The sequence below is a fragment of the Canis lupus genome, chromosome 18, assembly GCF_011100685.1.
Source record: "Canis lupus familiaris isolate Mischka breed German Shepherd chromosome 18, alternate assembly UU_Cfam_GSD_1.0, whole genome shotgun sequence".
Classification (NCBI taxonomy): Eukaryota; Metazoa; Chordata; class Mammalia; order Carnivora; family Canidae; genus Canis; species Canis lupus.
The window spans coordinates 30793087-30865175 of NC_049239.1; the positions used below are offsets into that span (position 1 = coordinate 30793087).

Below are 72089 nucleotides of genomic sequence, written 5' to 3' on the forward strand. Positions count from 1 at the left end.
AAGCATATTTGCTTTGGGGTTTTCCAAAGAACATCTATGTATCTCATAAAAAATCACTAGACAATGAATTCTTGGCTTGCTTGCATCAGTTGCTTGCAATAAAGTGTGCTGTGGGCCTTGCAAACAGTTTTCACATGAAACTTTACATAAGGCTGAGAAAACAGCTGATTAGCAAGTACTATGTATTGGAATTCTTAACAGGCATTTGGGGAAATCTGATGGCAGGTTCTAGGAATCCAGCCACTAGAGGAATACAACTGCAGATTCCTCAGTTGTTGATGGTAAAGTTGGAATTAGATTATAAAGACAGAGACATTCAAAGAAGATAAAGGAGAGACTAAATTAGTAGCACCAGGATACCCGGGCGGGGGGGGGGGGGGGGGGGGCTGGGATTGGGATTTAGCAGTAAGCAGGAGCTATATAACTAAATGAATATGGACATGGGATGTGTGGAATAAAATGGAGAAGACAGAGAAAAGAAAAGAAAGGAAAAAAGAAAGAAACAAAAAGAAAGAAAAGAAAAGAAAAGAAAAGAAAAGAAAAGAAAAAGAAAGAAAAGAAAAGAAAAAGAAAAGAAAAAAAGAAAAGAAAAGGAAAAAAGAAAGAAAAGAAAAGAAAAAAAGAAAAGAAAGAAAAGAAAAAGAAAGTAAAGAAGAAAAAGGCTGGTCTTCAAAGGGATCTTGAAAATACATACAAACATGTACCTTTTAATCTCATGTTCAGAATGACTACCTGCAGCTACTGCACCAGCAGTCCCCGGGGCATTTTCACATCTTTATATTCTGCTTACAGGATAGAACTCTCTGGTTTCTTCAGGGTTCCTCTCTCCGTTCCCATTTAGTGTCCCCTTGTTTCACAGTCATTTACACCAGCTTTTAACCCGATGGACCACAAGCTCTCAGCGAGGCTGGTTTCATTACTCTGCTAAAGGACAATTGGCAATGACTCAGATATTTTTATTTATCACACCGGGTCGTCGGTGCTTCTGGCACGCAGTGGATACATGCCAAGGGTGCTTCTAAACATTCTGCGACACTCAGGACAATGTCACTGTGACAAAAATTTCCCAGCGCCAAATTTCAATATTTCTGAGGATGATGAATCATGCATGAATGCCCTAAAAATGAATTTTTTTTTGGGGGGGGGGGGTTCAAACACATCTCCATGGAACAAATGGCCTTAGGCTGAAAATAATTTGAGAAGGAAAGAGAATAGTTGGCCCTTGAGACCAGTGTTTAATAGTAATGCTTATAAAGCTCCAAATCAATCAAATTATTGAGTCTATCATGAAAATCTCAATATTCAAAGCCATTGCACAAGAAAGTTTGTCAGAGATTTCATACCTTTTTCCACATCTTTATCAGTCCATCAAGATGGTGACCTTCTAGCAGAGACAAGAGCTAATAATTTCACTGGATAGAAGGTTTTGCCATCCTATGACATTATCAAAACACACACACAAAACCAGAGAACAAAGAATAGTAGTAATAAAGCAATAAAAGAGGAAACACATAAATAAGTATAATAAAAAAGAGAATCGTTTTCATCTATGTGGATCAAAAATCATCTGCCTGGTGCTGATGTTTGCATTATGCCAGCTGGAATTTCTGAACAAATTGCTGCATCTTTCACACATTAAACTAATGCTTCTGACTGAATGAATGCAGTTTATTGCCAGGGCATATGATGTAGAAATACTTAGACGATGGAAATCAGACAGATGGCCTGACAAATTAGTCTATAAGCAGCATGCCACAAGGATGGTCAGTGACAGTGACAGGAGAGTGTGGTCTTTGATAAGGAGAATCACAGGAAATCTAAAGGTGGAAAAGATCATGAAGAAGGAATGAGGAGGCTGCTGTTTAGTTTTTCTTCTAAAGCTAACAGATAGGTCAATAAATGTACTTTATTTTTTTAACTGCAGAAAGGAAAGAGTTATACTATTCACAAACAAGTGAAACCTGAGATATTTGAAATTTTGTGACAATAGAGTCTTGTCCTTGCCCCAAGCACCTCACCAGAATTTCAAACAGAGTCACTTTAGGGATCAAATATAAATTATTATGCTCACTACAGGTATGAGAGTTACTTTATGCAGGCCTTTGTGTAATTTTAAATGGTCACTTGTAATTCATGCCCAGCTTTTTTCTTTTTCAAAATTCTAAGAGTTTAATTATTTGTATGATTGAAAAATCTTCTTTAAAAATTAAAACATAAAAAACCCAGTGAAGTCCTAATACATGAAGACAATCACTACTAACTTTTTCTCAAGATCCCATAAATGTGATCATACAATTTACATGTCTAACCAGAGGTTGTGACTAATGTCTGTAGAGGGGATGAAAAGTACAAAGACGTTTATAATGAAGTATACTCAAACAAGTTTCTGTGAGGTGTTTTCTCTTTTATTAGTGAAGTCTAAAGTGGGTCCATTTTCTGAGCGTCAGAGGAAAAGTATCAGCTTTGGGGATCAACAAGAATCTTACACACAGAGCAAGATGACCCTTTTCTCTCAAGAGAAAGAAGTCTTAAACAAGAAAAAAATAACAAATATGAACTATTTTCCTAATGCTTATGTGCACCTTGTATAGTGTCTGAAACATAGTAAGCATTTGCCTGGTAAGAAAATTGCATCAGCTTTTGATGCAAACTAGTCCACCTCGGAACTTAGTGACTTAAAACAACAAACATTGATAATTGCTCACCAGGTCCTGGATTTTTCCCTCTAGGCCAGCTTGGCCGCACCAGGTCAAAGAAGCCTCATGTAAGGTCTGGTATTTGGCCCAACTCCAGCTAAGTGAAGAGTTCGCTTGACCATGTATGTTCCATTATAATTCAGGCTAGTTTGTTGAGTTCTCTAAATCCCGCCAAAGAGACCCAAACCCAAGGTGCAAACACTCTTTCTGCCACTGTTTGCATCATGTTTGCTAAAAGTCTATGACCAACTCCAATTCAAGATTCAAGGGAAGGACTCTCTAAAATAATAATCATGTAAAAGCAGATACATCATCCTAAATTAAGTCTAAACTACTTTAACCTTGCAGAGCTTACCTCAATATATACTGATGTTGCCTTACCTAAACTCATATATGTCTAAGTTAAAAAAAAATGACTGAAATTACAAAATCTAGATCTAAAATACTGGCTCGGTATAGAGAAGCACTTTCTTGAAATTTATCTTTTATCCATATTATTTTTAATCCAACCCCTTGCCAATTATTTATAGGACAACTGAGACTGCCAGATTCCATTTCCAAGTAATAAATGGTTAAGGGATGGTTCAGAAAAATCTTAATTGGCAGATACTTTATCTTGGTTAATTTTATTTCATGAGAATAGCTTGTGTTAAATTGTTATAGGAAATAAAAATAATGTCTTTTGATCATATACTTCTTTGCAGTAACACATAAATATGCTACAGTGATTTTCTTGCATATACTCAGTTCTCTAAATAAGTAAATAGATAAAAGATAACAAAACATTTCTTTGTCTCAATTTACATTACTTTTGTGCAACACCCATGTAATGTCCATGAAATATTGATCATATCTATATATAATGACTCTCTACTTGAGAAATCATTATGTAGTAGGTGAAAATATATAATGTAGCTCACAATAACAAAAAGCTACCAATGAATTAAGGGATATAAGAACTTCAAGCTATAATTGAAAAACATGGCATATTTAAAAAAACATAAAAAATTAAGTTTTCTGAGTGAAAGGATACCACTGATTAATTCAAAATCCAAAAATAGAGGAGGAAATCTAAAATATAAATAAACAATATGGAAAACTGTTAACATATGTACTATAAAGAAAACTCCAGCATATTGCTATTAAAAAGCAAAAATTAAACAAAAAAACAAAAGAAACAAACCAACAAGCAAAATGAAAATTTGGGGCAAAGAACATAAGCTTTCAAAGAAATGGAAATACAAAAGGGAAAGAAAGAAAGAAAAGAAAGAAAGAAGGAAACAAAGAAAGAAAGGGGAGGGAATGGAGAGAGGGAGGACATAAAGGAGGGAAGGAAGGGGAAAAATGAAAAGTAAATAATAGCAAAAGATGTTCAATTTCATTTGAGTACATAAAATAATTATAAGATAATTTTCCATTATTTTGTTTGGCAAAAGGTAAACAATCTTTCAATATTATCTAGATATGACTATGTTGAGGGAAAATGGGTACTTTCATATAATCCTGGTGGTATATGAATAGACTCTAATTGAAAAAAAAATGCTGAAAGTATGGACCAAAAATCAATGATGAATAGATTGGCTTTTTCTTAAAATAGCTTGCAGTAGGCAAATAATTCTTCCAAAAAAAAAAAAAAAAAAAGAAGAAGAAGAAGTAAACTTGTAAAACAATAACAAAACATGCAACAAGAAAAATCTATATAAATTCACTAGAGAGCTGCCAAAACAATGGGTTAGATAGACCAAGATTACAGAAAGGGCTAATCATGGAGCATTTTGCCTGAGGATTTTTTTTTCTGATCCTGTCATCACTCAGGTTGAGAATCTGGGTCTGTCCCTTGGAAGAGAGCTACTTCAGAGGCACAGGGAAACCAGCTGGAATTTTGGTGACCTAATCAGGATGGAGGGAAAAAAAAAATTTTTTTTTTTTTTTTTTTTTTGGATCATCAGTGGTCAACATATCCGAGAGAAAAGAGAAGAATAGATTAACTGGGCCTGACACATGGCAATTCTCCTCTCAAGGCTCTACAGAAATCTACAGCTGTATAAAAGGTAAAATAGAATGTGAAGGTGAAAGCATGTGAAAAAGCAAAGACAGATTTTGATAGTCTCACCCTGCTAGGAAGATAAGAGATTAATGTTCAGGACAGGACAAAAAGAGAGGTCATAATAAATAAGCTAGATTCTTGGTTGGAAGCCCTAGAGGCTTATACTCTAAGAACTGGGAGGGGGAAAAAATAGAAAAACAGAATTAGACTGATCCTTACCAAATCTGCTACCCATTCTCAACTGGGTTCTGGGTCTTTTTGATTTAAAATGATCAGTCACCTTTCCTTCTCTATAGCAAAGATTGAGTTCTTGCTGGAGGACTGTCAACCGCTATGAAGTTTTTCTTCAAAATAAATGAATAAACTATAGAGAATTCAGATATAAACTGAAAAAAAAAAAAGAACACTTATCTCCTGGAGCCACAATATTGAAATTTCTGAAAACCAAGCCTCAAATTTTATCTTTCAGGTGACTGGATTATAAAGAAAAACTGAAATCACAGACTCCTATGTATCATATGATAAAGTCAAGTCACTGCTTGCAAAATGACTTGTCTGGACAGGGAGATATTGGCACGTTCTGATGAAACTGTAGACCTTGAACCCAAAATTTCCTGTAAGCCTCTCTTATAAGTAAAAGCAGGGCAGAAGTTTCTCTTTTTTCTAAGGAGGATAGCACCTCCTTGTTTAAATATCTAAAATAATTTCTCTTGAGATAGCTGCTCTGTAGTATAATACTGATCTCCATAAACACCCATTCATATTAGTTCTAGTGCCTTCTAAGTCTATAATCAGATTCAAATATGATCCAGGAAGAAATATCAAAAACACCAAAAGATCTACAAGATTCTTCCAAACAATATAAGCAGGGAGCTCAGAGAATACATATCTAAAGTATCTTAAGAGCATTGTACCATTTTGGAAGGAATATAATTCTGGATGGAGTTAAATCTATTATTAGGAGTATGGTAACAAGATGGTCCAGACTTGGTGCATTACTTTGAGTAGCTGGAAGTAACTCAACAGCTGATTCTCTGAAGTGTCGGCATCTATGTTGATAATACCATATTGAATAGATATTGGTGAAATACACGTGTGCCAAAGTGTGGAAAGAAAATGCTGCACAATTTAAAAAGCTTGCCATTTCATTGAGATGCCAAAGGTCTAGTAGCCTCGTGCAGAGTAAGGCAGTCCTTCCAAATGAAAGTTTGTCAACTGATACATGTGACATTCCCGCCACTAACAAAAGGAACACAGGTACTGTTGGGCACCTTTGGATTTCAGAAGCGACATATATTTAATTGCCGCATGCTCCTTAAAAACATGTACTGAATCACTTGAAAAGGGCCACAAGGAAAAGGAGGCTTTTCAACAAATTCAGGTTGGTAGAAAAGCTGCTTTGTCACTTCAGCCGTATGACTCAACAATTGCATGGTACATAAAGTGTCTGTGACTCTAGAAATGTTGGAATGGAGAGTTTGGGAAGCCCCTGTGGGACCTGATAAAACATCTGGGCCTTTCAAAAGTGAATGGGATGCACCACGATGACCCCTCTGGGGAGTAGCCCTGAAAGGCAGTGGTGAAGAGAACACCTCCCAGTGGCAAGGCCTTAAGCTAAGAACCTGGTTGTTCACTTCTCTTTAAGGGGAAATGGCTAAAGATACTGGTATCCATTGATTCACGAGTAGTGTCTAGTGATTGGTCTAGAGATTAAAAAAAATTCAAAAGAATGAAGTCGAAAAGTGTGAAGGTGTGGGGAAGATATATGTTGGCTGAAACTCCCTGAATGAGCATGAAGAGTGAGGATATTTATATCTAATGCAAATGTATTCACCAACAATATCTTCAGTGCAAGAGGTGGCCAAAAGTCATGTCGACAAAATGGCTGATCTCTGCTGATGTTGGGGAGCCTCTCTCCCCAACCACCCCTGCCTTTAACCAATCGACTCACTGAGGCAAGTAGGGAAATTATCATGGGCCAAGCTACATAGACTTTGGCCTCTACCAACTATATAGTCTATCAGACCAGTCTTCAGTGGCAACTTCTCATCAGCGGAGAATAACACTGAGACCTTGATATGGTATCATTTCCCAGTAGAACATGCAGCCACCTGGCTGAAAGGGAACTGCCTGTACTTTCTGGAATAGGAATATATCTGGGTATAAACTCATGATCAGTATTACCAATGCTTCTGCCTAAACCATCATCTGGAGAGTTAACAGGATGCCTTATTTTTGTCATGATATTCCAGACTCCATAGCTTATCTCCAGGGAATTAATTTTACAGAAATTCAAAAACAATGTTCTCATGCTCAAAATGTTCACAGATCTTAGTATTTGGCCCATAACTCTGAAGCAACTGTATTGATTTAAAAAAAAAAAAAAAGATGCAATAGCCTTTTGAAATACTGTCACAGCACCAGTGAGATGACATCTTGAGGTATTGCGGGAGTGTCCTACCAAATATGGTATATGCTCTCACTCAGTGACTGATATATGGTAGTGTATTTTCTACTATTGCCATGATACGTAATTACAGGAAAGAAAACAAGGAAATTGCATTTGCCTTGCTTAATACCTATTATAATCTAAGGAAGAAGTACGTCAAACAAGTAAAACCAGTGGTCCCTCTGACTGGAAGCAGAAGCAGCACAAAAGGATTGCAGGGCTGACCGTCATGATTAATCCTTTCTGTAATGAGAAAATTAGGTTGCTACTCCACAAGGAGAAAGAATAAGCCTAGAATATGACTGCAACCATGAGATTTTTCTGGGAAAACTCTTAAGTATCTCACGTCTTATGCTTACAGTGAGTTGAAAACTACAGTAGCAAAATAGAAGAGACAACTAATGGTGTAGACACTTTAATAAAGACATTCGAGCTGCCCTGATAGGTGAGACACAATAACCAGATTACAGATATAGAATCCAGATCAGAATAAGGAACTTGTAATTACTATCTGCTGCCACTTTATTAATTGCTATATTATTTACGTGTTTTCTTCTTTGCTGTTGTATTATTCGTATATATTAACCAATTATTTTTCTCTTCTCTTAACTCTAATGTGTGTTATTAGAGGTTAAATCTCAAACTAATAGTTAAATTAAAGGACATCAAAAGGAAAGTAACTCAACTAGAAAAGGAATGAATATCATCTGGAAATTCTATGGGTCTTTATGTTTCCGTTTTTGGGGAGAGTGTTGGCATGTCTTTAGTTTTATGTGACCGAGTTCTTTTCATTCAGTTGTATTGAAAATTTGTCTAATTAGTGTCTTTATTTGGAAATTACATAGAAGGGACATGTTTGAATGCTGCACTGGCAAAAAGATACATTATAATAAATTATTTGCTTCACCCTAGCTTCATCACTTGTGCCAGTATTTCCCAGAACTCCCTTCCAATGTGAATCTTGGTTAGTTTGATTATAAGAGGTACCTGCCTAAAGTTTGAAGGCAGTCATGAAATTGAAGCCATTACTATTCTAAACTGTTTGTAGGTATCAGATGTTGTTGTGGTCAGAAGTGGTGGTGAAAGGTCAACTTGCAAAAGCATAGGATCTTCTACAAACACTGGCAGCTATTTAGACCTGGCCATTACCCTCCTTTTATATTTGTATAGTAGAGTCCCAGGTTTCCCCAATTGTCCATTTCTGTCTCCTCTCCAGTGCTTCAGATCAAAAAAGTAAGTGGTTTCTGATTTTTGGCCACAACCATCTGGATGTTCTCTCACTCAACTCTATACATGCATGTGTAACCTCTAGTTCCTAATGCAATACTTATTTCCATAATACTTGGGGTAGTTCTTGTGTTCTTACTGATCCCAACAGATACAATGATTAAGTAGCTCGATAAATTAACAAAAGCAGGACATATGTGAACTCATGAAGTGAATATGTTATGAAACCATGATCATGATTGACTCAGGTAGGACTTGACTGAGGTTCAGGGAAGGAAATCAATCTATCAACCAACCAGATATGATTATAAGTCCTCTTCAAATGATTCCCTTAATTGAAATAAAGGAATATTTACAGAAACACTATAAAAGGTAAAAATGTCAAAGAAGACACAAACGTTTTGCCTTTTTTAAAATAGGAGAGGGGCATCTGGCTGGCTCAGTGATTGAGCATCTGCCTCCAGCTCAGGTCATGATCTCGGGGTTCCGGGAGCAAGTCCCACATTGGGTTCCCTGCATTGAGTCTGCTTCTCCCTCTCCCTGTGTCTCTGCCTCTCTCTCTCTCTCTCTCTCTCTCTGTGTGTGTGTGTGTCTAATGAATGAATAAATAAAATATTTCTTTTAAAAATAGGAGCAAGACAAGAATAACTGCTATCACTTCTGTTTGCCATTGTATTGAATAGCTTGTCAGTGTACTACATGTCCTACAGCATGTGGGGAGGGGGTGGTGGTGGAAAGAAATAAAGGTTACCAGAAACAGTATTTTACAATGCACCTATTAAACTGTAACTCTAATCAAATCTGTAATAAGTAGACTGTTTTATATCTTATATGAGAAACACTTCAGTGTCACATTTTAAATATATATTTACAATTCCTTATCAAAAACACTTAACAGATTTTTATACTGTGCCTTTTTAATGTGTCAATGGCCAGCCATATCCAAAAGTTTTATTGCTCAAGTTTTAATTCTTCTGAAAGATTTACTTCAGATTTAATTTACATTTTATTTATTTTTTAAACATTTATTTATTTATTGTAGGGAGAGAGAAAGAACATAAGCAGGGGGAGGAGGAGGGACAGAGGGAGAGAATCCTCAAGCATACGCCTCGCTGAGCACAGAGCCCAAGGCAGGGCTCTAGCCCAGGACCCTGAGATCATGACCTGAGCAGAAACCAAGAGTCTGATGAACTGACTGAGCCACCCAGGAGCCTCAATTTACATTTTAAATGTAAATTTCTTTACCTTGGATATGTTATAAATGAAAATTAATTTATATCATCGTTATGAAACTTTGACTATATGTAATGTTTTTATATTAGAGAGGATTATTTTCAAGTATTTTTTTTTCTTGAGAAGTTGTTTTATACCATTCTTCATTTTACCTTGCATCTTACCTCCACAAACATAAAATTAAATAAATACAATGTGTTTAAAGAAAGGTGCTCTAGAAGAAAATTATAGGCCCTGAATACTTTCCAGATTGGGTCTTAAGAACAAATAAAAATTGTAGATGACAGTTTACATAATTCAGGAAAGCAAACCTCACAAATACTCAATACTTTTATTTTCAACCCATTTTCTTTAACATTATACAAGTATAAAGAGTGTATATATATATATATATATATATATATTTTTTTTTTTTTTTAATGGATGGATGTCATGGAGCTTATAGAATCCCCATATAACTCTTTTCTTACAGAATTATTCTGAAGTTGATTTAGGAGCATTTTGTGGGGAGGGTGAGGATACTACCAAGGAATATAAACAATACAGGCCATGTTCCTTACTGGGTCGAAACTTTGCAGTAAAGGTCAGGTTAACAAATTAATTTTGTGGGTTTACCAGGATAACTACCAATTTTTAGCAGCAAGTAGATGAAAGCTTTGCCTAACTTGTGGCTGCAGAAATTTTCTGCCTCCAAATGACTCCTCTGATACACTGTCTTTGTTAGGGTTCCCTAAATGCTATTGAAAAGCGGTACCAAACAAAACTATTAGAGGAAAACAACAACAGCAACAACTAATGAGGGCAATGCTGATAAATCAGACCCTTGGGTTGAAAGAAATTAGACATTGTTTACATCTCTGCTGAAAAAAAAAAAAAAGAGAGAGAGACTCATAAACCTATTCTTTTTAAATGTTCGTTTGACAGTAATGTGTCCTTCATAAGACAAATGCTTACTGTCTTCTGATAAGTAGCTCACTCATAAACACATACATTTTGCTTGCCTAATTGTCACAGAGTGATTGGTCCCACTTGCAAAATGATATGAATGAAAATTCAAGACTTAATGAAAGCTACGCTCCCTAATATTAAGTCAACTAGCTATAACCTTGACTTTTCAAAGTCTGTCTGACTTTATGACAAGGATATCCCTGCATATAAAAAGATGCCATTCCTTATGTGTCTTTCATCATACTTCAAACTGCTTAGCACCTTCAGGATGGCCCTGAGGGTCTTACAAAAATGGAAGAAGAAATACACAGGTACACCCATAATTACTTTCCTATCTCAAATACTGACTTCCGAAATCTAATATGATAAAACCCTTAAGGTGTTGGAAAATATGCTGAGTCATGTTCCAAGATTCAAGAGATTTTTTTTTAATTTGATTATTGTTTTTCTAATCTTTTTATGTGAAAATATGTATGCAACCCCAGGAAATAAATCATATCGTATAAAGATGATAATCCAAGCAGAAGATAAAAAGAAAGAAGATGAGGCATTCAAAATCAAGTCAGAATAACATCATCAAATGCAGCAAGTAGCAAGGCATAGAAAAAGAAAGAGACATATTGATAAATATTTTAGGGACAAATTATCTTTCAACTTTAAAATAGAAATGCCACAGTGTTAGGTGTTTTAAAAATAATTGTGTCCTGTATTGCTAAGAATTTATGTCTAGTTGGTTCCCTTTTGTGTGTGTGTGGGGGTAGGGGGTTGGAGAGGAGGAGAGAAAATATCAATTTAAAATCTCACCACCCCAAATTCCTAACCATATTAATGCTACCCTTTGATTTTGTCATATGTGCTTTGTGTTCAAAGAGGCAACTTTGATGACTCGGGGAATAACCAGGAGTGAGTGGTGAAGCATATGGATAAATAACCCAACAAAGTAGATGAAGCAGATGTGGGGTGAGGTGTTGGAGGTAAGGCTGGGTTCTTGTGTCACGGAGTCCAAGAATGAATCTCGTGGACACAGGAGAGTGAGTAAAGCGATAGAAGCTTATTAAATGAAGATACAGAGAAAGCTCTCAGGAGTGAGAGGGGTCCCGACAGGGCTGCTACTGAGGGCTTTTAGTGGCAATCTTTTATTCAGAACTGATGGGGAAGCTCGTGGCCTTGAGAGTCTTGTGCCATCTTGGGTTGAGCAAGAACTATCGATAACACCCTTAATGACTTACTTCTTTGTGGTCTGGTGATTTTTTGTGATTTCATTGTAGCCACCAAAGAAAAATTCTCCCTAACATCCAGGACCAGGTGGTCTTGTCTCTTCCCTTATTTCTGGTTTCCTTACATCTCAGCATTTGGGGGATTTCTGTGAGTCTGGTCCCATCGCCCCCTATCTATTTCTCCCAACCTAGTCCTGCCTGGCCCTGACTCACTGGTGATTCAGCCACAAGACTATCTAATCTATGGCATAATTAACTTAAAGGAACCTCTGACAGAATGGAACAATGCCATAGACAACTTCTAGTCTGGATTTCTTTACACTCTCTTCCATTTTCCCCCCACCTTACCTCTTTTACTGACTATTCTGACATAAATGTCTATGTTTCTGCCTCATGTCAAGAGAACACTGCTCACTACTTGAAAGCATTCATTGAGGCAAGTACCAAAAAGCCGGGATCCCTGGGTGGCGCAGCGGTTTGGCGCCTGCCTTTGGCCCAGGGCGTGATCCTGGGGACCCAGGATCGAGTCCCACATCAGGCTCCTGGTGGGTGCATGGAGCCTGCTTCTCCCTCTGCCTGTGTCTCTGCCTCTCTCTCTCTCTCTCTCTGTGACTATCATAAATAAATAAATAAATAAAAATAAAAAAAAAAAAAAAGCCAAATCTTCTAAGAATCAGAAGAATGCTCAACAAAACTAAACTTTATAAATTACTGAATACTGTAATATTGACAATACTGTGTATTGTCCACTTCTTTTTTTTTTTTTAAAGATTTTATTTATTTATTCATGATAGTCACACAGAGAGAGACAGAGAGGCAGAGACACAGGCAGAGGGAGAAGCAGGCTCCATGCACCGGGAGCCCGATGTGGGATTCGATCCCGGGTCTCCAGGATCGCGCCCTGGGCCAAAGGCAGGCGCCAAACCGCTGCGCCACCCAGGGATCCCTGTATTGTCCACTTCTTAAAAAGAGAGAGAGAGAGCTGTTAAAACCTTCTATGTTTTGTTGTAAACAACAAAACAAAGTATTTTGTTGAAATTAAGGATATTATGTGAGGTTATAATATTTCCACAAAGGAGCAACTAATTTTGCTCAATAATGCGTTTAATGAGAAGCTAAATAACTTTTTTAAGAATCACTTTGTCATCATCAGATCAATCACCAGCTGCAGAAATGAGGTCAACCAGTATCTCCTGGTCTTCAGTGAGTTTGCCACCAAAAGAATAATTCATAGCTAAGCAGTTAAGGTGATTCTTGGATTAATTCTGTGCTACCTGAGACTCAGTCATAAACACAAACTTACTAGTAGATTATGCTCCTCAGATTTTCATTGTTTATACTACTACTTGGAGGACTAGTGAAGAACTACTGGTTCTCCTTCTGTTAGCTCCTCTAGGACTTGAAGAAATATGGAGTTAATAACTGCTAACAGGTTTCTAAAGAAACCCCCCAAGCTACACCTACTCTCCCCATGCCCCCTTCCATCTGGACATGAGTTTAGAGTAAAGTATGGATAGAAAATAGCATTTTTAAAATCCAAGCACAGGTGATTTTTGCCACCTGTCCCAGGTAAAGCCCAGGAAGGAATCAAGAACCCGATAGTTGGAATGGCTGCATGGTCCTGATTTGGTCTTACTGAAGGTCCCCCAATGACTCTAGCAAGATGTGGAGAGAGTAGAATAATTTGCATGTTCCAAAAGAGAGCATGGTAATGATAAAGGGATATCACAATACTAGGAATACCAGGTGCCAAGGCACAGTGGACTAGATTCTCGCTACCCAGGAAAACACGAGAAATACTAAAGGCTGAACTGCATCTGGGAGTCAGTCACATGGAAGCCTGTCATATTCATATTCACATAAAACACCTCAGCAGATCACAGTGGACAATGAATGGTCAATCTAATTATCACAAAATCACTAGCATCATTTGTAGAATACAGAGCTATAAATCAAACTTAGAACTTTCTAATTTCATATGATGATACCTTAATTTTGTTTGAACTCTAACTCAGTTTTATATTTGTCGATTGAGTAAAAGAATGAATAAAACTGAGTGAATTTTTCTATAGAGCAAATTAAAAATTCTAAATAATTTCAACTTGGTCTGTAATTGATTTGATAGAAATTTGATTTTGGATGTAGTATAATAGTCTAGCTCTTATCTGAATTCCTATCAGGTAGATGCTTTTTGGCTATGTTAGGAGGTATGTATTTTCTCTGACCCAGTGTAAGATACGTGATGAGGAAATTACGGCCACATCGTGGCTCCCATGACTCTATCAAAAAATCCCATTTTATGTTACAGTTGGTAATGCGTATCTCCAATTAGGTTCCATTATCCATACAGAACTGTCCTTAAAAATCTTTCTATAAATACTCGAGTTCAACTTTGTATCTGCAAGTCAATTTAATCACGATTATGTTTGAAGTTATATTAAAGGAAAAATTACTTATGTTTCAGAATTATAAGAGACAAATAACACAGGATTATTTATAACAAAGCCAGAAGCAATTGCCTTCATGGAATGAAGCGAGCACATATTTTTATCTGAGGGAGGCAAGCTGTTTTTCCTCTGATGTGGCATCCATAATCACGCAATAAACTCAGTGCCACTTGATTAATGATTTAAGTGCATTTGAAAATAAGTTACTCTTAGGTATCATTTTTATACTCTTAATTTTTTAAAGATATCACTGTGGACACTTCATATTTAAATAAAAATCCTTATCTTTCTAAAATTTCATTATGGTCTATGTCTCATCTACTCTTGTATTTTCCTAATGCAAGGCATACACTGTTCTAATAAAACATTTATCACAAAACATTATTTCTGTTGTACAGAAGGTGAAACTGAGGCTTTAGAATCTTCCTTTTCAAAAATAAACCTTACTCAATAACAATAGATTGTCTCATAAATTTAAAAAGTATGCTCATGTTACTTTAAATAATTTTAAATTCATATCAATTATATTGATATATATATTTAAATTTATATCAATTACAGTTTTAAAGCAAAATCAGAGTTTAAAAACAAAGCTTGGTAATTAAGTTCATTTCACATGTGCAAAGAAAATTCTACTCAACTCAAATGGAAATCTCATCCATACATGAACTGTCATAATCCTAGAAAGTATAATGTCCTTCAAGTACTTTTCTTATATTCTACACAATGTGTAAACAATCTGGGACTATCAGAAATTTTAGTTTCACCAACTTCCACTATGTATACTAGATGTGTATGCTTATGGCCAAGAAGAAGAGGCAAGAGCATAGTTGGTTCCTGTTAAAGAGAAAAGCAAAAGAGCCATGCAAGAAACATGACAAGAAAACCTGAGACATGATCTGACAAAGTGTGAAATGTAACAGTGACAAAGATGAAGAGTTTTGACATACATGACAACCCATTTCTCACTTACCTCTGATGCCTTCAGGCTTCAAATCAGAGGAGAGATTTTTTAGTGTAGAGAATCAGCAGGGGCTACAATCCAGCATGGCTATCATCCAACAGAAGTGATGGGCTAAAAAATAACAATAATAAAGATTAAGGGATTAGTATTTAATACCAGCTGATTAAAGACAGAGAAATACTACATGCACTAAGCTTCTTTTTCTATTAACTAACACATAAGTGATCTGTTATTTATAGTCATATATTTTTTTCTCATTAAACTTTTGTTTTAAATGAATGAATAAATAAATAAATAAATTTTTGTTTCAATGGGTTTCAGATTTTTGGTCAAATTGTTTCCATTAAACAGTACTGATTTTGAAAACTAATATCTTAAAACTGCCACATACACACAAAAACCCAATTGGCCCACAGAACATTCGCTGTTCCTTCGGAAGCTTTTATGATACATTAGTATCATGATCCAGATTTTTATTATTAAACTTAAATGGCCAATTGACAGAAACACTTCTGAGACCATTCTTCTGCCACTGGTTAAGAGTAGGGTGAGAGGTATTGAGCACAATACTCATTTAGCCTTCTGAGATTTCTGGGCAGATTTGGTGCCCTTGAGAGCTCCAGCTGCCATCTTGTCCACACAACAACCATCTGTCTCATGTCAAAAACAGCAAAACAACCCAGAATAGGATAGTCAAAGAAGCTCTCAACATTCACAGGCGTGCCAGGAACCATATAAATGACAGCAGAACCACCAGATTTTAAGAGCTGGAGGACATCTTCCAGCTTCTTTTCCAGAACAATGATCAATTTTCTCCTTTAGCTTAGCAAACGTGCAAACAAAGTGAGCTGTGTGACAATTCACATAGGTTCATATCCAGCACTGATTTGGCCTGGAATGTTCCAGATAATCACCTGGGCTATGAAGCCACCTGCCTCCATTAGTGTGTCATCTTTGCATTCACCAGCCACACTGTCACAATGCACATCTTTGACAGATACATTCTTGATACTGAAACCCACTCTGTCCCCAGGAAGAGCCTCACTCAACGCGTCATGGTGTATTTCAACAGAGTTTACTCCAGTTGTAACGTTGACTGGAGAAAAGGTGACCACTATGACAGGTTTAAGAATACCAGTCTCCACTCGGCCCACAGGGACAGTATCAATACCACCAATTCCGTAGATGTCATGGCAGGGCAGATACAAGGGCTTGTCAGTTGGACCAGTTGGTGACAAAATGCAATCCAGGACTTTGAGCAGTGTGGTTGCACTGGCTTTGCCATCTTTATGGGTGATTTTCCACTCTGAACCAAGGCATGTTAGCCCTTGGCTCCAGCATGTTGTCACCATTCCAACCAGAAATTGACACAGATACGGTCAGGGTTGCAGCCAATTTTCTTGATGTAGGTGCTAACTTCCCTAAGGATTTTCTTGTCTCTCTTCTGGCTGTAGGGTGGCTCGGGGGAATCCATTTGGTTAACACTAACAATTAGTTGTTTCATACCTAGTGTGTGAGCCAGGAGGGCATGCTCTCAGGTCTGCCCATTCCTGGAGATACCAGTTTCAAATCCATCAACACCAGCAGCACAGTCAGTTGGAGATGTGCCTGTAATCATGTTTTTGATAAACACTCTGTACCTTGGGGCACCAGTGATGGTCACATAATAGTTCCTGGTCTTGAATTTCCAGGGAGATATCAATGATGATATCACGTTCACGTTCATCTTTCAGTTCATCCAAGACTCAGGCAGCCTTGAAGGTACACTCTCTCATCTCAGCAGCCTCCTTCACAAATGTTTTGGTAGTTGGTCAATCCCACCACATTTGTAGATCAGATGACCAAGAGTGGTAGCCTTGTCCAAATTTATGTGCCCAATGATAATGATGTGGATGTGAGTCTTTTCTTTTTCTATTTTGCTGAAGGTTTAGAGGCGGTTTTCACAAAGCCTATGTTCTGGTGACAAATCCGTTGCAAAAAATAATAGTTATATCTTTATTCTCACTGATTTCACATAATGATATTCTCATATCTGACCTTCCTTGAATATTAATAAAACAGAAATAGTTACCAGTTCCCATACACTGGGAGAAGAGATTTTCCCTTGTAATCAATTTCTGTCAAATTAAGAAGATGCACGTAACGAGCCCTTAGCTTGACTAAACTTTAGACAGTCTTCTTCCTGACCAAAGGAACTTCCCTTTATAGAGCATTTACTTTACAAAATTTATAATTGTAAATTCTTTCTCTGCCCCTTTGAGATATACAGCAGATTTTTAAAAATCATCTTGCCAGTTTTATGACCCAGGATTGTCTTTATCAGGTATCTGGGAGCAATGCCTTTGAAATGCAATCACCAAGGAAGATTAGAGCCTGTATCCTGTATCACACATCTCTGTTAAGAAGTATGAGCCGGGACACCTGTGTGGCTCAGTGGTTGAGCATCTGTCTTTGGCTCAGGGCATGATCTCAGCGTCCTGGGATTGAGTCTCGCATTGGGTTCCCTGCAGGGCAGAAGAAGGAGCAAGAATATTTCATCTTTTTATCCCAGCAGTCTTGCATGTAGCCTGAGCTCAAACACACTTTTATCGGATTAATGAATAAACCAGTGTTCTGAATCAAGGTATGATGAATGAATGACAGCTGTGTTTTCTTATGAAGATGTACAATGTGGATGCATGTGTCAAAGCAAACACTACACTGGACAAAGTTAAATAGGCAAGGAAGAAGGGCCTGCTTCTGCCCCTCTCTGTGTGTTTCTCATAAATAAATAAGTAAGTAAGTAAATAAATAAATAAACAAATCTTTAAAAAAGAAGAAGAAAGGAAAGAAAGAAAGAAAGAAAGAAAGAAAAAGAAAGAAAGAAAGAAAGAAAGAAAGAAAGAAAGAAAGAAAGAAAGAAAGAAAGAAAAAGAACGAGCCTAATTTCAGTGGGTGACAGCAAGACAGCAAGCCTACTCATAAAGAAAATCATTTTGCAAATTCAGGAAAAATTTGACATGGTGGACACACTCCACTAGTCAACCTCCCCTATCCTTTCCACTACCTCACTCTAGTGCTAAGGAAAGAGTGAGAGTGAGAGTGAGAGTGAGAGCAGAGAGAGAGAGGGAGATAGAAGAGCAGACCAACCCGTCACCTTTTGATTGAATGGAACTGAGTCAGACTGAGTTCTGGGGTCTTTCTGCTATGGCGATATTCTTGAATAAAGCCTTCCTTGCCTATTTAACTTTGCCCAGTGTAGTGTTTGCTTTGACATTTGCATCCACATTTTGCATCATCATAAGAAAACACAGCTGTCATTCATTCATCATGCCCTGATTCAGAACACTGATTTATTCATTAATCCCATAAATATGTGTTTGAGGTCTGCTACAGGCAAGAGTGCTGGGATAAAAAGATGAAATATTCTTGCTTCTTATATTTTAATGACCAGAAATACTTAAATTGTGTTTATAAAGTGCACATGGGAAATAAAGATTCCAGACTTTACCCGATCTGGAGCCTCATGACTAACTCAGGAGTTTTTCATTTGTTTATTTTTATTTCTTTATCTTGTTTACCTTTTTTTTTTTTTTTTTTTGCTTGTTTATCTTCTCTAAGCGGGAAGGTTGAAAAGGACGCAAACCATCTTAACAAAGCTGCAAACAGAAATTTCAGAAGGCTGAGTTTTTTAATGATGATTTTGGTGTCAGGAGAAGAGTTTTTATTCATTTCTTTTTGTAGTCCTTTAATTATTTGCTTCATTTATATTCCTTTCAGATATAAGCATGCAAACACAAAGCTGAATAGGTGCTTTGTCTTTCTGCTCATCACTTCATAGAGAGGGAAATCTAATTTAAGCTTTGTGTGTAAGTTGCTGATGGAACAGCAGTATGTTACCCCAAAATGATGTCAGACACATGACCCTATAGCCCATTCATTTGATTTGGGAAGAGGCAAAGTCACCATTATTTTGAATTTGATACTACTGGAAAACTAGATCCTGTCTATTAGAGCCTAAACTTTACCTCTAGGGTATATGACCTAAGCTATCGTGATGTACCTACCACCCCTTAGCAAAATGATAAGTAAACTTTCTTAGACAAGTAACAGAAGTTACTTTAGAGCATGTGGCAGACATCAGAGAGAGAAACAAAATGAGAGTACTCTCCGGGTAGTTTTTTAAGTGAAGATGGTATTATCTAGAATGAATAATTTGATAAAGCATGTTCAGTATGACATTAATTCTCAAATGAGAAACGTGTCATTCTAAAGCCATCAGGAGAGCAACTCCTATTAATCATAGCTACCTAAAAATGTTAAGAATGCAAGAAACCAAAGTGTAGATTTTGACAGGACTCTGAAGTAAATCTACTACCCCACATCCATGTGCCTTTGTTTGGAAAGGATGAAATGAAATCTTCAACAAACCTAGAGAAATTGGATGAGCCTTGATGAGCAACTCACTAACTCAGGGTGAAAAGTCTGACCTCAGTGGGATGTAGGAAACAGACCAACACTTCTGGAACAAACCCTCAGAAAAAAGTAAACTATTAGAGCCATCTACCCAGATGAAGAGCCTAACAAAGTTAAGGATCAGAGAAACCACCCCCTGGGCAGATTCTGATCATATGGAAGTTCTGGCTCAGCCCCGAGGGAACCAAAGCACACGTGAAAAAATGTTAAATGAAAAATTGCTGAGACCGAGCAGTTTTATCTTGTGAATTTTGGTTACATGCAAATAAAAGAAGTACACTATGCATAGGAAAAGATGCTCACTGTAGAATTCTTATTTTTAATCGCTAAAAGCTCTAAATTACCTAACTACTCAGTAATAAGAGAAGGATTGTATAAATAATGGTTTAGTTATAATAAGAGAGAATACTAAGCAGATATTCAAAATCGTGTTTAAAAAATTAGTGACAGAAATATTCATCCTAATTTTAGGGGACAAAAGAAACAGAGAAAATGCAATTTATGCTATTTGCAAGTATACATAATATTATGTATGTGCATATAGAGCAATAATAAAATTTGTGCTAAAACCAAAATATTACCCTTCTCTAGATATAGAGATTAAAAAAAAAAGATTTTATTTATCTATTCATGATAGACACCAAGAGAGAGACAGAGACACAGGCAGAGGCAGAAGCAGGCTCCCTGCAGGGAGCCCGATGTGGGACTCGATCCCAGGACCCAGGATCATGACCTGAGCCAAAGGCAGACACTCAACCGCTGATCCACCCGGGTGCCCCTAGATGTGTCATTAGATCATAGACTTTTTTCCTTCTTACATATATCCTCTACGTTTCAAATTCCTTGCAAAGACATTACTGTTTTTATTATCAGAAAAAAATCTTTAAATTTAATAACAATAAATTGCTGAGACTAAAATTTTGTTCTACTGGTAAGCTAGGCAGTTAGTCTGCCATTGTCAGAAGATGCATGATTCTGGGTCAGAGGCAAAGATCTTTCTTATCGTGACCAAGCAGGCAGCATGAGCTTCACATTCACATTAGTACGCTTGCCTCCAAAGTCCCACAGTGGTGAGGCAGAGAGAGGATGCGATTTGGGCCCAGGGACCCAGAGTCCACAAACTCTAGATCTTTGAGGGCTTCTAGCAAACCTGCCCCAAAATTTGTCTCCAAAGGGAGACTTTATCTTTATCATGCCCCCATGGAACAAATCTACCCTTTGCCCCAGAGGAAGATACTATCCCTATCTTTGAAAGCTCTTTTCTATAAAAACATCCTTGAAAAGATGGTTTGGAGAAAAACTGTCAATGCCTCTTGGTAAAATCCTGGGCAAAAAATATAAGACCCCCACTGGAAGTATGTGTCCCACCACAAAACACATTTCCAAACTCAGTAATCTGTTTTGTTTTTTATTCTAAACTTGTTTAAAAAGAAACAGCATCTCTAAGATGTTATTTTTACAGTTGCTGATACGGCCATCCTGCCCCCTCCTGAGCTGGCTGTTGAGTTCTGCACAGGACAGCATTAGAATTTGCTTTACAGGCCCACTGAGAACCTATAGCCTGGATTCCCACTTGTGACATTGCATTTCACTGCTTAGCAAACACTGGCTTGTCCTTTTGTTCTCAGAGGTAGTTTCCAGCATCTCTTCCTCCCCAAAGGACTCTGTGGCCGAGGATAGATTTGATGCACCACAGAACACACAACTATGAGGGGAAGTCTTTCCACCCACTCTGATGTGTGATGAGGTCGCTTTGGGTAACCAGCTCACTTCAGCCAAGCAGAGTCCTAAGGTGCAAAATGCATTTCCAACATCACTGTGATATATTCTGAGAGGACCGTTCTTGTCCATAAAATAAATAAAAGCAGGCTATTAGACAAAATGAAGTTCTGATGCTGGCTCACGCAGATCCTGCGTGCCCTTCTACGAATGAGAATCGCCTATTGGTCGAATGGGATCCATTGATACCTGAGTTACTAAATTTCATTTCTCTCTGACATTCAGGAAGCTGACTTCACCTTACACTCTTGGGTATGGGCTTCTTTGTTTTTCCTTTCCTCTTGATAAAGCTCTAAGTTAAGGTACCAGGAATGACACAGGCAAATGTCACACCACCTACCATAATTGTGACTTTGAAAAATCGCTCAGCCCGGTGATTTTTCTTTTGCTTACTACTATCAGCTCCAATTTTGCCAGCATTCTATTTGAAAAAAAAAAATCACATTTACAAAAGTAGCTAGAAAAGTCTAAGTAGAGTTTAAATGTTCTCACCAATAAAACAAACAAATAAACAAATAAATGTCAATAGGTGAAGATATGTCAACTCAATGAGGGGTGGATGGAAATCCTTTCACTATGTATGTATCAAATCATATCACCACATTATACACTTTAAATATATCTTAGAATTTTATTTATCAATTATACCTCAATAAACCTGAGAAAGAAAAAAGAACGCTCTCTCTAGGCTTTGTAGTCCATAAATAAAATTAAAATACCAATATCACACAGCTTTTTCTAAAATGGTCATTGAACCTAGGGATTTAATGAAAAAGTAACAATTTACTATTACAGTAAGTTGTAGGATTTGCAAACACCAATACCTGAGAAAAAGAGAATTAACATAGTCTATGCTGATCCTAAATTTGCTTTTTTACATGTTTCTTTTCATATCTCCTATTAAATAAATGCTTTGCTCTAGATCCAATTAATGATTTTATTAGTACACAAAACTTCCCTTTTCCCCAATCTATTAACCTATCAGTGGTTAAATAAAATAAAATTGGGCAGCCCAGGTGGCTCAGCGGTTTGGTGCCACCTTCAGCCCAGGGCCTGATCCTGGAGACTCGGGATCGAGTCCCATGTTGAGCTCCCTGCATGGAGCCTGCTTCTCCCTCTGCCTGTGTCTCTACCTCTCTCTGTTTTTCTCATGAATAAATAAATAAAATCTTTTTAAAAAAATAATTAAATTAAACAGAATTAAATTAAATTCCATGCTACCTACAATGGTAGGCACATTGGGGAGTTAAAAAAATAAATTATTTTTGATATTAACAGTTATAAAAAGTCAGTAGGAAGTGTTAGAGAACGGAAGCAGACAATAATATTATTCTTTGTCCATAACAGCTTAATATTTTATAGATATTTTTTGTTCCACTTGATTTTACTTAGCATGAACATTTTCCAAAATCATTACAAAGCTTTATTATACATGATTATATAGAAGTAATTCCCTTTCTGTTGGGCACTAGTTGTTTTCTTATTTTTCACACTTACAAAAAAAGCTCCCACTACCAATATTCCTGATCATAAATGGGAGACCACATGACTTCCTAAGCTAGAGTCCTAGAAGTAGATTGCTGTATGGAGGATGGAGTCATTTTTAAAGCTCTAGATACCTACTGTCAGATTGCTGTCCAATATTCTATCAATTTATTCTTCTTTTGTAGTGCATGGGAATTTTCATCTCACTGAACACTTCTCAGAATTCATCATTAAATTTTAAAAGAATTTTTTAATATTGGTTTTAATTTATATTTCGTTAATGAGAGGTAACATTAAACATATTTTTCTTGTACAAATGTACCATGCATACTTCTTCATCTTCTTAATCTTATGTTTACAAAGTTTTTTTTTTTTCTAAGATTTCATTTACTCATTCATGAGAGACACAGAGAGAGAGAAAGAGAGAGAGAGAGGCAGAGACGCAGGCAGAGGGAGAAGCAGGCTCCATGCAGGGAGCCCAACGTGGGACTTGATCCTGAGTCTCCAGGATCCACCCTGGGCTGAAAGCAGAGCTAAACCCCTGAGACACCCTACAAAGATTTTTCGGTCTCAATTTTACTCTCCTGTTCAGAGTGGTTGGGAAGATAAAAAAATCTGCATTTTCCTCTCATCCTTCTTAAAGTGAATGGGTTGTATGAATTAGTTAGAAAGCAGGAGTTCTGAAAGGTGGAAGTGGAGGTGGATGCCACCCTTCTGCAATGAACGAGGAGACCAGTAGCCTCCAGCACGCGTGGATTTGGGCTGTGCCCATTTTCCACATTCTCTTCTCCACTCATCAGGTTCATGGAGGTGGAGCACCTGAGACATTACAGCAAAATTTCTAGCAAAGCAAAATTTGGATCCTGGTCACTCTCAAGGCAAAACTATTATCATGGCTCCTTGATTCCTACTTCCCTAGCCATGCCAAAAATTTGAAGATTCCTCTCTTATATTTCTGCTAGAAATATCTGCAGCAGTTTCCATTTCCTGCACTGAAACATGACTGATACACTGTAAATTCCTCAGCTCTACAGGATTCTATCCTTGTGGCTTATTTGTATGTGTCTATATGGCATATCTTACTGAAGACTTTCAGTGATTTTTTTTTTGCAAAGCAATGCAAAAAGATTAATATTAAATATTTGATAAACTTCTTCATGAATGCTTTTGGCTACTATTCCCTAGAGTTATTATTAATATATCTATTAGAACTTATTCATTCCAAGATCTTTTATTTCTATTTTCTGGATTCCATCTTTTCTCTAGACTACCAATTCCCTTTATTATTAATTATGAAATATATTTTAGCTTCTGATACATTCAGAAAATATAAAGGTTATAGATCTTTTAGATTTAAAATATTTTTTGTCTTTTGTCATTAGTGTGTTTTCTTACCTGTTGAAGAAGAACCTCCTAACTTTTCTATAAAGTTTCTTTGGGTAGTCCTATCATTTTTTTTTTTTTTTTTCAGATGAACTTGAGAAATGTGTTGTCAAGTTCTAAAAAGTAAGTCTTAGCTGGTTTTAAAATTTTTACCTCTTTATATGGCTGAAAATTTCATCTATAAATATTGTTCAGCCACCATTTATTTATTCAAATGTCTTAAGATATTTACATTTCTTACTAAGATTATTCATAATCTTTTCTATTATATATGCATACATTTTCTTTTTAGTAACTCTTTACCTATTTCTCCCACCCTTTAACCCCCAACCTCTAGCAACCACCAATCTGTTTTCTGTATCTATGAACTTGTTTGTTTATTTGTTTTGGGTTCTATAGACAAGAGAGATCATATGGTATTTTTCTGTCTGACTGATTTCACTTAGCATAATATTCTCAAGGTCCATCTGTTCTGTTGCAAATGGCAAGATTTCATTTTTTAAATGACTGAATAATATTCCTGTGTGTGTGTGTGTGTGTGTGTGTGTGTGTGTGTGTACACCAAATCTTCTTTATCCACTATGGACACTTCGGTTGTTTCCATAACTTGGCTATATAAATAATGCTGCAGTGAACATAGTAATGCGTATATCTTTTTAAATCAGTGTTTTCATTTTCTTTAGATAAGTACCCAGAAGGAGAATTTCTGGATAAGTATAGTTGTATTTTTTAATTTTTTTGAAGAATCTCCACAGTTCTTTCCATAGTGGCTACACCAATTTACATTCCTACCTACACTGCACAGGGTCTACATCCTCATTATTTCTTATGTTTTTGGTAACAGTCATTCTGACTGGTGTGAGGCAATAGCTCATTGTGGCTTAGACTTTCATTTCCCTGATGAGCAATGATGTAAAATATCTCTTCATATACCTGTTGGCCATCTGTACATTTTCTTTAGAAAACGCCTATTCAGATTTTCTGTTCATTTTAAAACAGATTGTTTGGGTTTCTGTTCCTGTGATAAAGTTGTATGAATTCCGTATTTTCAAGTCTTATACTCAGGTCTTTAATTTATTTTGAGTTAATTTTTGTGTAGGGTGTAGGATAGTGGTCCAGTTTCACTGAAGAGCTGATCCTTTCCCCATTGTATATTCTTGACTCCTTTGTCTTAAATTAGTTAACTATATACGCATGGGTTTATTTCTAGGCTCTCTATTCTGTTATACTGACCTATGTGTTTCTTTTTATGCTAATGCCATACTAATTATAATAGCTTTGTAATATAGTTGGAAATCAGAGAGCATGGTTATCTCCAGTTTTGTTCTTTCTCAAGATTGATTTGGTAATTTAGGTCCTGTGTGTTGGTGTGGGTGTGTAGCCATACAAATTTTAGGATATAACTATTGCTTTGAAAAAATGCCATTGGAGTTTTGATAGGGACTGCACTGAATTGCCTTAGGTATTATGGGCATTTTAATAATATTGATAATTCCAATTCACGGGCATAGAATATCTTTTCATTTATTTGTGTTTCAATCTCTTTCACTAAACTCTTGTAGTTTTCAACAGGTCCTTCACCATCTTGGTTAAGTTCATTCCCAGATATTTTACCTTTTTGGATGTAATTATATGTGGAATTGTTTTATTTCTCTTTCAGGTAGTTTTTATTGGTGTATAGAAATGCAACAGATTTTGCATATTGATTTTATACCCTGCAATTTTACTGAATTTATTAGTTCTAACAGTTTTTTTGTTTTGTTTTGTTTTTGTTGTTTATTTTGTTTTGTCTTTTTTTTTTTTTGATGATGCTTTTAAGATTTTCTATATGTAATACCATGCCATTGACTAATAGTGACAGTTTTACTTCTTCCTTTTGAATTTGTAAGTTTTTTTTTCTTTTTCTTTGACTAATTGGTCTGGCCAGGACTTCCAATACTAGGTTAAATAAAAGTGGCAATATTGGGCATCAGTCTTGTGCTCCTGATCCTAGATGAAAGGCTTTTAGCTTTTTACTGTTAAGTATGATGTTAGCTGTGGGCTTTTCATATATTATGTTGAGGTAAATTCCCTTTATACCCACTTTGTTGAGAAATTTTATTACAAATGGAAGTTGAATTTTGCCAAATGCTTTTTTTTCTACATATATTGAGAAGAACATATATCCTTAATTTTGTTAATGTGGTATATGACACTAATTTATAGATATTGAGCCATTTTTGCATCCTTGGAATAAATCCCACTGGATCATAGTGTATGACACTTTTATTGTATTGGTGAGTTTAGTTTACTAACATTTGTTGAGCATTTTTGCATACATCTTCATTAGGGATATTGACCTGTCATTTTCTTTTCTTGTAGTACCCTTGTCGTGTTTTGGTATCAGGGTAAGACTGGCCCCATAAAATGACTTTAGAAGAATTCACTCCTCTCCTGTTTTTTGGAAGAATAGGTATTAATTCTTTGATGTTTTCCATCTTCACACTCTTAGTGTTCTCCTTTTGCTTTGCTTCAGAGTACTAGAAACTCCCTTATGAGAGTTTTTACATGTGTTTTGTGCTCCGTTTTTGTGGCTATCCCCCACGGAACACATCTACATCACCTGGCTCTGGCAGCCAGTGGAACTTATGTTTGTGAGTCCCAAAGACTGTAACTGTCAGAGAAAGAGCCCTTAAGCCGCTGCCACCTTACAGGACATAGCAAGAGGCAAAAGACCCAGAAGCTCAGTTTTCATGGGAAGGAGACCCAATTTTTGCAACTGCTGTCCAGAGGATACCAGATGATCCAGATGATCTGGCCAGCAGGGTGTATGCCTGTGGCCCCATGGGATTGTAGATATATTTGCATACTTTTAAAAGCTGCTGCCTGAGGGTCTGGCTTCCCAAAAGCCTGAAACTAGGTACTAAAATCCTTCCCTTACAGACAATGGCAGGTCTAGGCACACTCTCAATTATTGGGAGTTCTTATTTGTAATAGCTCCCAAGATTTGAGTGACAACAAAGAGCTGGAGCTGGCTTGAATGATAAGGTTCTCATGTGACACAAGGCCACTCCTTCAATGTTGGAAGAGGTGGTTGTTTCATCTACTATATGGAGACCAACATGATGAGTCAAGCAAAATGAAGAAACAGAGGAATATATTCTAAGAAGAAAACAAAAACAACAACAACAACCAAAAAAAAAAAAAAACCCTCAGAAAAAGAGCTTAATGAAAAAGAAATAAGTAATTTACCTGATAGAGAGTTCAAAGTTATAGTTATAAAGATGCTCATTGAATGGGGGGGGGGGGAGAATGGATGATCTCAGTGAAAACAAGAAAGAGATGGAAAATATAAGCAAGTATCAAATACAAGTCAGGAATAAGTACCAAATAGTTGAAGAATATAATTGAACTGAAAATACACTAGAGGGATTCAACAGCAGACAAGGTAAAGCAGGAGAAAGGGTCAGTCAACCTGAAGACACAACAGTGGAACACAGAGCAGCAAAAACAAAAAGAATGAAAAATAGTGAAGAAGTTTAAGGGAGGTACCGGACAATATCAAACAGACTAATATCAGCATCATAGTACTCTCAGAAGAAAAAGAGAAAGAGAAAAGAGCAGAAATCTTGTTTGAAGAAAAAATGGCTGAAAAGTTCCCTGGCTGAGGTAGAAAATGGATCTTCAGACCCAGGAAGCTCAGAGAGTTCCAAATAAGATGAATCCAAAAAAGACCCACACCAAAATACATGATAACGAAAATGTCAAAAGTCAAAAATGAGGAGAGACTATTAAAAACAGTAAGAGGAAAACAAACTTTTGTCACATATAATGGAACCCCCATAAAACTACTAGAAGATTTTTCAACAGAAACTTTGCAGGCCAGAGCAAGTGGCATAATATATCTAAAGTGCTTACAGAAAAAGAAAACCCAAACTAGAATATTCTATACAGCAAAATTATCATTCAGAATTTAAAGAATAATAAAAAGTTTTCCAGACAAGCAAAAGCTAAAGGAATTCATCACCACCACTAAACAGCCCTAACAAGAATTGTTAAAAGAGACTTCTTTAAGCTGAAATTAGAGTATTTTTGGTAACAATAAGCATATGAAATAATAAATCTCACTAGAAAGATAAATTTAGGAAAGGTATAATCACTAATAAAGCTAGTATAAAAATTAAAGGACAAAATGGTATATATGTGTAAAATTTCTTTGAATTGTCTTTAAATAAAGAAATATATGTACATAGTATCTCTATACATCACTTCTTTCACTTAATAATAAAGAAATGTGTCATATATGTTTTAAAAATACAAAATAAATATAAATATAAATATAGATATATATAAAATATGCCAGAACTGATGTTAGGCATTTTTAGAATCTAAAAAAAATTAGGTCATTTCAAATGTAAAATTAAGTAAGTATAATTAGATAAATGCACCAATGTTTGTGTGTATATATATTCGTATCTCCTAATATAATATTACAGATGGTCCCTGTCTTATGGTTTCATTTTTACTTTACAATGGTGTGAAAGCAATATGCATTCAGTATAAACCATACTACAAAATTTGAATTTCGGTCTTTTCCCAGGCTAGCAATATGCAGTATGATACAGCAGCACTGTGAGGGTAAACAAGGATATGCTTAAAACCAGCCTATACCCATACAACCTTCTGTTTTTACTTTCAGCATTCAATCAATTACATGATATAATCACCATGAATTTATAAAACAAGCTTTATATTACATTATTTTGCTCAACTATAGGCTAATGCAAGTGTTCTGAGCATGTTTAAGGTGGACTAGCTTAGGCTATTTTGCTCAGCAAGTTAAGCATTTTCAACTTGGGATATTTTCATTTTATGATGGATTTGTCAGATATAACCCCATCTGAAGTTGAGGAAGACCTGTATATGGCCCTTATATTTGTCTAATAACCTTTGCCAGCAGTCTACAGATTGCCAAGGGAACAATTCTTGAAATACTGAAAGTCATTCTTGTGAACAATGGGATCACTTAATTGTGTTAAGTTAGGCTTTCAGAGAGTGATTTTCTCTAGTATCATATCACTCTCAGATACTTGTAGTTGATTGTCATCTGGTTTTGATTTGAATGTTACTATTTATTGATACCTATGCAATATCTATAAATTTCTTTAAAAACATTTACCAATGACATTTTGTTCTGTTTTGTTTTTAGTGTTTAAACCCTGCTTTGCAGAACCCAGAGTGATCTTCGGAAGGATTCAGAAGCAATCACATTCGTGACTTAGAAGCAATTCTAAAGGAGGCAGGTGGATAACCACAGGAACCAAGTTCACCTTGGAAATGGGCTCTGAAGAGTTATAACTCTCTATCACAAAGAAAATAACTCCAGGGCATCACTGCTAGCTGCCCCTGAACACATATAAGATTCACTGCCACATGGTAAGAGTGAACACTTTCAAAAGGGTGAGAATTGCTGATAAAAGAGAGTTGATGGCACTGGGGAAAGGATATACTTTCAAAGTGGGTACAAGCAACCAGTGCAAATTATACCTTAGAGGATCTAGAGTTCAAAAACAGTCCTAGCCTAAACTGTGAGTGAAGAGACAGGGAGCAGTTCTAGCAGTGATTTTTTTTCACATATTCATTTATTATATTTGAATTAATAACATCAGAAAACAACTACTTGGAAAAAAAATACCATTTATGTGATGTCTACAGTCCAGAAAGTAAAAATCCAACATCCTCTCATTTTTGAAGACATATTTTTGAACTTCAAATACAATTGAGAATGCATCAGAATACAGTTATGTTATCCTTCTTCTAAATCATTCTCTGCATTTAATTCTGTAAAAGTAAGAGGTGTGCCAAGGAATCTATGATACTATTATAGTGAATTCAATATGCCATAACTTTAAACTTTAGCACATGTGTAGCTATTTGCCTACTAATACCAAGCCCCTCATTAATATTTGCACAGAAATCCAGGACAGTGTTCAACAACCTTTTTCTGTAAAAGGTCAGTTTATAAATATGTTAAGTCTTGCAAAGCTTAATAATAAATATTTTGTCTCTGATGCAACCACTTAACTTTGGCATTACAGTGTCAAACTAGCCATGAACAGGATATAAATTAATCGGCCACACTGCGTTCCAATAAAACTTTATTTGCAAAAGCAGGCAGTACGGCAGATTTGGTTGGGCTCTTAGTTTAAAACGTTTATTTAAACCTGAGTTATAAGTTGAAGAGTATTCTTAGGATGAAAGATTGCCTGCTTATCTACATTATTTTTTTCCTTCTTGTATTCCTTATGTTCACCATATACACTAGTCACAGAATGCTCCTGGTGTCATCCTTGAATTGCTTTCATTTTTCTTGTATTTGGAACATTGATCCTCCCAGGAATTACTGTCTTAACTTATCTCTACCTTGAAATCTCATTCATATTTTAAAAACTGTCTCTAAACTTGCCTCTACCTTCCCTCAGCTGTGTCTTTCTTCCTTTTACCTCTTAAAACTATGTTTTTGCAGATTCCTTAGGACACTCTTAGTTTCTTCTCTGCATTATAATTGTTTATAAATATACATTCAAATAAGTAGATTTCAGATTCTTTTGCCCCTTAAATTGACCAGCACAGTGCTTTGCATGAAGTGTTCAATAAATATTCAGTGGACAAATGCCTAAACAGGCACTTACCTTTGGAAGGGGAAGAAAAAAGACTTAAGGTCAATATCATGGGATCAATTGGGTTAGAACATTTCAAGTAAACCACAAGTCATTTATTTTTTATTTCATATTAACTTAATAACATAGCCTACCCACATTGGAAACTTCCAAAACTGGCTAAGAATCTTGGACAACAGTTACCATATTTTTGAATAAGAAGTTCTTGTCATTTATTCAAACTGACTTATTATTATTATTATTATTATTATTATTATTATTATTAAGAATTTATTTATTTACTCATGAGAGACACAGAGACACAGGCAGAGGCAGAAGCAGGCTCCATGCAGGGAGCTTGATGTGGGACTCGATCCCAGGACTCCAGGATCAGCCCTGAGCCGAAGGCAGTGCTAAATAGCTGAGCCACCTAGGCTGCCCACCCACTAGTATTATTAAATCATTTAATTTCTCTAGTGAATTCAAAATATTATGTAAACATAAAGAACATTTTAAATAAACATAGGTGATTATTTTCTAATGACATCTAAGTTACTAAAAAGGTATTTTATTTGCATTTCAATATTACCATAGTTGTATTCTTTTTTGGGAATATGAAACTAGGCCATTGAAAAATATAAATGATCAAATCAATACTAATTTATTCTTTCCAATGTCATATGTTTATCTATCAACAAATTAATCAGTTTTTTCTCAATTTTTAACTCAAAAAGAGAGACTCAATTAAAAAAATAAAGAGAAATTCAAAGAACATCATGAAAGTCAACGACTTACAATCCTTTGACAGGAAGGGCTAAGTCCCATTGCTTGCTTGCTTTCAGGAATTCTGTCATTTATCTCTTCTTTTCTCCATGTATTTGTTCTTTTCCTAAAAATAATGCTAGTTCTTAGAGCAGTTTACTATTATGAAACTGCAACTGCATTTACATAAAGCTTTGTTTTAGCCAGCAAGTGAAAATGAGATTTCTTTTCACAACTAGTGTGTTTGAAGCACATATGCTTGGGGAGGGAGCCATTAAGGGGAGCAAAGGACAAGACAAGGTCACCTGAAGACTGCAACTAAAAGAATCAGAAATAGAAATTGCTCTACATCCTGGATCAAAAATCATCCCTTAAGATACTACATCAGAGTATATGTTAATACTCAGAAGGTAGAATGTTAAGAAAACAGGGAAGGCGGCATTATAAGCTGGCATGAAATCTCCAAAATGTGTTTACTCTGAATTCTTGGAGTTCAGATAAGTACATAATTCAATGTGGAGGACATTATCCAAAAATGTGAATAGGAATGAAAACTTCTGTTTGAAAATTTGGCAATGGTGACCGTAACTACAAATAAATAAATCTTTTTTTCCAAGAAACTGCATTTTAAAAAATTCTGAAACAAAGATACAGCTTTGCATAAAATGTAGGTATAAGGATGTTCATCCTACCGCATTTAGAGGGGAAAAAAAGCCAACAATTGGGCTTCTAAAAATGATTGTATATCTAAAGAGTGTTTTGTTGGTTAAAACGATACTAAGAATTCAATATAAAATAGGAATTATTTATTTTCAGTAAGAAAAGTAAGTTTAGAGAATATTTATATTCTATGACCCCAGACTAAAGGTCTCATTTAATTCTCCAACGTATCTATCTTGTGGATATAGAGTTATTAATTACAAACTTTTTATTTATTATCCTAGGAATGCTTACATTCATGCCAGGGCATTTCAAAGCCATAAATTGCTCATTTACTTTGTTGATAATGTAATTATTTTGAAAAACATATACATTTCCTTAAGTTATTTGTGAATCCTTTAGCCCTGTGTGAATTTATCCATCACCTTATATATCATCAGTTAGTCTAAAAGGTTCAGACTTTTTTCAGGTCTACATATCTTACTGCACTATGGCTCAAATAACAATTTAGACAATAAAATTTTGAACTTCAAATTCATTTTGAATTTCATTTTTTAGCTATCCAATGATCAAGACACTATTGAGATGCCTGGGTGCCTCAGCAGTTGAACGTCTGCCTTCGTCTCAGGTCATGATCCTGGAGACCCGGATCGAGTCCTGCCTCGGGCTCCTTGCATGGAGCCTGCTTCTCCCTCTGCCTGTATCTCCACCTCTCTCTCTGTGTCTCTCATGAATAAAGTAATAAAATCTAAAAAAAAAAAAAAAAAAAAAAAAGACAGTATCTCTCTGAGGAAATGAAAGGCAAAGTCAGATAATTCAGCCATTATGTTTACTGGGGAGGGTGAGCAGGATATTTAGGCAACAGCCAGAGGTTATATAAAGTTCCAGAGACAGGAAGAAAAAAAAAAAAAAAATATATATATATATATATATATATATATATGATTGGCACTTAAGCCCAAAGTAAAAAAAAAAAAAATCCATTAGTCCCTAGTGATAGATACACATGATTATAAATAATGACTAATCTCCAATGCAAAATTTCAAATAATTTATGTCAATACTTTGCTTTTAAGGGGATGAAGCATAACTCTGCATTACTTAAATACAGGTTGTGCATAGTGACCTCCTTCTAAGGATCGTAGTAAGGAAAGAGAAGGAAAAAAAAAAAAAAACAACAGAGACAACCTACAGTGGAAAAACATGACCAACACTACCTCAAGCCAGGTGATCAGATTTAAATCCATCCCATTTGTTATATCGATAGTATGCACTCTTGATGTGATATGAATAATATGGTACCTACCTCTGTGGTTTTCCTCCCCCAAAACACACAGTCCCAGACTAACCATGAGAAAAAAGTTAAACCAAATTTAAGGATATTCTACAAATCATCTAACATTCTGCAAAACTGTCCCAGGAAGTCTGACAAACTGTCTCAGCCTAGAGGAGTCTTAGTGGATATAACTACTAATTCAGTGTGTTACCCTGGATGGGATCCTGAGAACAGAAAAAGTACGTAAGGGGGAAATAGGGGAAATTTTAATAAAATATGACCTTTAGTTGATAACAGTGTATTAATATCGGTCCATTAATTGTGATAGTTGTACCATATTAGCACCAGAGACTCATAGGGTAAACTGTGTGTGGGGTATGCAAGAAGTCGCTACTGTCTTCATAAGAATTCTGTAAAGCTGTTCCATATTGTACATTTTAAAATGACATTTAAGAGAAACTAAAAGAAGAAAACTGTGGGAACGAAGCTTCTTAAAAGAGATAAACTGCAGCGTAAGCTGAGAGATGTGAATTCAAAAATGATGTGAATGCCTTCCTTTGTGACTATGCCGGTGCAGGAAGCATTGTGGTCCTTATCCTCCTGGAGCTTAAACGTTTCTAGCAGGATGGTGGGACGATAAACCATTAAGCCAATAAATGAAGAAAATAATCACACATAGTGATCGTTCCTGTGAAGGAAATAGGCGAACCCCCTATATTTAAGCCTTATAGTGACGCAAATGCTATTCTCTTTTTAATACTTCCCCTACCTGCAGCCCATCCCCCTGCCCTAACTACAGTACTTGTACTTGGCTTGTCAACTCTGACAACCAGCCAGTGTTTGCAGATGCAGATATGGTAAATAAATTTCTAATTATCTGTGGGTGTGTTCATGTGTGTTTGTTTTAAACAGGGTGGGAAGGGCTGGTATTATGGGGCCTCATTTCAGTTTGGGAGAACAATCACAGAAATCGTAACACCCTGGAGATAAAGCAAATGTAAACAGGTAATTTATTCCTCTACGGAGACAAAAAAAAAAGATGTGTGAAATGTGGATTTTTTTCATTCTTACTACTTCTTTAGGATGCATTTTACTCTTCCATTCTTTGTAATATATTTTAAATATATATATATATATATATATATATATATATATATATACACTTATATTCTAAAAAAATGTTTTTTATTCTTTTAGATGTTTTTTTCTTACCATGTAAGGGCATAGATTCTGGAAAACCATAGAGCAAGACTGTGGGAAAGAAAGGAACCTACATAAACTGGCCAGATTGAGAAAATCAACCATGGCTTTCATTTCACTGTTATATATTAAACCCTCACGTCTTTGAGTAGCTGCTTTGAAGATATTTCACTTTGTTGATTGAAATTAAAGTAGGATTTCATTTTCATCTGCTTTAAATTTAGTTGTTTTTTTTTTTTGAAACTCTGTTTCCCATAATTGACTTTTCCTTTCCTGAAATGTTTGTGCTTTAAAATTTAATATTGCATAATCAACAATATAAAGCAAGTTTGCTTAGGGTAAGACATAAGTTTTGAATAATTATTAGTGGACTTTTTGCAATTCTCTTCATGATTTTTCTCTCATTTGATAGTTCAAAATCTCATTTTGAATAACCATAAACAAAGGGAGCATTCAGTTTCAGAGCTAAACCAATCTAATAAGTTATTGTATAAATCTGTATTTGAATTTGGGCTTATGTTTAAAGTTCTATTGTCATTTCATTTGTTTTGCTTCATTTCTTAAGCATATGAGGTCATAGGCCATAACAAAGAGACTGAAGTTTCTGTGTCATAATTTTTTGAACTTGAGACCATGGAGTTTCTAGGGCCATTTAGATAGGAGAATTATATAAAAAACATTTCCATCTTTGAAAGTGTTGACTGCATAATTCCATAGTCCTAATGGAAGCAGGACAAATTTTCTAAGGGTAATGGAGCACAAGTAAACAACCTGGTGAGGAAATTCTTATGGTTGCTAATCCCCAAGTTAGAGTGCAACTTTAGTTTAATGATTATAGAGCAATGAAAAAGAGAAAAAAATAAGATCATTATTTAAAATATTTTGAAAATTATATTTTCATAGGTATTCAGTTTGAAGAATGAATGAGTTAGAATGAGAATAAGAGAGGCTTGTGGATAGAGCTATTTCAGAATGGTTTTATACGAAGAATAATACTCTGATTAACCCAATTTAATTTTGGTAGAAGAGAATGAAAGGCCCTAGAGCAGACTTCTGAGGATATTTTAACAGCATCCACTCATTCTCTTCTGAGAACTTCTCCTTTATTTTTTTTTATCTGATTAACTCAGATCAAACTGGGACATGATCACCAAGAACTGATTATTAAAAAAAAAAAAAAAAGAACTGATTATTAAAACCAGAGCAATTAGTCTTCAATTTTTTCAAATTGGAAAATGGGGTATCTGCAGTATGTGACTTTTGCATGGGAAAAAAAAATCACTGAATATATAGGTTAACTGAGAGGTAACAAAAATAATTTAATGCTATATTATTGGAGCTGAAAATAGGATAAAGGAGTTAAGAATATGTTAAGCATATTTTGTTGACAGCAGACTCACTGTTCCCAGGTATTTTTAGGCTCTTACTATATCCATGACCTTCCTGTGGCTTTGTGGTTCAGCATTTCCTTCTTCAGTGACTCAATAAATGGATTTTATTTCATATTTTGTGAGCATTCTCCCTATGTAACTATCTCCTCTTCCTTTTCCTCTTCTTCATTACTGGCATTTAAGGTATTTGAAGTATGTATTGCACAGATCCATTTTAGTTTATTAGCTTCATTTTTACATCTAGTATACCTTAGGACATTTTTTATTACCTTCTCACATTTAGATGAAAATCTGAATGGTTCTAAAACCATAGAATTACAAATTCTTTTTCTTTTTCCTTTTTTTTTTTTTTTTTTACAAATTCTTTTTCATCCATATATTAACCAGAGTAGGCTATGCTACATTATTATAATAAACTACCCCAAAATATCACAATACAGTTTATTACTTGGTAATGTCTGAAACAGACTGGGGTGCCCTCCCATTGGGGCCTTCTCCATCCTGTGACTCAGGGATCCAGGATCCAGAGGACAGAAATCTTTATTAGTATTCCATCAGCCTGGAAGAATGACATGTACTTAAAGAGTGGTCAAGAAATACTTGTTGCATTAATTAAATAGTGAATAAAAAGTAAAGGAAAGCAGAAAAAGTTTGTGGAGTTGTACTATTGAGGAAACTGATATTTATAAAATAATACGTGGTTTGTTTAATGTATTAACATATGCTAAGAGGAAGTGCTGTAGGACTTCCTTGTAATTTAGAATAGAATTCATTTACATCTTTAACTGAGTATGAAAGGATGCCTCCACACATAAATATGGTGGTATTTTTCTTAAGAATGTGAGAAAACTTCCTAAAATACCAATTAATTTACTGTTAAATGAGAAATACTGGGGAATACAGAGCATAGGATGAATCTTATCAGTTCTCATTTTCTCCATTGCTCCCTTGTTCCCTTCACCAGTTCTTCCTCTAACTGTGCCCCATGGTTTGCTATCAAATACATTTTCAACAGAATTATTGGGCAATATTTCTTTTTTTTTTTTTATTGGGCAATATTTCTTCTGGGTTTGTTACAATCCAAAATGAGTCAGAGTGAATAGGTCATTTGGAATTGTTGAATCGAGTCTATCCACTTTTATCTCTAGCTGTTGTAAATATGATGATAATGATAATGAGTATTTTGTAAACTGAACATGCCAGTTTACAAAACATATATTCACATAAATACATTAGTTAGGCTATAGGAATTCACTACCTAACAAGATATCATGATCTTAACTCTCAGATTATTCTATGACTGTACATTAGAAAGCTCAAAATGGAGTTAAGGGACCCCCCAAAAAATGTAGTTATATTTTCAAAGAACATTCTGAGAACTATTTTTACTCTATGTCCTATTAATAATATCCTATCAATAAGTCATTGCCCGAGGAAACACCGAAATGTCTGGTCAAGGAAAGGTTCCTCCCTTCTACTTTTGACACTAACCCCCAACTTGCTGCTACTTTAGCAAGGTGACTTTCCTGACATTTCATATATCATTAATTATTTTTTTTTATTTTGCTTAATTTTACTGCCCTCGGTAATTTGTCATATCCGTTGAATTCAGACACATGTGGTTGCATGCTAAAGGGACTGAAACACATCAGGAATCTAATTTTTCTTGATAACTACATTATGTCACCTCTAGCATTGGCATATTTTAAATTTCTGTGTTTTCTCCTGATTTGATTGACATCTAGCATACTAAATTGCCTAAGCTCTTGAATATACTTGATTATAGCCCCAAGAACTCCACCCCCTGATAAGTGAGTAAGCTCTGATTTTTAGAAGCAAGTATTCTTTTAATTAAAGGAAATCTCTCTGTTATCCTTACTTACCTGTGGTAAGGAATAGTGTTTGATTTAGGACTAGAGGGACACCTGGGTGTCTCAGTGGTTGAGCATCTGCCTTTGACTCAGGGTGTGATCCCGGGGTCCTGGGATCGAGTCCAACATCAGGCTCCCTGCAGGGAGCCTGCTTCTCCCTCTGCCTATGTCTCTGCCTCTCTCTGTGACTCTCATGAATAAATAAATAAAATCTTTAAAATAATAATTTAGGACTGGAACTTCCAAACTTATTTTCTTATACATACTATAATTCCATTTGATGTTTGGATTAACAAAATATCCCTCTTCTATAGTATTTCGCTTTTAGTTTATCTAAGATTCCACAGTATAGTGTTTATTCAATAAGAATTAGTGACCATGAGTTTCTTTACTTTTAAATATGCCTCTGAAAGAAACCTAATTGATATATTGAATTCCCTCAACCATACGCCATATTTACACCATACATCACTTTCCTTAAGAAAAGCAAAGTGATAAGGAAACTGCATTCACAGTAACAGTTTGGCAATTTCTTTAAAGGTATGAAAATAAGATCATTGTCTTTTTCCTTGAACACAAAAGGATGTTCTCCTTGAAACAAAAAGGATGTCTCAAAAGGGAGACAAATTCAAATAATTTGGTTTTAAAAAAATAGTTCTTAGTCTCTGTACTAGTTTCCTAGGGCTGTCATAACAAATTGCCACAAACTGGGAGGTTTCAAACAACAGGAATTTATTTTCTCCCAATTCTGGGGACTAGAAGTACAAAATCAAGTCATCTCTAAGGCCATGCTCCCTCCGAAGGCTCTAGGGAAGAATATTTACTTGACTTTTCCTGGCTTCTGGAAGCTACCAGAAATTCCTGCGTTCCTTGGCTTATAACAACATCAAGCTAAATCTTCTCCCCTGTCTTCATGTGGTTTTCTTCTCTCTTTATGTCTTTACATGGCTTTATTTTCTATATGCCTCTGTCTCTGAACCCCCCTCTTATTTTTCCTATAAAGATGCTGTCATTGAGTTTAGGGCCCATTGAATCCAGTAAGACCTCTTCCTATTGAAGTGCATAGGAAGGAATGAATATCCAAATAAAGTCATATTCTAAGGTTCAAGGCAGACATGAATTTGGAGAGATACTGCTCAAACCATTATAATCTGTATTTATAAAATAGGATATTTAAGATAAACACCTGAAAAATGAATCTTATAGACAAATCACTTTAAAAGCTTAATATTAATTGTCCAGTTTTCACTAAATCCTAGTAATATTACTTCCTTTGCCCTCACCACATGTGCCCATATTATCTATTGCAGCACATAAGAGCCACCTCAATACCCCATGTGCTTTTACTGGGGTAACACCCCAGTAAGTGTTGGCACTGTCAGCTTGATCAGCAAACCCACTACTTTAACAGGACCAGTTATAAAAGGGAAACTCTAATTACAGCTGATTACCCCTTATTTCCCAAACAAACAATAAAACAAAATAAAACAAAACAAAACAAAAAAACAACAGCACAAATCCCATTAGGTTTTTTTTCCTGCTTACCTCACTCATTTGTAAATAGAGTGATCTCATACTTTGTCTTCCGAATCAAGTCCACTTTGAAAAGTGGAGGAAACAATATTAAGAATTACCAACAAGCATAAATGGAAGCAGGCATAGGTTCACTCTACCAATAACTGGCCCTCCTCAAACAGGTCTTTATTCCCATTTCTCAAGCCACTAAGCTAAATACACGTGGCACTCCACACTCTGCATTTTCCAAACCCTTCTGCTACGCCCTCTGGAATGTATGTGAGTCATCATCAGTGAACCCTATGCTATCCCCACACTCTGCATGCTCCCTTCACCATTTTGTTCAATCTTCTATGCCTCCAGTGCAGATTATTCCAACATTTCTCTTACCAAGGAGCCTGGGCTAACGTAGATGTCTTCCTTATTCTTCAAAATGCCATGTCCTTCCTAAAAGGATTGAGACGCCATATGCTTTTGTGGTTATCTAGTAATCTCCAAATGCCTCCTTTCTTGAAAATTATATTATCCAGTTCACTATTTCTCTCCCCGGCACAATTTTGGTTGTGATTTTAATGGCTAATAATTTCAACCGTATTACCCGTCCAACACCTTGGTTATTCAGTTCCTTTCCGTGACCACTCTTAACAATATTTACCTCCACTTTTCACCAGCCACCTGCTCCCATGTGAGACAGCACTGTTCCTCATTCAATCTGTTTTAAATGCCCACTCTAATCAGCACGCCTCTCTCAGTTTATCATTCATCATCGCCCCATTCCTCTGGTATCATCAGTGTGCCGGCTGTGACTATTCTTGTCATCATATAAACATGTTGCAAGATTTCTCATCTAAGGAAGAAAACCACTCTTTTTTTTTAAATTTTTTTTTAATTTTTATTTATTTGTGATAGTCACAGAGAGAGAGAGAGAATGAGGCAGAGACACAGGCAGAGGGAGAAGCAGGCTCCATGCACCGGGAGCCCGACGTGGGATTCAATCCCGGGTCTCCAGGATCGCGCCCTGGGCCAAAGGCAGGCGCCAAACCGCTGCGCCACCCAGGGATCCCAGAAAACCACTCTTAATTCTCACCCTCCTCCCAGCTCCTCTCTTTTTCTCATTCACTGTGTCACAAAACTCACTGAAAGTGTCGCCCATCCACCTCCCCAACTGCTCTCGATAGTCAGTCACGTTGTACTTCCATCGAAATAGCAGTACCGAGAAGCAGGGGAGAGCTCTTGTGATTGCAGCCAAGAATGTTCCCCTTGCCAGTATGTCCTGACCTCTCAGCAGTGATGACACAATTGATTTCCTCCCCATTCTCAAAACACCTGCTTCACTCAGCAGCCTGGGCCCCGGCACGCTCCTGTCGGTCCTCCTCCTGTGTTGTCAGCTCCTTCTCAGGATCCTTTGCCTTTTTCTCTCCGTTCTCAGTATCCACTCCCTGGGTCACCTCTTTCATCCCCATGGCTTTACGCTTCTGGTAGATGCTATCGATTTCCACATTTGCCCCCCTCTAACCTGGATGTCATTGCCCAGGGCTCCAGGCTCAGGTGTCTGTTTACTTACCTATCTCTACCCTTGGAAGTCTAATACATATCCCAAGTTGGACATAGTCAGAACAGTGCTTGAAGCCACTCTCGAACTTTTTTTTTCCCCCTCATCGGTCTTCTGTTAATCAATAAAGATCGCCATCATTCACCTAGTGACTCAATCTAAACATTTAGGAAACACTGTCACATTTTGTTTTCTTTCCCTCTCATACCACATCCAATTTTTTAACACTGTGGGCCTTTCTTTCAAAATGTACCATAAATCAGAACACCTCTTTTCATTTGTTACCACCCTAGTATAAGACACAACTACTGTTCTTGCAAAATACAAACATAGCCTCCCTAGGGAGCTTTTTTCTTCCACTATTCTTATCTGAAATCTATTTCCAGCACAGCATCCTCCGAGATCTTTTTAAAAGGCAGGTAAAATCTAATCCTTCCCCTGCTCCATCCTATCACAGGTAGAAAATACCAATTCTTCATGTGGACATCCAATGGCTGACTTGCCGCCCTGCTGCTCACCTCTCTCAAGCCACCTCCTACCTCTGTTTTTTATGGCTTACATCTCTTCCAACTGACTCTTGATGCTTCCTCAAACATGCCTAATTCTTTCTACTTTAGACTCTTTCCACTTTCTTCCTTCAATGTTGTTTCCCTAGATATTCATATAACCCACCACATTTCTTGCAGATCTTTGCTCAGGGATATTCTCAAGCCATGGCTCGCTGCCCCCATTACCCCTAAAAAAAAAAAAAAAAAAAGTAAAATCAAGACATTCCTAAAAAATATAAAATAAAAATATATATATATAAAATATAATAACATGCCAAAGATTCCATCTAATCCATTAATTGGTGTGGGGGGGCAGCAAAACATTATAAGAAGTTCAAAGGAAAATTTAAATGATCATACAGATACACACAATAAGGAGTCCTGAAATAAATTTATAAATAGGTGCCAAACAGTCTATCCACAGGGCAGTGATCAATAGCATCCTGCCACATACAATTTATTTGCATTTTTATGAGTGCAATTTTTATCATTAGCAATTTTCTACATTTTAGAGTTGTAAATTAGCTAAAAGGCAATGAAAGGAAGAGATTACTTGGAAGAATACCCTAGATAGGACTCTCAGTAATCTCTTTTTTCCCCACTTCAAAGACTTTCATAATGTTATTGACACTTGCTATCTTCCTATCCTCCTTTACTTTCCCTCACTGAACTTATTACTAAATGAAATTATGCTATATATTCACATTTTTATTGTCTGTCTCTCTCATTAGAAAATAAGCTCCATGAAACCATAAAATTTTAAAAGGTTGTGGCACATAATAGCTGTTCATAATTTGTTGAAAGTTGAAGACATGTATATATATTTCATAACAGATCTTAAATATTTTCTGTTCATCATCAGATATATTTTAAAATAATGAGTCTCAACAAAACATAAATTGAACATATTTCAAATATTTCATTTAACTGTTTAGTTAGCCAGTAAAAAACCAGGTCAAGTTAAAACTAAGCTGTTAAAACTAGTTTGAAAGATAAGTCAGAGTAAACACACACACACACACACACACACACACACAGACACACACACAGGAAATCAGGAATGTTTTCCCAAGAAATGAATTGGTTAAGAATTCAAAACTAGTGTGTGGGGAACAAATCATACTCCAGTTGGACACATCTATTTGCATTTCTATGGAAAGTAGTCATTGGCATTCCTATCAATTTTCTACAATTTATAGAGTTTTAAAGTAGCTCAAATATAACGAAACATGGATAATCTGGGATATTAGATAGGGTACCTGGTAATCTTTTACCCTATTTCAAAATTTTTCAAAGTTTTTTTTTTCCTAACATTACGTGAAATAGAAAAAAATGTGAGAACATTAGTATGAGAAAACAAAGAACAAAAACATTAGTGTGAGAATTGCCCATATATAGGGAAGATATCTAAACTCTGATTGCTAGCCCTCTCTCTTTTTGTATCCCCATTATTTCATATCAATTATCATCCAAAATTGAAGCTAGTCATCAGCCAAAGCAACGTGACTTTTTTACCATTAATCTTGCATTTTAAATGTATGTTTTGTGGGATGCCTGGGTGGCCCAGTGGTTGAGCATCTGTCTTTAGTTCAGGGTGTGATCCCAGAGTCCCGTATTGGGCTCCCTGAGGTGCCTGCTTCTCCCTCTGCATATGTCTCTGCCTCTCTCTGTGTGTCTCTCATGAATACATAAATAATCTTATTTAAAAAAATACTTTACAATATTAATTCTGCCAATCCATGAGCATGGAATATTTTTCCATCTCTTTGTGTCTTCCTCAATTTCTTTCAGAAGTGTTCTATAGTTTTGAGGGTATAGATCCTTTACCTCTGGTTAGGTTTATTCCTAGGTATCTTGTGCTTTTGCGTGCAAATGTAAATGGGATTGACTCCTTAATTTCTATTTCTTCAATCTCATTGTTAGTGTATAGAAATGCTACTGATTTCTGGGCATTGATTTTGTATCCTGCCACGCTGCCAAATTGTTGTATGAGTTCTAGCAATCTTGGGGTGGAGTCTTTTGGGTTTTCTATGTAGAGTATCATGTCATCGGCAAAGAGGGAGAGTTTGACTTCTTCTTTGCCAATTCTAATGCCTTTAATGTCTTTTTGTTGTCTGATTGCTGAGGCTAGGACTACTAGTACTATGTTGAATAGCAGTGGTGAGAGTGGACATCCCTGTCTTATACCTGATGTTACCCAGGGCAATTTACACGTTTAATGCAATCCCTATCAAAATACCATGGACTTTCTTCAGAGAGTTAGAACAAATTATTTTAAGATTTGTGTGGAATCAGAAAAGACCCCGAATAGCCAGGGGAATTTTAAAAAAGAAAACCATAGCTGGGGGCATCATATGCCAGATTTCAGGTTGTACTACAAAGCTGTGGTCATCAAGACAGTGTGGTACTGGCACAAAAACAGACACATAGATCAATGGAACAGAATAGAGAACCCAGAAGTGGACCCTCAACTTTATGGACAACTAATATTTGATAAAGAAGGAAAGACTATCCACTGGAAGAAAGACAGTCTCTTCAGTAAATGGTGCTGGGAAAATTGGACATCCACATGCAGAAGAATGAAACTAGACCACTCTCTTGCACCATACACAAAGATAAACTCAAAATGGATGAAAGATCTAAATGTGAGACAAGATTCCATCAAAATCCTAGAGGAGAACACAGGCAACACCCTTTTTGAACTCGGCCACAGTAACTTCTTGCAAGATACATCGATGAATGCAAAAGAAACAAAAGCAAAAATGAAGTATTGGGACTTCATCAAGATAAGAAGCTTTTGCACAGCAAAGGATATAGTCAACAAAACTCAAAGACAGCCTCCAGAATGGGAGAAGGTATTTGCAAATGACGTCAGATAAAGGGCTAGTTTCCAAGATCTATAAAGAACTTCTTAAACTCAACACCAAAGAAACAAACAATCCAATCATGAAATGGGCAAAAGACATGAACAGAAATCTCACAGAGGAAGACATAGACATGGCCAACATGCACATGAGAAAATGCTCTGCATCACTTGCCATCAGGGAAATACAAATCAAAACCACAATGAGATCCCACCTCACACCAGTGAGAATGAGGAAAATTAACAAGGCAGGAAACCACAAATGTTGGAGAGGATGCGGAGAAAAGGAAACCCTCCTGCACTGTTGGAGGGAATGTGAACTGGCGCAGCCACTCTGGAAAACTGTGTGGAGGTTCCTCAAAGAGTTAAAAATAGACCTGCCCTACGACCCAGCCATTGTACTGCTGGGGATTTACCCCAAAGATACAGATGCAGTGAAACGCCGGGACACCTGCACCCCGATGTTTCTAGCAGCAATGTCCACAATAGCCAAACTGTGGAAGGAGCCTCAGTGTCCATCAAAAGATGAATGGATAAAGAAGATGTGGTCTATGTATACAATGGAATATTCCTCAGCCATTAGAAACGACAAATACCCACCATTTTTTTCGACGTGGATGGAACTGGAGGGTATTATGCTGAGTGAAGTAAGTCAATCGGAGAAGGACAAACATTATATGTTCTCATTCATTTGGGGAATATAAATAATAGTGAAAGGGAATAGAGGGGAAGGGAGAAGAAATAGGTAGGAAATATCAGAAAGGAGACATGGAAGACTCCTAACTCTGGGAAACGAACTGGGGGTGGTGGAAGGGGAGGAGGGCGGGGATCGGGGTGGAATGGGTGGCGGGCACTGAGGGGGCACTTGACGGGATGAGCACTGGGTGTTATTCTGTATGTTGGCAAATTGAACACCAATAAAAAATAAATTTATTATTAAATAAAAAAATAAAAATAAAAATATTTTAAAATATTTTTTAAAAATAAAACAAAGTGGTTTACATGAGCACCACTAATTCTAATAAAAAATGGAGACCATCCATTCCAAACATTTTTATATGTCACAGTTAAGTGTAAAGTTTGGTTAAACATCTACAAATCTGATTTAAAATTAATTTATGGGGAGCCTGGGTGGCTCAGTAAGTTAAGTGTCTACCTTCGGCTCAGGTCATGATCTCAGGGTCCTGGGATCAAGCCCCACATCAGGGCTCTCTGCTCAGGAGGGAGTCCACTTCTCCCTCTCTGTGTGCATCTGTGCTCACTCTCTCTCATGTGTGTGCTCTATTCTCTCAATAAACAAATCTTTTAAAATTTTAATTTATTATATATTTGACTATCCATAGCTATTGATAATGACCAATAGAGAATTTCTTATCAATGCTATTTCTCCTTCGTGTATATTTCAAGTGCCTGATGATAACTCTGATCCACTGTAAATACTGATTTGTTTCTCATGCTATTTTTGCCTGATGTGGCCTGAGATATCAGCATATTATTCCAGGCCCCTCTGGCTGTGCCTTAGACTTTATCTTTACATTGATTCAAACTAGAGCCTCTGATCCCTGACTGTAATACTCATAATGGCTGCTTTATGACATAAACCTGCCTCTAAATGTGAACTCCTCAATGAACCCCATTCTTCAGCTGGGCCACCCTCTGTTCTCTTAGTGAGCATTACAATGCTAAGGGGGTGAAACAATTTGTGAGAAGTCTGTTTTCCTGATTGGAGACCAAAATGGAAAAAGAACGATATGTGAGCAGAATAAAACCATTCCCTTTAAAACACCATTAAGCATGTACCAACCAACATCCATAGATCAGAACATTACAATTAAAATATTCTACACTCAGAATAGGTTACACTTGGATATCTTACGGAGTGCTGGTCATTAACACAATTTATGCATAGAAAACAAGTATCTTGTAGAACACAATATACCCCCAAAATTTGACTATTTCCAGGACCACATAACTTTGTATATCTCAGTAATCTTTCTATATTGTTTTAGCTTGTTATTCACTTCTCTCAAATATTGGAAAGAACATAAGTAAGAGATTTTCCTTGGCCTTGGATCTGTTTAACATTGATTTTAATAAACAATATAATGCAAAATTAAACTTCATAGATAGCCCAAGGTATGATTAAATTATTATCAGACAGTAACTGACCAGGCCAAAGAAGTTCAGAGCATTTCAGCATTGGAATATGATTTCTATAAATCAGTAAAAAAACTCATACATGGCCAGGGCTAAAAATAAAAAAGCTTCTAGGTATTGACCTGTATGTATGTACACAGATATATATGTGTATATGAGTGTGCATATTATGCACATGTGCTCATGTTATTTTGTTTTCTCTTAAAAAATGTATGTCAGTGCCAATATATATAACTAAGCACATGTTGATTTTATTTTCTGTATTATAATCAATAACATTTTGCATAAATATCCATCTGCATGTACGGGCATACGCATGTGCATGTAGATATATTAGATGGCTATAACTATACCTATAGCTAGTGATACAATAGCTTCATCAGTTATCTAAAAGTGGTTTTTCAAATTTTCAACAACTTATCTAAAACTCCTACAGGTTACCAGGAAGACATTTGAATAATAAAGTCAGATACTAAATACATGAAAAAGCACCTGATTTTAATGGTATAATTAAATCATTATTTCAGCCTTCTCTCATTCTTCCACCAGCTTTTGTCCTTCACAATATGAGTGATAACACTACTGGAAAGAACATCATCTAATAGATACAGGATGCTCTGTAAGTAAAAACACCATGATGATGAAATAATCAATTCCTCTAGGAAATCTTGACTAACATTCTCTCCTAAGTGGTATCATACTTTATATGTGTAGTTGCTTGCCTGTGAGCCTGGGACCCGAAGGAGAGCAATCTCTTGGGTATGTAAGGACTGGACTTCAATATCTACTTCCTTAGTTCCTAGCATGCTGCCTATACCAGATGAGGTGTTCAATATACATTCTCTGAATAAACAGATAAAAGGATCGTGGGAGAGAATATCTGAAAACAATTTTCCTAAAGAATTAGTCTGACAATCAAGACACAATAAGAATAACCATTAGAACTGATAAATATATATCTCCATTAAAATATTGTTTCATTTGAACATTTGAACAAAGGTAGAAAAAAAAAAGACCAATTATTAAACTAATATAAATGGCCTAAGTACTACACAGGAACAAGGTCAAAGGTATTTTTCCTAGTTCAGAATGAAATTTGACGTATTGCATGTTAACTTCGTGGTACCTATTCTACGTAAGGTGCACAGCTCATCGAATAGATGAAGAGTCCTGATAACTACTAACATCAGAGGAAATAGGATAAAAGCAGCTTAAGAGAGCAGAACATCCAACCAAATATAATATAAACAGTGGGCTATAGAGTTTAAGAAGAAACAGTGGTAACAAACTATAGCACCAGCATTTAAAAAAAAAAAAAAAGTATGTTTGACTGGAAAAATTAAATATTTAGTTCCTTGATTTTAGAGAAATTTAATTTTCTAAGAAACGGAATATGAACCTGATGCTACAATGGTTCTCAACTACCACATTCTGCTTTGAGTCATAATAGATTTTTACAAGCTGTAGTTAAGCAATGATGATGTACCAAAAATTATTCATATGTATCCCTTTTGTCCTTCCATATTCTATATATCTTTGTATTTTCACATTTGTCTTAGTATCCTCTTTCTACTGCCTCTTATATGTGTATATGTATACATACACGCTTGCATATAAAAGGGCACATAATACAACTGAATTATATGTCTATATGTAGACATTCAATAAATCATTTATTAAATGTGTGATATATGCTAGAAATATGAACACAGGAAGAAAAATAAGATGTAGGCTGATCTTGTGGAGCGTGGTGTCGGTGTGGGGAGTTGAATACATTAAAAAGTATTAGAGTATGCAGTAAACAATCTTTGATAGAGATTTATATAACAATCTATGGCAGTCCAGGAAAATGAGTGTGCAGGATATTTATTGAAGGGAGGGAAGGAAGGCTTTCACAGATGTTAAAATGCTTGAATGCGGTCTCTAAGAAAGAGAAAGAACACCCAAGACATCAAAGAAAAGAGGCCATGTCAGAAGGAAAATAGTATTTGCAAAGGCCCAGAAGGGCACAAGAGTGAAATACATAAAAAATCACATGCAGATCAATCTGAGGACCTGTTACAAATATATGACGATTTGTAAGATTTAAATAAATGCATGCATATTGGGTTTTTTTCTTCTATGTTTGGATATACAACCTTCTCTAATTTTTTTCCCCAGTAGTAGTAAGAAAAAGATTCTGGTTTTACAAGGACATACAGAAGAAATCTGGCTAATACTTCCTCAAAGTGATAAAGCAACAGAGTAATGTGATTCAATCCAACAGCTACAGGATACTCTACTCCCCTTCATTACTCCATAGAACATTCTGCCTATTTGTGAGGAAAACATTTCACTTTTTTTTTTTTCATTTCACTTTTAAATTGTGATTCCAAACTACTCTTATAAACTGGAAGTGCTTCATGCTTGAATCTCTCCTTCCTTCCTTCTTTCTTTCTTTTCTTTCTTTTTCTTTCTTTCTTTCTTTCTTTCTTTCTTTCTTTCTTTCTTTCTTTCTTTCTTTCTTTCTTTCTTTCTTTCTTTCTTTCTCTTTCTTTCTTTCTTTCTTTCTCCCCTCTCTCTCTTGTATGCATGCTCTTTTTTTCTTTCTTCCTGATAATCACAGTTGTCATTTCTTGCTTGTCCTGGGAATGGGCTCTTTCCTCCCTCCTACCCCAAGTTAAAAAAAAAAAAAATCACAATAAGGGAATGAAATAAAATCATGATTTACTGGTTTCAGCTCTAGTCAGAGAAGCATTTTGTCATTTCTTTCTAAACACTTTAAAAAGCATTTACATCTTCAATGATACCCAAGGTCATGTGAATCTCTGAGGCTATTTTTGATGGAATATTTTTACCAGGTCTGACAGCAGAGAACATAGCACTGAAGCTCACACCTCACAAATGTAATTTGGAGTGTTAATTGGAAAGGACCTAGCTGACCCAGTGATTTCTACTCTCTAAGAACTGGTGACAAGATATTCCATCTTTCCTTCTGAAGTCTGGTGGACAGAAAAGGTGAAGAACGTGAGGGATTTTGTTAGGGGAGGAAAAGGTACAAAATATGGGAAATGGGAGAAGAGAAATGTAAAGAAGAAAAAAAATGATTATTTGGTGAAAATAAATGAAAACAAATGATATCACTACTGAAAGTTTAAGCAAATGATCTAAGAATGGTTAGGACTAGTCTAGTTTCTATTCAGAATGTCTTTAAAATACAGCTAAGAAGGAAACCCAGGTGTTTTGTGATGGAAAAGTCCAACAAAACAAAACGGAGACTTGTAACTTCTCAGTAGGAAGTGTGAGCCATCCTACCTCATTGTCCAAGAGGCCTTCTCTCAAAATCTGCAAAGTTAGATATGTGTACCATCCAGACTAGGCAAGCATGAGGAGCTTAATTTCAAAATCCTACAAAATCTGTTCTGGGTTAGAAGTAAACAGAAATTTATGGGGACCTGATAAGGGCCTTCCACAAAAATCAAAAGTGTGTGAGAGCACTGGGATGTCAGGGATGGGTATAGGGGTAGAGTAGAAGAAGTCTGAATAAGGAAAAGTAACCTGAGCACAGAGGCAGTTGTGTGCCAGGTGAACACCATTCTCACTCATAAAAGTAGTCTGTTTAAGGAAAGAAAATTTACTCTGTATTAAAGCCAGGGCATTTGCAAGAAGAAATGCACTTGTTTAGATCAAATGCCATGCAAAATGTAAAAAAATGACAAAATTTTTCTTGTAAGACTTCTATCAGTACTGACTATTAAATAGATTGAGAAAATCATTCCTGCTCCTGGTCTTAAATTTTTATAGATGTTCCTAAAATGTTCATTTAGCTCACCTCTGGTAACAGATTGAGCAGGATGATTTAGAACAGGTCTGATTTACATACCACTGATGGATGCTTTATTCACTTAATGATCACTGGCAAGTAGCAGCTACTATAAAACTTCAAGTGTCACTAATAGGACTTTTTAGGTCTTATACTGTAAAACACAATTTGTTGAAGTTTTTTTTTTTTAAGACCTTTATAAAGCCTTAAAAAAAAAAAAAACTTTATTTTTCCATGTACTAAGCATTTCAACCTCAGATCATGTATCCAATTACTTGACTGCTATATTTTCAGGTAATACATATAAAAGCCAGGTTGAGTAATATATTAAGGATAGATAATATACTAAGAAAGAGAATCTCTAGCAAAATAAATGGAAACACATCCTTTTGAAAAATTATCTATATAAATAAATGCTATATCCAAGTAACTGATGTTTGACTATACTATTAAATGCAGATTGTCTTAATTCTATATCATATAATATATGTTATTTTCAGGTGCTGAATGTATGTTTGTGATTTTAGGGATGTGGGGTTAGAAATATTTTAAAATATTTTATTTACATATTTTTCTGTTTTTATATAGAGAATATAAATCTGTGTGACTTTAAAAACCCAAGAGGCCTACTAGATATCATTCCCTAATTCAGTAATTCAAAGGCTTTTGTCAAATTTACTCTCATACCAGTGATTTATGGTAGGCATGGTGTGGAGGGCTGGTGTTTGACATTGTTTTCCATTTGATAGAGGGCATCGTGACATCAAAATTGGTTATGTGGGTCTTGATGTCTCAATATTCTCATCTGGGTACTAAGGGGGTTAGACTAGCTGATCTCAAAGGGCTCTGATACCTCATACATTATTCAGTTCTATAAACCCAGAACATAAAATGAGACACTCCACAAATTTAAAACAGTAAAGTGTACATGACTGACATTCCCTCAAAAAACTTATTACATCCTTTTTAAAACCACAATCTTTAGGAAGTACGTAGGAATTTGGCATAAAACTTGTATTAGGCCCCCAAAAATCAAGGCAAAGACCACCTCCTGCTTTTAGTGTACATCTTCTTAACTATAGCAGAGCATAGTTATATACCAAAGCATGATGGTCATTTAAAAATGTACTAATATAAAAAAGATCAATTTCTTGATATAGTGGTGATTTGCAGGGTGAAGGGGAGAGGGAATTGGAGATGCTCACTTTATACAGTACAGATCAACAGATCAGAACGTGAAGGCTCCCACTCATGCTACAAGTCACGTTATAATTATTTTAAACTTCCAGATAGCACAGGATGCCTTTATAGGGAGAAATAACTTTGAGCTGAATAATTTTTCTGTTAAAATGCCATCTTTAACCTGGCTTTTTTTCTTTTTTTCTTTCTTCTTCTTCTTTTTTTTTTTTTTTTTTTTTACCAAAATGAACCTGTTCTTTGACACAAAGAGTAAAACACGATGATGAAAAGAAACACAATTTAACATGAATCAGAAACCAGAAAAAATAGAAATCATTTTCATTACTTCATTTTTCCCCCATTGCCCCAAACAGCAAGAGCTACATGTCAGGAGACTGGACTCTGTTTACTTAGAGAGAACAGCTAAGACAGAAGTTCACTTCAGGAACCTGAGGTACGTAGACAAAGCAATGCTTCACAGAGGGGTCAAGAGTGGTGGAAATGAAAGAAAAATATCAGCTCAGTGGGCTTGATAGGAGAGGAAGGACCAAACGCAAGGGTCTGAAAGGGGTCCCCATCATAAAAGGATAGCATTGTCGACAGCTTCAGTCAAATTCTACTCTCTGGGTTCTTAACTCATGCCTTGCCTTGTCATAGTGTCCAAGGAGCTGCTGTGATAAGCGAGTTATACTAAGTTCCCTGGGCCCATTTGCGGTGATCTTACCCCACAGAGACATGGCCATGGGCTGAGCTTCACCCCTCTGTGCCCTTCCCAACTCCAAATGAGGCACACCATCTCCAAGGTTCAGGAGAGTTGTGTTTACCAAAGGACCATTTAACAGCAAGTGGGAAAACAAGTGCTGTTGGAATGTTTTCTAGCATTACCTCTGTTAAAAACAGAAGGAAGAGCCAACTATTTTGGCTGAACTTGGAAATATGTTTTGACATTTTCTTCTCATCTGACTAAAAAGAATGGAGGTGAGACTTTTTCTTTTTTCTTTTTTTTTTTTCAAACTTTTTCTTTTTTAATAAAGGGTATCATATTCTTTGGAAGATGCATCCTTTGCATTGATTTGCAAAGAGAAAGCAACCTGTTATTATAGACTAGGAAAATAAGGAAAGAGTATCAGAAGCTATAAACTATAAAAACTAACCAGCGAGAGAGCTGTTTGGGTTAATGTTGAACTTAGCAGCAAATTATGGGAAAAAAAATTAGCTTCGATAAGAGTTTATTTCACTTGGCAGGACAAGAAGTCCAGAGGTGGTCTATAGACCATGAAGCTGATTAACGACTTCATCCGAGATGCAGTCCCTGTAAACCTTACTTTAGCACACTACCTTGTGTCACAAGATGACGACTCTACTTTTAGCTATCACCTCAGATTCCAAGCAGGAATAAGTAGGGAAGAGTGAGACTAAAGTGCCATTACAGACAAGTCATGGCTCATTCTATCAGGGAAGTAAGAGCTTTGCCAAATGCCACACCCTGGGAATTCCAGTTATATATCATTGACATGACCTAGGACTCATGGCTACCAACTATAGTGAATATTGGCCATGGGGGTTGAGATTACCATGATGGACAGTGTCCAGTGGTGGTTCATCTGTTAACAGTTGAATTCCTTATGTGTCCTAATCCAAGAAAGACGGTAGCCCCATGCCTCAAGAAGAGAGAGCAAATTTTAGGCAGACGATGAACTTGAGTTTTTAAACTCCAGCTAGTTTATATTTCTGCTTCTACAAATGTATTTTTTAAGAGTCAGGGAATGGTTTTTATCTTGCTTATGTTCGCTACTTATATATTTTTTTCTTTATAGAAATATCAAAAAGTTACTCTCTACTATCCTAGCCTTCAGTTAAAAACCAATATAATCTTCGTTTTGGAGCTCAAAGCCAAGTGAAGAATCACATTGGATGCAAGGCAATAAAAGCCACAGACAGCACTCTATAGCAATACATGAGAAAGAAACAAACCTTACTCTGGGAGATCAGAGAAATAATTTGTTTTGTCTAAGACACTAAAGACACCACAAAATACAGAAATATTTACTGGTGACACGATAAATTACTATAAATAAAAACCTGACAAGGAGAGAAATATACTCTAAAAACAAAAGAAATGTGAAAAGCTATGATTAAGAAGAAAACATCTATGTAGAGAAATCTAGCAAAATTGCCTAAATTAGATTACATATGACTTTGTATTACCAAATAAGGGGTATGAAACATCCTGGTCTCACTAAATCTATTTCTGCACAAGATATGTGAATTCTAAAATCCCTTTACAGTAAATGTGCTTTAAATAATCCCCCATTTGTTTTATATATAAGTATAGCCTTAGGGATCCCTGGGTGGCTCGGCAGGAGCCAAATGATCACCAATGTTGAGAATACCAAGATCATCTTATGTAGAGAATAAACTCTTAATCTGTTGTTTGAAACAAGATGGACATAATTAGATAATACACTTGTTTCATTTGTTCGTCAACTTAAATAAGCAACTACAGTGTGTCAGCCCATAATCACTGAGAGGTACTAAGATCTATACATTATGGTTTATTGTCTTTATAGAGCTATGAAATAATCAAACCAACCGTTTTATTTTGTGCTTTATTGTTTTTAAATAAATGTAAATCCTCTAATTTAAAGGGAGCAGATAATTTCAAAGATTCCCGTATAAACAAGAAATAAAAGTAGCCAGAAAGGCCATCAGAGAATATTGGCACTCTGAAACTTGCTCTTTGCCAGATCTCTTTTTAAATGCGTGGAACAGGAAGGAAAGTAGAGAAACAAGCAGTGGGAAGGGCATGAGAGGAAGTGGATGCAAAGGGGGTAAAAGCAAAGGAAAGAAAAGCTGAAAGTGGTGAGGAGCAGAGAGAGAAGAGAACAGAGCAGTCATTGCATTCTGACATTGCAAAACTCATTCAAAATGCACTGGGCCGGGACGCCTGCATGGCTCAGTGGCAGGGCATGATCACGGGGTCCTGGAATCGAGTCCTGCATCTGGCCTATGTCTCTGTCTCTCTCTGTGTCTCTCATGAATAAATAAAGTCTTTAAATATAAATATGTATATATAATAAATAATTTTAATAAAATTTATATAAAGGAAAAGCTCTGGGCCTGGCTTGCAAATTAGCAAACATTGAGGACACACAGCTGCACTAGGGAGTGCCAGCATGGTGGCCCTCATGGGCCATGGCTCTTATACCCCTACAGCCCTGCAGTCTGTTCTCAATAAAGGAGTCAGAGTAAACCTTACTGGCTGCAGGCTGGGTTATGTTTTTCTGCTCAATAACTTCCAGTGGCTCTTCATTTTATTTAGGATAAAAGCCAATATCCTTTAATGGTCTACAAGGCTTTACATTGTTCAGATTTCTGAATAACAGTCATACTTTATTTGTTATAATGCTGTTTCAATATTACTTACTGTACATTACTACAATAAAATACATAATAGAATATGGAGGGAAAATTAAAAGGAAAGTTAGGGACACCTGGGTGGCTCAGCGATTGAGCACCTGCCCCTGGCTCAGGGCATGATCCATGGTCTCAGGATCGAGTCCCACATTGGGCTCCCTGCCTGGAGCCTGTTTCTCCCTTTACCTATGTCTCTGCCTTTCTCTCTCTGTGTCTTTCATGAATAAATAAAACTATTTAAAGAAAAAAAAGGAAAGTTAAACAATGGGGGTGTACACATATATGTGATATGTAATAAAAGAAAAAAGAAGTGAATGGTCTACTCTTCGTTTATGCAACTGGTCATGAGGTTTTCATGGTATTTGTTACTTGGGACTTTACTCCACAATTACCTAGTCAATAATCAAACTTGGAGGGGGTTCGTCTGTGAGGGAGGGAGGGAGGGAGGAGGCAGGAAGGAGGCAGGAATGAAGGAAGAAGGAGCAGAAGGAGTAAGAAGCAGGGGAAAGTGGGGAGGGAGGGCGGGGACGGGAGTGGGGGAGGAGGGAGGTGCTGGAGGTCGGGAGGGAAGGATCAGCCTTCCTGCCCCTTGCCTTCCTTCATTCCTTCTTCCTTCGTTCTTCTCTTTCTTTCTTCTTTCTTTCTTCTTTCTTTCTTTCTTTCTTTCTTTCTTTCTTTCTTTCACAGAAACTCTGTAAGGTGGATAATCCAATTGCAATTTCTGAGGGAAACGAGCTCTTAGTGACCTTGTCTGGGAGGGGGATTTTTCATTAGCTTTTTCTTCTGATGATTTTGTTTGTTTTCTTTCATATTCCTCCACACTGTATGGTGTAGCAAGAACCTATTCATCTTTAGTTATCAAGATTGTTACCCAAACCAATACTGGAATCGCACTCTTGGCTTCTTTAGTAGAATAAGAAAACAGAAAAGTCTATTAGCAGGTTCAGTTTGTAATTCAATGTATTTGTCATATTTTTAGATATATTTCCAAGTCTTTTAACCAAGGGGCTGAGAGCTTCAGAAACACAGACATATTTCAAGTAGGACAGTAGTTCTAACATCAGAAGATGTCACCCAACTTCCTCCAAAATGCCTCCAATTTGGTTTGAGAATCCTGACCATATCCTAATGCTAGAACTACATGAATGTTACTTGACATGGTAAAGGAACTTTGCAGATGTGACTGAGATTAAAGATGTTGAGATGGGAAGAGTATACCACAGGGATCCAAATATAATCACACGAATCCTTAAACATGGAGAATCTTTCCAGGCCTAAAGAAGCAGACAGATGACAATCTAAGAAGGAATTATTTTACCTCTCCTCCTCATTACTGGCTTAGAAGATGGAGAAAGGGCCACATGCCAGTGAATATGGGTGGCCTCTTAAAGTGGGAAAATGAGAAAACATTCTCCTGGTGATTCTCCTGAATTAAAGAAATGCAGACCAAGTAACATCTTGATTTTAGACCACTGAGATGTACATTGGACTTCTGGGCAACAGAAGTATAAGATAGTAAGTTTGTGTCGTTTTAATTCACTAATTTTGCAGTAATTTGTTATAGAAGCAATAAAAATATTCTACACTCACTATAAGGAAAACGACACATTTACAATTGCTAGTTAACAGCATGAAAGGAATGATTCTCAGACTTGACTGCACATTAAAATTACCTGGAGAGCTTTTAATATTTGCGTGCCCAGGAACCAATGTCCAGCCCAATTAAATCAGGATCACTGGGGCTGGAATCCAGGCAACAGTATTTTCAGAGCTCCCCAGATGATTCCAATATATAGCCAAGTTTTGAGAACCACTCATATCTGGCATTCTTCAGAAGAGTATTTTCGCTGTTGCTACTGTGACTGAAATATTAATAGATTGTTCCATCCATGTATAAGCATTGGCTACTTTAGATGAGAAAGTATACCCTAAAACACGTGAAACCCACCTCCCCCTCAGCAACTCATTGCTTTATTGCAAGATGTAGGGACCATTCTCAAAAGAAGGCTTGTTTGCAGAGCATTAGATAATATAGTGTTTTTTTTTTTTTCCAAAACTTTCATTCTAAGCTAGAGTTCTTGAGTAATCATTGACTGTTTCACGTTTTTGATGAGATTAAAATACTTTGTTGGAGGGATGATTTTAACAAAAGAAGGGGGATAAAAACAAGCATTTGAAAAGTGAACAGCCTCAGAATGGCAATGTATTGGAGTGTTTTTTATTTATTATTTTTTAAAGATTTTATTTATTCATGAGACACACACACAGACACACAGGCAGAGGGAGAAGCAGGCTCCATGCAGGAAGTCTGATGTGGGACTCAGTCCTGAGACTCCGGGATCACAACCTGAGCCAAAGGCAGATGCTCAACCACTGAGCCACCCAGGCGTCTGTTTTTTATTTTTTTAATGTTTAAAGTCTTATTTACTTATCTGAGAGAGAGAGAGAGAGAGAGAGAGAGAGAGTGTCTGTATGTGTGGAATAGAGAGGCAAAGGGAGAGAGAAAAAAACTCAAGAAGACTCCGCAGTGAATGCAGAGCCTGGTGTGGAGCTTGATCTCATGACCCGGAGCTGAAATCAAGAATTGGACACAACGAATTGTACTATGCAGGTGCTCCTATAATGGTGTATTTTAAAGGTTAGAATCCAGCCATCAAAGTGAGGGAAACATACTATGTTTATTCTTGATGAAAATTAATAAGTTTTCACAGTTTAAAATAAACATATATTTTAGATAGGTGCATTTTTTTCAAAAAGTAAATTTATGTTGTGCCTTATGCCTTCAATTAATAAAGCAAATAATTTAAACAGTGGAAAGTGTGCCTTTTCTCCTTGTATAGTTTTTTACATGGATTGAAAATGTAATTTTTTTTAATTTTTATTTATTTATGATAGTCATACAGAGAGAGAGAGAGAGAGGCAGAGACATAGGCAGAGGGAGAAGCAGGCTCCATGCACCGGGAGCCCGATGTGGGATTCGATTCCGGGTCTCCAGGATCGCGCCCTGGGCCAAAGGCAGGCGCTAAACCGCTGTGCCACCCAGGGATCCCGAAAATGTAATTGTTATAAATGTGATTGTATTATGTTACCACAAGATATAAGAGCTAGTATAATAAAGGAAAATGATAAATAAAAACAGTTTAGTAAGCTGGGACATGGCAAGAAGTACTATAAAGAACACGGATAAAAGTTAAGTGATCTGAATATTTATCCTAGTTCTACAGCTGACCCATTCACTTGTGACTTTGGGAAAAGAATAACTCTGAAGAAGAATATCAGCCAAGCAAATAAGATATATTAGAGTACATTGATAGGCTCAGTTTAAAATTCTATTATTTGAGGTATGAACATAATGCTAAAAATAAGTAAAACACAGTGTTGAAAGAAAAACTCACTAATCTAGAAGTTCATCTTCATTATCCCTCCAAAGAGAAATGGAGATTTTCTCACACAAAACACTGAGGGAATGTATTGCTATTGGACCTACTCTAAAAAAAAAAGGTTAAAAAATTTTCTTTCTTTAGGGAGTAGAAAAAATATATTTTAGAAATTCAGAACTACATATGAAAGAAAGAACAAAAAAAAAAGAAAGAACATTAGACAAGAAATAAATGAAGAAATTTTCATTTCATTGATTATTTTTACTAATCAATGCAATTAATAATTATTTGTTCAGAGTAACAGCCAATAACAATGTATTAGGTGAGTATATTATATGGGTAAGTAAAATGAATGACATCAATGCTATAAGGGATGAAAGGGGAGAATCAGGGCTTCTTTGTTATAAGGCATTTCCACAAACTATGAAGCATAATAGTATGATTTGACAGTGGATTTAGATTAATTGTGAATACATACATATTGTAAAGTCTGCAGTAACCCCTTATTTAAAAGAAATAAAAATAAAAGAAGGGTATTGATATACTGAAAGAGAAAAGGAAATGGAATCATATAAAATGATCAATTCAAAAAAGTGAAGGCAGAAAATGAGAGAAAAAAAAACCAATGAACAAGAAAAAGAAAACAAGTGCTTACATTGTGGTTATTAAACCAAACATATCAATAATCACTTTAAATGTGAATTGTCTAAATATACCAAAGACAGAAATTATCAGAGTGAATGAGAGAAATCCATAAATCCCACAAGGCACAGCTATATATTGTCCACAAGGAACTCACTTTAAACATAAATAAATGGATAGGTTAAAGTAAAGAAGCAGAGAAGATACACTCTGATAACAATAATAAGAAGACAATTGGAGTAACCATATTAAGATGAAGCAAATTTCATATCAAAGAAAATTACCAGGGATAAGGAGAAATATTTCCTAATAATACAGAGGTCAGTTGTCTAAGAAGACATAAAAGTCCTTATCACTTATGCATCTAAAGGCAAGGTGTCAAACCCTGTGAGACAAAAACTTATGGAACAAGGAGAAAAGACAAATCCATTAATAGAGTTAGAGACACTGACACCCTTATTAAGTAGTTGATAAGTTAAGGAGGCAGAAAACCAGTAAGAATATAGTTGACTTGTACTGAACTATGGAAAGGCTTGATCTAATTGACGTGCACAGAATATTTTATTCAATAACTGCAAGGTATACATCCTTCTCAAACCTACATGGAACGCTAACCTAAAGAAACAACATTATGTGCCCAACAAATACAAATGAACAATTTTTAAAGGATGTAGATCATCCAAAGCATTTATTTCCTCAGACTGCAATAGAATTAAACCAGAAATCAATTCGCAGTAAGATAGTTGAAATATCCCCAAATATTTGGAAATCAAAAATAATGCACTTCTAATAAAACATTGATTAAAGATGACTCAGGAAAAAAATTTAAAACATGTTGAACTAAGGGGTACCTGAGTGGCTCAGTCAGTTAAGCAACTGGTGATTTTGGTTCGGTCTTGATTTCATGGGTTGTGAAATCAAGCCTCTGTCTACCCCTCCAATCCATGGAGCTCAAGTTCAGTAGGGAATCTGCTGGATATTCTCTCCCTCTACTCATCTTCCCACCCACAGATGCATGCATGTTCTCTCCCTCTCTCAAATAAATAAATTTTTAAAAATATTTTGAACTAAATGTCAATGAAATATCCAAATTCGTGAAATGCAGCGAAAGTATTGCTTAGAGGAAAATTTATAGCACTAAATAATTTATTAGAAAACTCTAAAATCACAATCTGAATTTCTATCTTAGGAAAAAGAGAGAAAGAATTGTAATTTAAGCCTAAAGCAAGTCGAAGAAAAAAATACAGTAGAGATCAAAGAACCTGAAATCAGAAAAATCATAGAAGAAAGCAATGATATCAAAATATTTTTGAAAGATAAGTTAAATGAATCCACCTTTATTCATACTAACAAAGACAAAAATTACTAACGAAGTTACTGATATTAAAAATGAAAAAAGGATTGTCACTACTGACCCCATAGACATCTACAGAATAAAATAATATTAAGAAAAACTAAAAAAAAAAAAAAACAACTCTATGACCACCATTTTAAAACAAATAAAATGGAACAATCCTTTGAAAGACATAAGATACCAATACCCACACAAGAACTTAAATATATAATCCGAATAGGCTTATTCCTATTAAAGAAATTGATTCATTAATTTACATAAGTTTATAAGAAAGAAAACATCAGGCCCAGGTGGTTTCAATGGTGAATTCTACCAAAAATTTAAAACTGCTATTGCTATACAAAATCTTCAAGAAAATATAAGCAGAGAAACTATTTCCTAACTCATTCTGTGAGGCCAGCATCACCCTATTATCAGAAACAATGGAAAACTATAGATCAATCTCTCTCATAGGTACAAACACACATAGAATCATAATCCCCAAAGTGTTAGCAAATCAAAATCAATAATGTATAAAAAGAATTAAACACCATGTTCAAGTGAAACATTAGGAAAGTAATCTACCCCATAAATAAGCTAAAGAAGAAAAATTCTGATTATATCAATTGATGCAGAAAAACATTTTATTCTTGATGAAAACTTTCAGCAAAGTGGAATTAGAGGGAAACATTCTCAACTTGATTAAAAAAAAAAAAAAAAGCTAGAAAAAACCTACAGCTAAAATCTCACTTGATGGTGAAAAATCTCACTCATTGGCTACTTTTTCCCTAAGATCAAGAACACAGCAAAAATGTCTCCTCTCACCACTCTTACATTAAAAGTACTAACTAGTACAAGAAGACAATAAAATAATAAGAAAAAAAATAAGTGATAAAAACAAATGACTAATAAATGATTAAAGGAGATAAGAATTTGTTAATATATAAAAGTCAATTACTTTCCTACATATCAACAATTAAAACTGAAATTTGAAATTTAAAACACAATACTATTTATAATAATATCAAAAATGAAGTACTCAGGTATGAATTTAACAAAATATGAACAGGATACATATGTGGAAAAATATAAAACACTGATGAATGAAAAAAGAATCTAAATAAATAGGGAGATATTCTGTGTTCATGGATTATGGATTAGAAAACTCAATATTCTTAAAATAGCAATTACTTCCAATACAATTTATATATTCAATTTAATCCTAATCCAACTCCCAGCAAGCTATATTTTATTTATCAGCAAGCTGATGATATCAAGGGAGAAAGGACCCAAAATAGGAAAAAAAAAAAAAAAAAAAAACTGAAGAAGAAGAAAGTTGGAGTACTGACACTACTTGACATCAGACTATTACTATATATTAATGAATAGATCAATGTTATTGGTTAAAATAACAGACACATGAATCACTGGAACACACTAGATATCCCAGAAGTGTATACAAAAATGTTTTGAGTTGATCTTTGACAAAATTAAAAGAGATCTTTGACAAAGGGGCAAAGGAAATTCAATAGGGATAGGCATCTTCTCAACAAATTACAGTGGGACAACTGGATATCTATATTAAAAAAAAAAAAAAGAAGAAAAAAAAAAAGAACCTAGACAGACTTAAGGGTTCATAAATTAAGTAAAAAAATGGACCATAGATCTAAGTATGAAATGTAAGACTATAAAACTTATACAAAAAAAAAAAAAAAACTTATACAAATCATGGGAGACAGTCTAGGGACCTTGGGTTTGACAACGAGTTTTTAGATACAACAGAAAAAGCTTGATCTGTGAAAGAAAACAAACTAATAATTGCTAAATAAAATTAAAAATGTCTGCTCTGCGAAAGACAACATCAATAGAATGAGAAGACAATACACAAACCGGGAGAAAATATTTGTAAAACACGAATCTGATAAAATACTTATATCAAGTATACAAAAAGCTCCTTGAACTCAGTAATAGAAAAAAAAAAATACCCCAATATAAAGTGGGCAAAAGATCTGAACAGAAACTTCACCCAAGGAGACATACTCAAGACAGATGGCAAAGAGCATTTGGAAAGTTGCTCACCATCATTTGTTATCAGGGGACAGCAGATTAAAACACCAACCTGATACTACCACGCACCTATTAAAGAGACTGAAATCCCTGATGATTAGGGATCACCATCTATATGTCTTCTCTGGAAAAAAATGTCAATTTAGGTCCTCTGCCTATGCTTTAATTGGGTTGTTTCGTTTTAGTGTTGAGTTGTGTAAATTCTTTATATATTTTGGGTATTAACTCCTCATTGGATATGTAATTCGCAGATATTTTCTCCCATTCAGTAGGCTGCCTTTTTATTACTAATTTCCTTCACTGTGCAAAAGCTTTTTGTTTTGATAGTGCCGATAGTTCATTTTTGCTTTTATTTCCCTTGCCTGAGGAGATATATCCAGAAAAATGCGGCCTATGGCCAACGTCAGAAGGATTTCTACCTGTGTACTCTTCTAGACCTAGAGGGCATTATCATAAGTGAAGTCAGTGAGACCGAAAAAGACAAATCCTCTATGATTTCACTCATATGTGGAATCTTAAAAAAAAAAAAAGGAAAAAAGAAAAAAAAAAAGAAAAAAGAAAGAAAAAAATAAATAAACAAAAAGCAGAATCAGACCTGTAAACACAGAGAACTGGTTGCCAGAAGGGAGGGAAAGGAGGGATGGAGGGATAGACAAAAGGTGAAGGGGAGTCGGAAATACATGTTTCCAGTTGTGGAATGAGTAAGTCACAGGAATACAAGGCACAGCATAGGGAATATAGTCGATGATACTGTAACAGCCTTATATGGTGACAGATGGTAGCTACAGGTCTGGGAACAGAGCATTTAGCTTTAACTTGTCAAATCACTATGTGGTACACCTGAAACTAACATAACTTTGTGTCAACCACACTTAAATTTAAATAGTTTTAAAAAATGGAAAAAAAATAAAGTGACTAAAATTAAAAGGAAAAGATAACCAATAAGACCAAATCCTGCCAACTATATCAAGCAATAGGAACATTTATCGTGTTAGAGGACAATACAAAGTGGCATAGTCACTTCTGAAGAAAGTTGGGCAGTATCTTACCATGTTAAACATATTCTTTTCATATGATCCAGCATTCAGGCTCCTACTTATTCATCCAGTTTATGCGAAAACACATTCACACAAAAATCTGCCCATAAATGTTATAGCAGCATTATTTATAATCACCAAAAAAAAAAAAAAATGGAAACAAAAAAGATAAAAAAGATGTCCCCCAGTAGGTGAATTGATAAACAACTGTGGTATATCCATGCAATGAAATATTACTCAACAATTTTTAAAAATGAGCCATCAAAATGCAGGAAAATATAGAGAAACATTAAATGCATATTACTATGTAAAAAAAAGACATTATGAAAAGATTGCATTTTCTAAGACTCCAATTACATGGAATTCTGGAATAAAACAAAACTATAGAGACAGTAAAAGAATTAGTGCTTGCTGCTGTGTTGGAGAGGAGAGTGAAGGGCTGAAAAAGTGAAGCCCAGGAGAGTTTTAGAGCAGTAAAATTATTCTGTTCACTACGATAAGGGTGAATAAAAGACCTCATGCTTTTGTCTGTATCTTTTGAATTTCACAGCACAAAAAGTGAATCTTAATGTATGCAAAGTAAAAATAAAATGATTTAGGAAGCTCTAGTATCCCTAGAAGGCAGGCAGGCTGTGACAGGAGAATCTTTATTACAAATATATGGAACAACTTCACTGATGGTAATGGGGAAAAGGTACTGACCTACCTAAGTAACTTCAGAAATGAGTAGAGTCTGTAAAACAGAAAGCAAAGGGAGTTGTGTATAACTACAGCTTTATTGTCGATAAATTTGCATCCAACAAGAATACACGTTAACAACTGCAACACTTCCATTCATATTCACCAGACTGAAGAGTAAATTTTCATGTTATGAGCCAGGTTCCTCACTGTGCAGAGAAGTTTACAGATAAGAGGGAGAGGAAGCTAAACTAATCCATGTGGTTAGTAATAGAGTTAGAAACATGAATATCAACCCCTTTTTATTAATACACATATAAGTTATGCATAACATACATAAATATGCAAATATGTGTAGATATCTATATACACAAAAATTAGTGCAAACCATAAAATAATGATTTTACATAATGACATCCCAGTAACAAGGAGAACAACTTGTGTCCAGATGTTGGTTTATAATACCATTTTCCAATAAAAGGAACTATGGGTCTTTGGAAAAAAGGACTGATTCTAGGGTTAGGACCAGAAATATATAAGAAACATATCTGGTAGTGTCAGAAAGTAAGACTCCTAAAAACAAAAAACATTGAAGCCAACTGAAGGAGCTTCTAAGGGACAAAGCTAGATTAATTTGAGAAAAAAAAAAAAAAAGTTGTACTGGATTGTAACTTCAAAGTATGAAATAAACAGCTATTATTCCATGCAGATATAAATAAATGATTTACTAAATTAATAAATTGAGAGGGGGGAGACTAATCCTCCATGCAGAAGAATTCTAAATAATTTAAGTAAATATTCCTTCCCCAACTATATACCCACTCTCCTAGTTTGCTGTGCACAGTAATTTCCTTCCAAAGTATACAGGATAAGGCAGCCCAGGTGGCTCAGCAGTTTAGGGCCACCTTCAGTCCAGAGCGTGATCCTGGGGTCCTGGGATCGAGTCCCATGTAGAGCTCCCTGCATCGAGCCTGCTTCTCACTCTGCCTGTGTCTCTGCCTCTCTCTCTCTCTCCTCTGTGTCTCTCATGAATAAATAAATAAAATCTTTTTTTTAAAAAAAGTATACAGTATAGAAATGGGGAAGAGTGAGTAACATTATAGTAGAAAAATATGACAAACACTACCTTAGTTGGTGACCATGGACAACATCAATAATCATAAATCATGTTGACAATAGGTACCCTTCATATACTGTGATAAAAATAGCACTTTATGTCTGTGGACTTTCTCCTAATAACTCATATACCAAGTCTTATCATTAGACAAACTCCAACGGCGTGCCATTTATAAAATATCTGGTCAGTGTTCCTCAAAACTGTTCAGGTCATCAAAAACAAACAGAAAAGTGTGACAAACTACCACACCCAGGAGGAGCCTAAGGAGACCTGATAACTAAATGCAATGCAGTATCTTGGAACAGAAAAAGCAAATTGGGTTAAAAACCTAGAAATTCTTAATAAACTATGGATTTTAGTTGGTGATAATAGAAACAAACAAAAACCAAATGGACTCAGTGTCTTCACTTAGCTGCAAGCCAACGTCACACAATATCTGAGTGGTCTGGAAGTCAAACATGTTTACAGCTTGTATGGGCAACAAAACACAATTGACCCTTGACCAACAGGGTTCAGGGATGCTGACCCCCCTGCGTGGTGGAAAATTCACATATAACTCTTGACTCCCCAGAAACTTAACTACTTATAGCCTTCTGTTGAATAGAAGCCTTACCAATAACATAAAGAGTTGATCAACACATATTTTTAGGTAATAAAGTGATCTTAGGAAAAAGAAAATGTTATTAGAAAAGAAAATGTTATTAAGGAAGAGAAAGTATCTTTACAGTGCTGTACTATTAAAAAAAACTCATATATAGTGGACCTCCACAATACAAATTCCTGCTGTTCAAGGGTCAATTTGTAAAAGTAAAACATTTAATGAATGGCACAACCTCACTACACCCAGTATTTGCTAGTTTATTAAAAGCACTTATTTAAACATGTCACTCTCTTTCAATTAGATGGAAGACATGGGCTCACTTCCGATGTTATAAGGTATACGGCTTCAACAAAAATCCTAAATGAGAAGGACCATCAGGGGCCTAAATCTAAAGGTGGGACACTGGCAAAAATAAGATTGCAATAGAGAATAACAGAGCCAATAAGGAAATACACAGGATTACCTCATTTGTCCACGTCATGACCCCGTCCCAGCACATACCTCCCTTTGGAATGGGGAGTTATAATCCTGTCCAAAATGACTCTGAAGTTTAAATATGCAGGTCTGCTGATGTACATTTGTTTTTCTCTAAGTAACGTCACGATAGAAATTATACTTCTGAATATTTGAAACACATGTTGAATTTATTGGTTCCTATATGTAGAGAGACAGGTGAGTAAAAGAAAGAGATCCTGGACATAAATATAACATTGGTTATAAGAAGAAGACGTTTCCACTGAAGAAGAAGTGGAAACCAAGAAGTTTCCACTGAAGAGAACGGAAAAAGTCCTTGTTACTACCAGTACCCATGGTACATACCCAGTTCCCCATTATTCTCATCAAAGAGCGGCCTAGGCAAATGCAACCTTTTCTACAAATAGTGAACTGGCTTTTGCCATGTGAATGGCAAAAAAAAAAAAAAAAAAAAAAAAAAGTAACTCCGGTATATTACATTTACATATATTCATAATATAAAGCATTATGGGATAAAGACTAGATTCCCTACCTTAGACTACTCCAATATGGCAAAACATTTTGAGTTACTATGAATACTATAAAACCAAAAAGCAAAGCAAACACCTTAAAATATTGCTAATACATGGGGAAGAAGTATTGCTAAAGGTGTTACTTTATCAGGGTACCTGGGTGGCTCAGTCGTTGAGCCAAAGTCTGCCTTTAGCTCAGGGTATGACCCCAGGGTCCTGGGATCGAGTCCCACATTGGCCTGCCTGCGGGGAGCCTGCTTCTCCCTCTGCCTCTGCCTCTCTGTGTGTCTCTCATGAATAAATAACTAAAATCTTAAAAAAAAAAGATGTTACTTTATCTACATTTATAGTGAATATTCTGATTGCTTCATTACATTACAGACTACTTAAAAAAAGTAAAAAGAAATGATTTTTCCTAAGAAATTGTGTTAGAGATCCATGAGTCATTTAAGTATTTGTTTCAGTATCATATGTGGATTTTATATTTTTCAGATTTTAGTGACCAAGCATTGTGATGACTGCAGTGCCTGTTCTCTCTGCTTTTGGTCTGGAACTTCCAGAACACCAAGGGGGATTAGAAACCCCTGTGCTCAGTTTTCCTAAACTCTCATAGCTGACAAAATTCTTCGATCACACTTGGTCTTGACCTCAAGATCTTTTTTTTTTTTTTTAAGTTCAACTCTCAGTACTTTAAGATGTAAAGTCTTAGAACAAATTAAATCAGCTTCAAATATATATGTATGTTTGCCAACAAGTGTTGTCATTTATTTCAAATTTTCCATTTAGCAAAAATGAACTTGTCCAGCAGCACTATGTCTGTTGTATTTTTTTTTTTTTTAAGATTTTATTTATTTGAGAGAGCGCATACAAGAGAGCACCAGTGGAGGTGAGCAGAGGGACAGGGAGAAGCAGACTCCCCACTGAGTAGGTGACCCCAGTGCAGGGCTCCATCCCAGGATCTCGGGATCATGACCTGAGCCAAAGGCAAATGCTTAACCAACTGAGCCACCTGGGTGTCCCATGTCTGTTGTGTTTGTAGTGGGGTGTTCATGCATATGTGTATGAATGGATTTCTTATTTTTTTCTATTTTTGAAAAACTCAGAACTGCCAGCTTTGGAAATATTCCATCTACTATTTACCCCCACCTGCACCCCCACCCTGCCCCCCATAATTTAATAGCATCTTCTAGAGGGAAGTGCTTTAATTCTCCATAGCACCAATTGTCATAAATGCTCTCTTGATATAAGAAACATTACTTGATAATTTCTTTCTAGTAGGTGCTTCACTTCCTTTCCATGACCCTCTTTTCATGATAGGGCACTGCCTTTTCAGCTGAAGCACAATGAAGGCATCCTCCTCAGCTCCTCAGGGAGCGCAGCCTGGTCCTTCCCTGTGCAGGCTTGCAGCCTGGTAGCTCCTGCAGCCCACTACCCATGCACCAGGATGTGCTCACTGAAGTCTTTAACTGCCTTGGCCTTCTGGGTTTCTCTTTCTACCGACCCCTAACCTCAACGTCTAGCATACGGTAGACTCTTCTGACTGGTAAATTGCTTAAGCATAAATGAATATTTGAAAATAAGTTCTTTGGATTTATAGTTACCTTCATGAGACAATATTGAGAATGGATACAGAAGTTTTTCTATGTAATTTACCTTGAATTTGTAAGTATAAGTAGACATAAAATAGTGAATTCACTGGTATTTGCTAATAAAAAAAAGAATGGAGGCTCATTCATAAATTCACCAATTATTCTCCCTTCCATTTGTTTGGTTTGTTTGTTTTTTTGTCAAATTGCATTTAAAGTGAACTTGTTGGTATTACTAAATGAGTCACCTGAGCCAGGTCCACTATTTCGAGTTAAGATGCATTCACTCTGAGAATGTTACTTTATTGGAGCAGAGGAACGTCCATTTCCCTCTGAAAAGGCGGTGCTGGTTTGCAGCACTGGGTATACCATCACCCACACGTATAGGTGCATACGCACACACGCAGAAATCACTGAGTATCTTATTTATGTGTGTGGCAGAAGAATTATGTGAGCCTTGTAGTTTTTGGAAATGACATAATAATTTACTCAGTAAAATAATACATATTATCAAGAGAGTGCACCTATAAACATCGCAGATAAATGCATTATTCAGTAAATGAAATAATGGCAATTTGCCACTATTATGCCTTAGTGGAGCTTGTAAAATGAATGTATTGCTTTTAGCGCTATTAATAATTTACATCAATAAGTTTATATGAGACATTTTTGGCTTTAGGTAATTATGCCAACAAGAAATAAATATGAAGTCTGTTTTGGAAAGCTTCATAATTTCTAAAGATCAGATTTTGTTATCGATATAATTTGATTCACTGGAATCTCACTTTACAGTGATGCAAGGACCAGAAAAGGAAAAAAAAAAAAAAAAAAAAAAAAAACAACAACAAAACTAATGGCTACCAAATAGAAGGTTTGGGTGAAGGGTGAAGCAAAATACACAAAATGCATTTAGTGTGTCCTTTAACAGAAACAATACTAGTAGATTCTACTCTCCAAAAATTGTGTATGTGTCTCTCCTAGAAAATAGAAACTGGTCTTTATTTGAGGTCAATGCCCACCAAGTTCTTAAGGCTAGAGGGACATCACAGCTGTGAAAATTCTGTGTATGTGTATGTATGTGACTGTGTGTGTGTCTCCTCCCAAGAATCGAGCCTCCTCTAATCCTCTTATTATTAGAGGAGACCTGGGGAAACTCCTCTGGCCCCCTCGCTCCCCAGGTAGAGTCTCCCCATAGATACTATTTGCTGATTTAAATGGGAATCTATATTCTTTAACATGATATACAAGGAAGTTTAAGCAGTGGACCCACGTCAGACTTTATTAACGGGACCACATATAATGTCCGCGTATAAATTTACACACATCTGTCTCTCTAGACCCAATAGCTGTCTCCAAGGAGGAACTTAATGTCTCTGAAAGACCACAGGGGGAGAAAGGCTTAGGTTTTTGTTCTTAATGTTTTTGTTTTATCTATTTGAACTTCTTTGAATTCTGTAACATGTAAAAGCACTATCTATTCAAAGTTTCATGCACTTAAATTGTGTGTGTGAGAGAGAGAGAAAGCGAGAGAGAGACAGAAGAGGGACAAATACAGCCTAAACCTAGTGTTTCACCTATAAAAAGAAACTATTGATTATACAATCAACTCACACACATCTAAGGTTTTACCTCTTCATATTAAAGGCCCAAATGTTACAGAATAATTTTGGCATTCAAAAAAATAATACTACTTCTCTCTCTGCCTATGTCTCTTCCTCTCTCTCTGTGTCTCTCATGAATAAATAAAATCTTTATAAATAAATAAATAAATAAATAAATAAATAAATAAATAAATAAATACAATACTAGTTTGAATATACACAATACCACATCTTCCCACCTTCCAATTTGTCTTTTGGCAATTTTCTTGTCATTCTCTTGGATAGAAATCTGAAGAGAGCAACTTTGCTTTGACTGTCAGAAGAGATTAGCAGACATCAGCTACTTTGAGATGTTCACTTCTGACCTCTGGCGAGAGGATATATTGTCTGCACATCTGGCTAATAAATTCATTTTTTCCTCCTGTTGAAAATATTGTATTACTTAATCCCCATAATCTTTTCTCTTTGGATACTGCTTCAAAGACTGAAAACATATATATAAATACTTTCTCAGCACTGAGTGTGGAGAGGGAGTCATCATCGTATTTGGGTTCTGAGTATGGCCTAGAGAAAATTTAAGTTATTTCAACAAAGCAATGCAAAAAAGATGAGGAAAAAAGGAATTCCGACAAATACTACCTATCAGAACAAATGCTTTAACTCAAATAACAGAATATTTCTAATATTGTTCTGGCCATATAATCTATTAGGCGATAATTTTTATGATAACTCAGAATTCCTGTCCAGGTACAGGCATTGAGGCATCTTTACAAGACTGCAGGGTAGTCCCCTTCACTGACAACTTCAAAGGCCTGTCACCCTGAACCAGGAGTCTCTAATAGAACTCTCTTTCTCAATGGGATTGTGGCATCTGGACAGGGAAAACAAAACATTAAAAGATTATGTGGTGGGTGGAGAAGGAGGCGCAAAATGGTTGTAAACAGGAATACAACCTTACCAAAATGGCAAACCCATCTCAAGTATGTGATCCGATTTACAGAAAACAGCTCAGTGACTGAGTGAAATGACACCTTCTGATCTTATGACTACTTTCAGGTGGAACAAATGATGGCCTTACAGGTAAGCAGGTTGTACTTTTGGTAGGCCTCAGGGCAGCAGACACAATAAGGACTGCTAACATTTATCAAATGTGCTCCATCTACTAATTACCTGAGCAACATCTTATTTAGTTCTCATAAAAGTTCTGATGAAAGTGCTGTCATTACCTCCATGGTCCAATAAGGAAACTAACATATCGAGAACTTAAGGAATTTTGACAAAGTACACACAATGAATAAATGATCAATACCCCATGTCACTATGCTGCACTAGTACTTGGCAACTCTCAGGTTTCAAATCCTGAGTCTAAATATACGTCTTAACAGTCTCTTTCTTAAGAGGAACAGCTGGGATGCCTAGGTGGCTGAGTGGTTGAGTTTCTGCCTTTGGCTCAGGTCGGGGTCCTGGGATCGAGTCCTGCATTGGGTTCCCCAGGAGGAGCCTGTTTCTCCCTCTGCCTGTGTCTCTGCTTCTCTCTCTGTGTCTCTCATGAATAAATAAATGAAATCTTAAAAAAAAGGGGGGGGGGGAGAGAAAGAGAGAGAGAGAGAGAAATAGCTTTCTCAGTTGATGGTGTACTAACCTCAGATAAATCAAACCAACTCTCTGGCCCAAGATTGTCTTTTGTAGATAAACTGGTTATCTGAACTTCAGCCTCATGTACTTTCAAACTAACCAGAACTGCACCTCGTCATTTGTGTCTCTATGTGAGCCCAGTTTATCCTGTGGCTACAACTAGACCTTAGCTGATCAGCCTGGACACCACTACACGTTATAAGCTAAAGCAGAAACAGAGATTTGTGTCCTCAACTCTCTCATGTATACAGAATTTTATCAAAAA

General features: G+C 36.0%; 1 long non-coding RNA gene and 1 pseudogene across 2 annotated transcripts; one reads left to right on the forward strand and one right to left on the reverse strand.

Moving 5' to 3' along the window:
* Window positions 1–15933: 15933 nt before the first annotated feature.
* On the reverse strand, window positions 15934–16954 carry LOC119864293 (annotated as a pseudogene).
* A 29268-nt stretch (window positions 16955–46222) lies between these two features.
* LOC111090810 lies at window positions 46223–52159 on the forward strand. 2 transcript variants are annotated; one of them, XR_005372939.1, is made up of 3 exons: window positions 46223–46359; window positions 47313–47382; window positions 52119–52159. It is a non-coding gene; the product is annotated as an uncharacterized LOC111090810 (long non-coding RNA). The 2 variants fall into 2 exon arrangements; XR_005372941.1 differs by lacking the exon at window positions 52119–52159 and adding an exon at window positions 49604–49754.
* Window positions 52160–72089: the final 19930 nt, after the last annotated feature.